Raw genomic sequence first — 72,089 nt, forward strand, 5'->3', positions numbered from 1 at the left:
CTGGGTTTCCAAGGTTGAATAAAATGTTCAAGTTTCCCACTCTAATGGAACTTAACAGAAATGCTCCACTAACTGATATATGAGATTTCCTGTGTGATCATGTCAGTGGTGCATTCCATGAGATCTAAAGTTACCAATTTATAGTTAAGAAAGTAAACAAAGGATAGCAACAGACTCACTTTCTGATGTTTGCACAAATCCAATTCCTGCTTTCTTTCCTTTAGCAAGCGACAAAACTACGGGGTCTCCCAGGGGCAGAAAGAATCCATCACAAGGGACATGAAGTTATGTTGGAAAGAATTCTGACCAAAGAGATTTATGAGGCAGTATAGTCACTGCTCAGGGGAGGGGAAGGTAGTGCTATAGCTTAAGATGTTTAAAACCTGGCTGCAAGGGAAGCAGGAAAATGCACCACGGGGAACAATTCCCTGTCAGATTCTGAGGGATGGAAAAATGGCTTAATGGTACTTTCACTGTCTTAACTTAGGTGATTTTTTTTCTAGTAAGCAGACATCTTCTATAATTCTCTTTGTAAACAGACTCTTAAGATATAGATGTGCATTTCTCTTGTGTGATTTATACAAACCACTGTTGTTGTTGGCTCACAAAAAGTTGGGAATTCATGATTAAGTAATGAAATGGACTAGACAGGCTAAACTAAAAATCATTTCTTTACACAAGTCCTAGGTCAAATCACACCCAGAGGTCAAGATACACTATAGGGCTTTGGAAATTCAAAGCCTCATAGAGTCAAAAAATTGGAAGGGAGCCTGTAGGTTATCTATTTGAACCTTTGACATTACATGTCAGTGGGCTGGAGGTTTTCATTAACACATTTATGGATGGAAATATTTAGCTCGTTGGGAATGGAAAAATTGTACATATTATAGGTTCCCCGGGCATCTGACTCCAATCTTTTGTTCTAACATTACATCCCTAATGTGTCTTCTCAGTTCTGCCAGAATGCCCTCCAGTGCCTCAAGCACACAAGTCAATATCCCAAACAGTAGTTCATACTTACAGTTAAGGTGCTCTCAGCACTTCTCAGCTAGGCTATCCTGAGATTAAGCTCAAATCCCTTCTCATTCAGAGAAAAACAAAACAAGGAACAGCAACAACAAACTGTCCAAGACAAGGAGGCCAAGATTATTTGCTCATTCTTTTGAATTCCAATGAAATGCATTGTGTGTTCCACCCATTTGGGCTTAGAATGAATTGTTTTGTATTGTAGACCATCTTTTTGATGTGCACCTACTGGGACCATTTCCTATGTCTCTCTGCTGCATCCAGCATAGTAGAGGTTGATAGATACTTAGTGGGTTATGGGGAGAAAGTTGTTTTTAATGCTGGAGAAACTGCCTGGAAATACAAAGCAATCTGGGTGAGAGTGCTTTGGGTTGATCTAGCAAATCTTCAAGGGACAGCTACATTTCCATGCAATCTAAATTGTTCCAGACCATAGAAAAAGCCAAAGCTTTTCAGCACATTTTCTGTAGCTGGCGTAAACCTGATGCCACACTTGGTAAAAAACATGAGGGTATGCAAACACATGTGCATGCACACACACATTACAGAATAATCACACCTATAAATACAGCTGCAAAAAATGCTAAGCAAAATTTTAGCAAATTAAATTCTGTGCCATATCAAAACAATGATACACTATGGCCTTATAAAATTTACTCCAGGTGTGCAAGATGGGCTCACTATTAGGAGAGCAATAAATATAATTTATCCCATTAATAGGTCAAAAGAGAGAAAAAAAATGGGACATTTAATAGATGCCAAGGTGCATTTCATAAAGTTCAAATCTATTTCTGTTATTAAAATAAACAAACTAAAGTGAAAAGAGACTTTGGAATGAACTAGGATTATCGATAAAAATTTGTTTTCCAAACTGACTACGTACACCTTAGTTGACTACACAACTCCAGGGGCATTCTCAACAAATTCTGGAACAAAACAGAGATGCCTGCTAGCACTGCTATTATTCAACAAGTTTCTGAAGTTCTAACTGATGAAATAGGATAATAAAAACAGAGAGATAGAAATATTGTAAAGAAAGTGACGAAATACCATAACTTACAGATTATAAGATTGTTTACTCCAAAAACTCAGTGAATCAAAGGAAAAATTATTTTAAGTTAACAATGAAATACAGTAAGATTTATAGTCACAAAATAAGTAGACAACTCTAAAACTTTCCTATAGAGCAGCAATAACTACTTAGAAAATATAAAGAAAAAAAAGATTCTATAAGCCATGGCAACCAAAATAAAATATATTAAGAAATAAACAAAGTGTGTTAGTCAAAGAAGTCTATAAAACTTTACCTTGTTATGTATTTACATATCTACATGTATATATGCATGTGTGTGTATGTGTGTGTGTGTGTATAAATAAATATATAGAGCAATGTCCTATGTTCCTGAATGGAAAGACATAATACTATAAAAATATTTATTCTTCTGAATTCAACCTTAACTTAGTACAATTTCAAAAATATTTGACTTGAAAAAAACTACACAATATTTCTTCTGAGAAAAATATATGATAGAGTGGCTTATTTTTGAAAAAAACAAAAGCCTAATCAGGAGTTCCTTGATTATTCCTTATTATTTTTTACAGCTTCAAAAATTAAAATGGTGTGATGGTGGTCCAGAAATAGACAAATAGATCAACAAAAAAGAGAGAAAATCTAGAAACCAGCCACACTTCATCTCAGAATTTAGTATGCGTTATAGAAGAAATCTCAAAATAGTAGGAATACATTTTTTAATAAATGCAGATTAAAAAACAAACAAATGCAAAATATTGGATTATACTTCACATATTATACCAAAGTGAATCACAAATAATCTAAACATAGACATACTTTTTAAATTTCAAATAACAGAAGGAATATTACAAAATATTTATCTAATTTTAAGGTGTGGAAGTGCTTTTTATATGATACTATCACCAAAGAAGGAAATATTGATAGATTTTATCAAATAAAGTTTTAAAATATCTGTAGAGAAAAAAAAATAACATCAAAAAGAGATAAATAAAGTAGTACAAATATTTTCAGTATGTACAACAATCACAGGGTTAACATTTTTGTTATATAAAGCATGTTTTCTAATCAAGTGAAAAAAATAATAGAAAAATGGGGTAGGGACATGAATAGACAGCTCATTAAAGAAGATATAAAAACAGTCAACTATCCGAAGTACATAATATTTTACCTCAGAACTTCCACTTCTATGAAGATGTTCTAAGAGAATACAGATGCATAAAGCTGTGCTCGCTGTTTGTGACATAAGTTTAGGACCAAACTGTTTGTATTAGCAAACAACAGAGGAAAACCTGAATTTTATAGGCAAGAGGCCCATGAAACAATGGTGGGTTGTCCTACTGTGGATTAAGAATTATATTTTGGGGGGCCAGCCCCATGGTCTAGTGTTTAAGTTCAGCACGTTCTGTTTCGGCAGCCCAGGTTCGTGGGTTCGGATCCTAGGTGCAGACCTACACCACTTGTCAGCCATGCTGTGGTGGCGACCCATATATAAAAAAAAAGCAAAGGAAGATTGGTACATATGTTAGCTCAGGGCTAATCTTCCTCAAGAAAAAAACAAGGAAGATTGGCAACAGACGATAGCTCAAGGCCTATCGTCCTCAGGAAAAAAAAAAGAATTATATTTTTGGGCCAGCCCTGGTGGCCTAGTGTTAAGTTCAGCATGCTCTGCTTTGGCAGCCTGGGTTTGGTTCCTGGGCACAGACCCATACCATCCGTCTGTCAGTGACCATGCTGTGGTTGCGGCTCATATACAAAAAAGAAGATGATTGGCAACAGATGTTAGCTCAGGGCAAATCTTCCTTAGTGAAAAGAATAAAGAACTATATTTTAGACGAAAAAATTAACGATATGGAAATTGTCTATGATATATTTTTTAGTAAATATGTGGGTAGCAGAACAATCTGTGTAATAATAGATCATGATTTTTTTGGTTGTTAAAAATTTTATATGTTCATACCTGCATATATGCATATGGTTCTTAAAGATTATAGTCAATAACATTAACAGCAGCTAGATCTCTGTGGAGTTATTGGAACTATGGATGTTCTTTCTTTTTATTTATCTGCATTACTCAATTATTATTGTATTGTAAAAATGTAGATTACTTGCATAAGCTATATTTCTTTTTCCTTTAGAAAAGTAGTCCTGGACAAAAGGTTGAAAACAAAGAATATTCTATTTTTGTCAAACTTTCAGAATCTTTTCTCTAAACTGCTACCCTCCTCCTCCAGTCTAACTCCTTGTAAGGTTTCAAAGGCTTAGCCCTAAACCTAGGAATACACTGGTCCTCAATCCAAGTCCCAAACAGTCTGCCACCCACAGCCACTATGTTATCTCTAAAAATAACCAACCACAAAATTTGTACTATTAGCTAAAAGAAGTGGATATAACCACACAAGCTAATCTTTATTATTCTAGATATTAGATATAAAATACTTTTACTCCTAAGAGAAAGGAGTCAGCTCTTTCATCTTTGAATCACAAAGTATGCTTTGCAGTAACATTAAAGGATCCTAGACAAACTATCCATCCAGATGATAGGCACAGTGCCCAGGCCCTACTCTACATTCAGGAGTTCATGAAATGTTGGAGGAGGACATGACCACTAGTTGACCCACGAGCTGGATCTGGGCTGAAGCAGGCTCCTCATCCCCTCCCCTGTCTTGGAATGTGTGTTCTGCCTACCATTCCCACGCTAGGAGCTGTGACAGGAACACAGCCTTGAGACAGGAAGGTGCTGAGAATCTCTGGACTGAATATAAGACTGAACCTAGTTGAGGCCTCTACATAAACTTTTAAGATTCTGGCAGGTGGGTGCAGAAATCTACTCATCTTGTTGCCACCCAAGACAAGCCTCATATGTAAGTTCCCTTGCTTATTAAACCTGCCACCTACCAATCTGGAATGGCCTGCCTGTTTCTTTGGTCTCTCCTTGTCCTCTGTGTGTGGAGGTCAGTTTGCAAACCAACATGAAAATGTTTCCATTTTAATTTCTTTTAAAATCAGAGGAAAAAAGCAAATATAATAATAATGAATAATATTATTTCATTATAAATCCAGTTTGGATTGTATTTGTCTTTATACTAACAGAGTTATAAAATAATTTTTTTGGTCAGCATCATGGTAGTGTCAGTTTCCCCCATTGAACTCTCCCCCTCTAAGACACAACAAAAAGGACATTCATATTCCAAAAGAAGCTATTCACACAACACAGGGGAAGTCTGAGGCACCCAGGCAGCTGTACACTCGAGGACTGAGGTGCTGGAATCCCCAGAGTAAGCGGAAGGAGGCTCCACCTGATTTGGCACCAGCAACTTTGGCCCACCACACTCCAGTTCCAGTTTCTTTGGCCCAGCGGTGCTCCAGTTCCTCCTTCTTCAGCCCAGCACACTCAAGTTCCAGCTTCTTTGGCCCAGCGCACTCCAGTTCTAGCTTCTTTGGCCCAGTGCACTCCAGTTCCAGCTTCTTTGGCCCAGCACACTCGAGTTCCAGCTTCTTTGGCCCAGTGCACTTCAGTTCCAGCTTCTTTGGCCCAGCGCACTCCGGTTCTGGCTTCTTTGGACCAGCAGCACTCCAGCTCCTCCTTCTTCGGCCAAGCACACTCCAGTTCCAGCTTCTTTGGTCCAGTGGTGCTCTAGCTCTCCCTTCTTTGGCCCAGCGCACTCTAGTTCCAGCTTCTTTGGCCCAGTGCACTTCAGTTCCAGCTTCTTTGGCCCAGCACACTCCGGTTCCTCCTTCTTCGGCCAAGCACACTCCAGTTCCAGCTTCTTTGGTTCAGTGGTGCTCCAGCTCCTCCTTCTTTAGCCCAGTGCACTCCAGTTCCAGCTTCTTTGGCCCAGTGGCACCTCAGCTGCAGCTGCTTCAACCCACCCACACCTGAGCCCCAGCTGCTTTGGCTTAGCTGCACTCCAGCTCCAGCTGTTTCCATGCACCCCCCCCCCCAGCAGCCTCCACTCAGCCACACCACAGATCACCAAGGGGCCGACAAGAGTGCCCACGGATTGAGATGGGCCAGAATACACAGCTCTTGACCCCCACCCAACAGCAGCAAGAGGAAGCTGTGACCATATATTTGCACTATGAGGAAAGGTAAGCCAACACCAACAGGCACCATGAAAAAATGTATTAAATCTCCAGACCAAAAGGAAAATGACAAGCACCCAGAAGTCAACCCAGAAAGCACAGAAATGTATAACCTTAATGACAGAGAATTCAAAATAGCCATCATAAAAAACCTAATGAAATACAAGAAAACACAGACAGACAATTCAGTGAAAACAGGAGTTTCTTCACAAAAGAGACTGAAACTATAAAAAAAAAAAAATCAGAAATCTTAGAGATGAAAAACACAATAGAGGAGATAAAGACAAATCTGGAAGCCTTAACACCAGAGCTGACAGTATGGAGAAAAAAATTAGCAATATTGAGAAAAGCAATGCAGAAGTGCTCCAGATGGAGGAGGAAAGAGAACTAAGACTAAAAAGAAATGAAGAAACTCTCCGAGAAATATCTGACTCAGTTAGGAAATCCAACATAAGGATTATAGGTATTCCAGAGGGAGAAGACAGGGAAAAAGGAGCAGAGAACTTGTTCAAAGAAATAATATCTGAGAACTTCCCAACCCTGGAGAAGGAGCTGGAAATGCCAGTGAATGAAATAAATAGATCTCCTAAATATATCAACACAAAAGACCCTCTCCAAGGCATATAGTAGTAAAGCTGGCAAAAGTCAACGACAAAGAAAAACTATTAAGGGCAGCTAGACAAAACAAAATAACATACAAAGGATTTCCTATCAGGCTTTCAGCTGATTTCTCGACAGAAACTTTATAGGCTAGGAGAGAGTGGAACCATATATTCAAAATTCTAAAGGACAAAAACTTTCAGCCAAGAATACTCTATCCAGCAAAAATATCCTTCAGATATCATGGAGAAATAATAACTATCCCAGATAAACAAAAGCTAAGGGAGTTCATTGCCACAAGACCCCCACTACAAGAAGTGCTCAAGAAGGCCCTCATCCCTGAGGAAAAAAAGAGAAAGGGCATACAAAGTTTTGAACGAGGAGGAAAATAGGTCAAAAAAAACAGAAAAATTGCAGTCTTCTATCAAAATAGATTAGCAAACACTTAATTATAAAACAAAAGATCAAGGGAAGGTAAGCACCAAGCATAAATATAACCTCATATGTTAAACATGAGCTCACAACACAAGAAGGAATAAGATGTGACAACAATAACATAGAAGGGGAAGAGAAAAGAGATTGAATTGACTTAGTCTAAGGGAATAAAAGGCCATCAAAAAATGGACTATTACATCCAGAAAATTTTTATACAAACCTCATGGTAACCACTAACCAAATAATCAGAACAGAATCACACACGATAAAGAAAGAGAAAACTAAGAGAACCCCCATACAGAACTACCAAACTGCATTGGTAGTCCAAAACACATGGGACAAGAAACAAAAGAAATGCATAAGAACCAGAAAAAGAGTCATAAAATAACAACAACAAGCCCCCATATATCAATAATTACCCTAAATTTAAATGGACTGAACTCTCCAATCAAAAGACACAGCCTGGTGGGATGGATTAAAAAACAAGACCCAATAATATGCTGCCTCCAGGAAACACATCTCAGCTCTAAAGACAAACACAGGCTCAGAGTGAAAGGATGGAAGACAATACTCCAAGCTAATGGTGAACAAAAGAAAGCAGGTGTTGCCATACTTACATCAGACAGAGTTGACTTCAAGATAAAACAGGTAATGAGAGACAAAGAGGGGCATTATATAGTGATAAAAGGGACACTCCACCAAGAAGACATATAACTTTTAAATATATCTTATGCACCCAATACAGGAGCACCAAGGTACATAAAGCAACTACTAACAAACCTAAAAGGAGATATTAACAACAATACAATAATAGTAGAGGATCTTAACATTCCACTCTCATCAATGGACAGATCATCCAGACAGAAAATAAAAAAGGAAATAATGGACCTAAATGCAAAACTAGATGAGATGGACTTAATAGACATATACAGAGCACTCCATCCAAACACAGCAGATTACACATTCTTCCCAAGTGCACATGGAACATTCTCAAGAATAGACCATATGTTGGGAAACAAGGCATGCTTATGTAAATTTAAGAAGATTGAAATCATACCAAGCGTCTTTTCAGACCATAATGCCATGAAGTTAAAAATCAACTACAAGGAAAAAACCAGAAAAGTCACAAAGCTGTGGAGACTCAACAACATGCTACTAAACCACCAATGGATCATTGATGAAATTAAAGGAGAAATCAAAGCATATCTGGAGACAAATGAAAATGAAAATACACTGCACCAACTCATATGGGATGCAGCAAAAGCAGCCCTGAGAGGGAAACTCATAGCAATCCACTCCCACCTTAACAAACAAGAGAAAGCCCAAATAAACAACCTCAAACTATGCCTAACAGAATTAGAACAAGAGGAACAAACAAAGCCTAAAGTCAGCAGAAGGAGGGAAATAATAAAAATCAGAGCAGAAATAAATGAAATTGAAATTTAAAAAACAGTAGAAAGGATCAATGAAACAAAGAGCTGGTTCTTTGAGAAGATAAACAAAATTCACAAACCCTTAGCCAGACTCACCAAGAAAAAAAGAGAGAAGGCTCAAATTAATAAAATTAAAAATGAAAAAGGAGAAATTACAACAGATATGACAGAAATATAATAGATTATAAGAGAATACTATGAAAAACTATTCCAACAAATTGGACAATCTAGAAGAAATGGATAAATTCCTAGACTCATACAACCTCCCAAAACTGAATCAAGAAGAAATAGAGAACCTAAATAGACCAATCACAAGTAAAGAGATTGAAACAGTAATCAAAAACCTCCCCAAAAATAAAAGTCTAGGACCAGATGGCTTCTCTGGAGAATTTTACCAAACATTCAAAGGAGACTTAATACCTATCCTTCTCAAACTATTCCAAAAAATAGAGGAAGATGGAACACTTCCCAACACATTCTACAAGGCCAACATCACCCTGATACCAAAGCCAGGCAAAGACAATACTAAGAAGGAAAACTACAGACCAATATTCCTGATGAACATAGATGCAAAAATCCTCAACAAAATATTGGCAAACGAAATACAGCAATACAATAAAAATACCATACACCACGATCTAGTGGGATTTATACCAGGGACACAGGGATGGTTTGACATCCTCAAATCAATCAGTGTGATACACCACATTAACAAAATGAGGAATAAAAACCACAAGATCATCTCAATAGATGCAGAGAAGGCTTTTGACAAGATCCAACATCCATTTATAATAAAAACTCTCAACAAAATGGGTATAGAAGGAAAGTACCTTAACATAATAAGGCTGTATATGACAAACCCACAGCCAACATCATACTCAATGGGGAAAAACTGAAATCCTTCCCTCTGAAAACAGGGACAAGACAAGGGTGCCCACTCTCACCACTCTTATTCAACACAGTTCTGGCTGGAACAATTAGGCAAGAAAAAGGAATAAAAGGAATCCAAATAGGCAACGAAGAAGTGAAACTCTTGCTGTTTGCAGATGACATGATCTTATATATAGAAAACCCTAAAGAATCCATTGGAAAACTATTATAAATAATCAACAACTACAGCCAAGTGGCAGGGTACAAAATCAACTTACAGAAATCAGTTGCATTTCTATATATGAACAATGAACTAACAGAAAGAGAACTCAAGAAGACAATCCCATTTACAATTGCAACAAAAAGAATAAAATATCTATGAGTAAATTTAACAAAGGAAGTGAAAGACCTATACAATGAAAACTATAAGACATTATTGAGTGAAATCAATGATGATATAAAGAAATGGAAAAATATTCCATGCACTTGGATTGGAAGAATAAACATAGTTAAAATGTCCATACTACCTAAAGCAATCTACAGATTCAATGCAATCCCAATCAGAAACCCAAGGACATTCTTCACAGAAATAGAACAAAGAATACTAACATTCATATGGGGCAACAAAAGATCCCGTATAGCTAAAGCAATCCTGAAAAAGAAGAACAAGGCTGGAGGCATCACAATCCCTGACTTCAAAACATACTACAAAGCGATAGTAATTAAAACAGCATGGTACTGGTACAAAAACAGATACACAGGTCAATGGAACAGAATTGAAAGCCCAGAAATAAAACCTCATATCTATGGGCAGCTAATCTTTGGCAAAGGTGCTAAGGACATACGGTGGAGAAAGGAAAGTCTCTTCAATAAATGGTGTGGGGAAAACTGGACAGCCACTTGCAAAAGAATGAAAGTAGACCACTTTCTTTTGCCAGACACAAAAATTAACTCAAAATGGATCAAAGACTTGAAAGTGAGACCTGAAAGTATAAAACTCCTGGAGGAAAATATAGGCAGTACACTACTCGCCATCAGCCATAAAGGGATGTTTTTGAATTCCATATCTACTCAGACAAGGGAAACAAAAGAAAAAATAAACAAGTGGGACTTCATCAGATTAAAGAGCTTCCACAAGGCAAATGAAACCAGGATCAAAATGAATAGTGAACCCACTAGATGGGAAAAAATATTTGCAAACCGTATATCTGACAAGGGATTAATCTCCATAATATATAAAGAACTCACACAACTGAATAACCAAAAAACAAACAACCCAATCAAAAAATGGGCAGAGGAAATGAACAGACACTTCTCCAAGGAAGATATACAGATGGCCAATAGGCACATTAAAAGATGCTCAACATCACTAGTCATCAGGGAAATTCAAATCAAAACCACACCAAGATGTCACCTTGCACCCGTTAGAATGGCTATAATCACTAAGACAAAAAGCAACAAATGCTGGAGAGGCTGGAAATGGGAACCCTAATCCACTGCTGGTGGGAATGTAAACTGGTGCAGCCTCTATGGAAAACAGTATGGAGATTCCTCAAAAAATTAAAAATAGAGATACCTTATGATCCGGCTATCACACTACTGGGTATCTACCCAACGAACCTGAAATCAACAATCCAAAGAGGCTTATGCACAACTATATTCATCCCAGCATTACTCACTATAGCCAAGACATGGAAGCAACCCAAGCATCGCTTGACTGATGAATGGATAAAGAAGATGTGGTATATATATGCCATGGAATACTACTGGGCCATAAAAAAAAGACAAAATTGTCCCATTTGCAACAACATGGATGGACCTGGAGGGTATTATGTCAAGTGAAATAAGCCAGAAAGAGAACGACAAACACTGCATGATTTCACTCATATGTGGAAGATAAACCAACACATGGACAGATAGAACTGTTTGGTGGTTACCCAGGGCTAGGAGGGTGGGGGGTGGGCACAAGGGGTGGAGGGATGCATTTATATGGTGACTGATAAACAATAATGTACAAAAAAAATTTCACAATAAAAAAAATAAATAAAAAAATAAAATAAAACAATTTTTTTTTTGTTTTGAGGGAGGGGCCTATGAAAGAAAGGGCCTAGGGTCCCAGAAAGTCATAATGCAGGCCTGAGTAATTCATAGCCTGAGTAAAATGCTTAGCTTCCGGAGGACTTCAAAGCTATCTGAAGGCCAAAGGATGTCATTCCTTCTGGAAGGTTCAGTGGTTACTCCCTTGGAAGACCTGAGTAATTGACTCCTGCATGCTTTCCATTGAAACCTGAGCTCATCCTCTGAATCCTTCCCAGAACTTGCTCTTGCAGCCACTAACAACCTCTACTACAGCACAGAGCAGAGTTTTCAGTTTGCCTGTTGTAAACTGTTAGTGTTGCAATTTAATTTAGTATTTCTTAAATGGATCAAAAATATCAGAGCATATGATTCTAATAAGGCCAAAGTTTGTTTGGTTTTGCTTTTGTTCATTGTTGTTATTGTTTTGGTGATGATTGCTTCGGGTTTTTGAGAACACAGAGGTAAAAATGCTGTGTTTTGAGTAGAATAAAAGTTGAAAAATCAGGGAAGTGAATCCTTAGCTTGTGAAATATATGTGCAGTGTGATTCCACACAAAAAATTAAGTTCAGCTGCTGACAGCCAAATATCAAGAGACTGTTTCAAAGTTAATATTTTGGAAGTGGGAGATGTCTAAAGGAAGAAAAAATGTATAAATTGTCCAGTAAAGATACAAACTTTTATCAAAAAATGAGTGTATGTGTGTGTTTCCGTGTGTTTACATGCTAGGTCTTGATGTAAAATGTATTTCATACTGTGAGCCATGGTCAAACAAAGTTTTAAAGCCATTGCCAAAAGCATTGTTAGGGGAAGATCTCATTCAATCTCAGGCCTTTGTCCTGCTCCAGAGGAAGAAAAGGACAGACCAGGGGCGTGAGTGAGGAGAGGAGAGAGGAGGAGATAAATGGCAAATGTCGGAGCTTCTTCTGAGGAAAACATCTGTTTACAAAAAAAGAAAAAAAATTAATCCAATGCCATTTTTCTTGAGAATAAAACCAAAGCAGACCCTGAAATGGCACTGACATTGGTGGCGCAAGTGTCCCCTACTGCTTTCTATTAAGTCTGAAAGAAGAAGAATAAAAGCTCCACGAGAGACTTCGGTTTCATTATGTTCCCTGTGGTCTAAAAAGCAATGGTAAGCGGCGTCAAGGTCTTTAAAGAAATCTGAACAATCACAACAGCTTCTAGAATGTTTACTTTAAAGGAAGGAACGTGTATTTTTCTCCACATGAAAACAACAACAAAAAAAGAAATCATTCCCAAAGCTGAGCGCACAGATGCAGAAATGTGGGAAATGAGCTGGGAAGGCCTTGCCTCGTTGTCCAGGTCCCCTCGAGAGGCTTGTGTTGGTTGCGAAGCAGATAAGCCCTCACCTTCTCTGAAAACACCTGCTTTGTTTCACACCAGCTCCTGTCTTACACATAGAAGCTTAAAATGCGTGCATGTGTGTTTTTAATTCATCTATTCAAAATACATCTGTGATAATCTGTTTGGAATTCTTGTTCATGTTTTATAGTTTTTGTTTATAAGATAACGTAGTTTCCACATCCAGACTGTAAACTCCCGGAGAGATGAGGCTATTATGTCTGGCTCTCGTCTGTGAATGACACTGTAATTTGGAGACTCAAGAAGATAGTATTGAATAAATAAGTGAATGAATGAATGAATGAAAGAGAATTCCATTAAAAACCACCCCAAGAGTTCTTATTGGCCTTAATTCCTTATGTGGGTTAATTCTAATTAAACTCTCATTTTCCTGAACAAAATAGGGAGTAATATTTGACCATCTCTAGTCTCTCCATCCTGCGGAATATTATGATCTCACTCTCCATACCACATGGAAACGTTTGTGGTTCCTATGCGATTAGGGTGGAGAGTACTCTCATACATTTGAACCTGACTGTCCATAGTGTTATGTCTCAAAGTGTGGTCTGTGGATGGGTTACGTCAATTTCACCTGGAATAAGTCTGCATTTGTAACTGGCAGCCTAGACAACTGTTAAACAAAAAAGGTTAATTAATGCATTAAGATGCACATTTAGGGAAATCCTAGACAGCATTGAATCTGGGGGAAGATGGCAGCACGGGAAAGGGGATTATAGTGGTTCAAAATAAACATGTCTGGTTCTCTGAAGTGCAGTTAATTCACTTTTGTACACTAAAGAGATGGAGTGGGGTCCCATGGTAGGACTGGGGGTGTGTTGTCCCTGTGTCTAGTTTAACAAAATTCTCCTGTTATTTAAGACAGTCCAAGGAATAAATTCCTGCGTGTTTGAAGAAAATCACAGGCTTGGAATCAGACAAGTTACTGACATGTAGCCTGCCCAGCCTCATCTGCACAGTCAATATTCTAGTACCCACCTTAGAAGGTTATAGTGAGAATCCTGTTAAACAATCTACAAAAGCATCTGGCAAATAGTTGATGCTCTTGCTTTAGTGTCTACTTATGTGTACCACTATCTTCATTCATTTATTTATGCATCTGGATATATTATCAATATTAAAAAATGAAATAATACATAGCTAATACTTAAAGCTGTACACAGTTTTACAAACATTATCTTCTTTACTCTTCATAATACCCTTAGAGAGAGAGAGAGATCATCACTTTCATTTTATGGACAAGGGAATTGGAATATTGATAGGTGACATAACTTTCCCAATATTATCTAGATTTACCTCTTACTATTTACAATGTACTAGTTTTGAGCAGGACATGAATATGGATAAAACAAAGGCTTCAATTTTTAAGATTCTTTTAGGCCAGATGCAGGAAATACACATATAACTAATACAAAGTAATATTAATAAATTCCAAGGGTTAAGAATAGAAAGCTATAAAAATTCTGGGGAGGAAGAGGCCGTTTTCAAATACAGCAATAGGGAGGATTTTAAGAAAGAGGAACCTTGTCAATTTAGCCTTGAAGGATATGTGGGTCTGGTAGGTGGAGATGTAGGAAGGTATGTTAAAGGAAAAGGCACAGCCAGAACAAAGCTGCAGAAATGGACAGTACAGAGTATTGTGGGAGAGGAATAAATAAGCCACAAGTAGGAGCAAAGGTAAGGAAAAGGTAAAATGACTGACATTCAGGAGACATCCAGTAAATATTCATGAAATGAATACAAAGTTAGTTTGAGGCTACTTGAGAAAGCCTTGAATGTCAGGCCAGGGTGTGGCCTTTTCTGGTAAGCCCTGGGTATCCATTTCAGAATTTTGAGTCAGAAATGACATGCTGAGAGCACACTATAACTTTGGAAGCAGTTTCAAAATAGCCCGAAGAGGGGAGAGAGAGTAGCAGTGGTAAATCAGAAGCAATTGTAAAATTACAGGCAAAGATAAGGTTCAGAAACATGTGGTACCAGAGGTCATGAAGAGTAAAGCATGGAAGGTGATGAACGATTTTTCTCACACGTAGCTTATAACCTTATTCATATACAGAGACAAACACACACACTCCTACTGTACAGCCTCTTATCATAAGACCACACATATTCACCCAAGAAGGCAAACATTCTCTCTCCAGGAAAGAGGACCAATGCACACCATTTATTTTTCATTTTCCCCTTGATTTTAATTACAGAAATGGAATGTATTATGCCACCTTTAAAAATGCATATCATGGATGCGTGCTGAGAGCCCTTTTAAACTGCATTTCAAACAATTCAACTTCTAAGGTCTGTTTTAAAGGACATAGGGAGGAAATGACATAGTATCGTTTCCATATCTGATTTTTTTTTTTTTTGTGTGAGGAAGATCAGCCCTGAGCTAACATCCATGCCAATCCTCCTCTTTTTGCTGAGGAAGACAGGCCCTGAGCTAACATCTGTTGCCAATCCTCCTCCTTTTTTTCCGTTTTTCTCCCCAAAGCCCCAGTAGATACTTGTATGTCATAGTTGCACATCTTTCTAGCTGCTGTATGTGGGACGCGGCCTCAGTACGGCTGGACAAGTGGTGCGAAGGTGCAAGCCGGGATCTGAACCCCGGGCCGCCAGTAGCAAAGCGCGTGCACTTAACGGCTAAGCCACGGGGCCAGCACCCCCATATCTGCATTTTAATATGAGGTTCTTTAAACCTTCCCTCCAGCAAATGACGTCTTTTGAATCCTTTAAATAAATACTTTGGGGGTTTGTATTCTAAAGGAGGACCCTGCACAGCTAGAAAGAAATAGACTGAAAGCATCAGGTCTTACTGTCAGCTTTCTAACCTTCCCCAGTGTTTGCAGAGGGTTGGGCTATTTCTGAACCAATATTTTGGTAGGTTCCGCCTGTCATCAGCCAGGAAATGTGTTGCTCACCTTCTCTTTCTTGTTCCTGAACACCTTGTCCTGCAGCACAGATTTCTCCAGCACCGACAGCAAATACAAAATGCATAAGTCCTGGTAATCACACAGAGGAAGGGCTCCATTTGCATACCCTTCATAATTCAATTTAATTTTTTTTTTGTCAAGAGTTCTGAATGCTTTGTGTTTGCTCTAATCAGAATGTTGACATTTACACTGAAGCCAATTTCTCTTTTTCTCCTCTGTGTTTTGTTTAACCACGACAAGTGACAGCAAACTGGAAAGAACAGACTTTTTAAATTGGCTCCTTGCCCAGAATGCATCATTTCTCTTGTAGCTTTTCCCCCTTCCTATGCATCGCAAGAAGAAACGTGAAAACATACTCTGTGAACACAAGAGTGAGGTGTTAGTGCTTTTAGATAAAGATTTGTGTTGTATTTTGAAACTAGATTGCTGTACAGTTTCAAGCTATTAGCAGGAGCCTATTATGCTGTGGCTCTGGGTCCTTGGAGAGATATGCTTAGTATATTTAGGTAATTCGCGGCAAATAGAAAACCACATATAAAAATACATAATGGCAAAAGCATCTACTGCTGAAGGCTGCAGGAAGCAATAAGCAAGCATGGCACTTGCCATTAACTCTTTCCAACAATATTTTCCCTGATCGTTCCCTGTCGTGCCCCAAATGATGGAGGGAAGCACCAATGTGAAAAAGAACCTCTAAATATCAGCCGTTTAGAGAAGCTTTCGTGCAGCAAACACCCTGTCCTCTTTAGCAGAATGTGCTGTTGTTGGGTTTCACGCCTGATGTTAAGCAATTCTATGAAAATGTAGCTTAAATTTGAATTAGAGTTTGTCCATATATTTGATTCAATGGTTTAGATCAAGAATAAGTTTACAAATGGCTTTTATCAAACACAGAAGAAAAATACAACACCAAAGACCCACCTGGTTGAAATAAAGTGTGTCCCTTCGTCAAATTTAATTCTATCTCAACGAAGGGACAGTAAACAGGAAAAGATTCAAATAAACCAGATACTGAAATAATAGATTTCTCTGATAAAATATAATTAGAGGCATCACTGTCCTACCATTTTACCTTCAGGCAGAAATCCCTTCAATAAACCCTTGAACATATGTCTTCTTCCTGTGTATCAGAAATCTGAACTAAGCAAATAAATTTCAGAGCGTTATCTGAAGGGAATCAGAAGAAAGATCTAATGAGAGAGTGATGCACTCTTCATGATCTTTCTATTGTTTAACTAATGTGAGATCCCACATGATAGTCATCAGAAAGTACAGCCATGCAGAAAATGTCACCTCAACAGTGATCTTCAAACTCTGGATTGTGATTTATTACTGTGATTTCCCTTTTTAGTTGCTTATGAACTGCATTTTGTTAACTATAAAAGCATAGACTAGAATAGAAAAAAATGGAAGATTTGTGTCTTAGTAAGCTAAGCATTGTTGCATGAAACTATTTTTTTCAATTATATCTGAGTGTGTATGTGTACGTGAATTTGGTCATGATGTAAATAATATTTCTTACTGTTGGTCAGCATTTGAAAACTTTTCAAAACACTAAAATGTAAACGTACTCAATTATACCTGAGATGTCTACTTGCTATTGTGCCTCAAAATTCATCATTGTAATTTGTTGAAAATGAGAGAGAGTCTATTCCTGCAAACTAATTCTGACTTTATCAAATACTTCTCTTGCCATCGGAGGCCCCTGGAAGAACATAAGAGCACTTGGTACTTTAGCAAAGAGATGAAACAGTCCCTGGCATATACAAAAAAAGAAATACATTTTTATTCAAAAACGTGAATGAATGAAGAGTGTTAACATAAAGGACAGATCAAGAATGGAAGGTAACAGAAAGCAAAAGAAAATCATCACAAACATTACCAGTTGCTGACAAGGAATCTGTTCAAGTCTATGAAAGGCCTGTGAGGATAGAACGACTGGAAAGAGAGAGGCCATAGTCAATTTAGAAACCCAGGATTTTGAGAAATTATTTAGGGCTAAGGGTGGAGTGTATTAGTTTCCTAGGGCTATCATAACAAAGTACCACAAACCAGGTGGCTTAATACAACAGAAATTTATTCTCTCACAGTTTTGGAGACTAGAAGGATAAAATTAAGGTGTGAGTAGGGCCATGTTCCCTCTGAGGTATATAGGGGAGAATCTGTTCCATGCCTTTCTCTTAGCTTCTGGTATTCTGGCAATCCTCGGCTGATAGGTGCATCACTCCAAGGCTGCTTTTCCCCTCAGGATATCTGCCAATTCTAGAAGAGGAGCTAGGAGGCTAAGAGGCTAAAATGTTGCAAGTTGCTTGTGATAGACTCACAGAGCTAAGGAAAACTGGAATTCAAAACCTGCCAATGGAGTCCCTGGTAAATTACACCCACCAAAACTTTCCAGTAGGTTCCCCAGAGCTGCAACCTAGGAATAGAAAGCAAATAGAATATCATTTGTGGATATTAGAGTTCAGCTTTAAATCATCTTAATGCCTGGTTAGATTAAGCTGTTGTAGGATTGTTAGTTTTACTACCACCTGCCGGGATTAAATATAACTCTCCATGGAAGAAGAAAACATAACCCATGGTTTTGATAATCTCTAAATGTTATAGGAATAACATCTAGCACACAACGGAAAATAACCAGGTATAAAAGAACACAAGAAAATGTGATTGGAAAATAAGAAACAATATACAATAGAAGAAGAACCATAAGCGATCAATACAATGGAGCTATTAGACGTAAAGTTTAAAATGGTTAAACATAGTAAATTCAAAGAAATAAAAAGAAAGGTGAAGGATTTAGGCAGAAAATAGGAAACTATAAAAAGAAATGGACATTTTAATTAAAAGAAATAAAAATGAAATTAAGTACTCTATGGATGGAAGATCCAGCCCTGGTGCTCTAGAGTAAAGATCTGGTGCTCTCACCACTGCGGCCAAGGCGTGTTTCCCAGTCAGGGAACCACAGCACTCGGTGATCTGTCAGTTGTTGTATTGTGCTATGTGTTGCTGTGATGCTGAAAGCTATGCCACTGGTATTTTAAATATCAACGGGGTCACCCATGGTGGACAGGTTTCAGCAGAGCTTCCAGACTAAAACAGACTAGGAAGAGGGACCTGGCAACCCATTCCCAAACAAAATGGCCGTGGAAACCCTACGAATAGCAGCAGAGCGTTGTCTGATATAGCACCAGAAGGTGAGAGGATGGTACAAAAAGACAGGACAGGGTCCTTCCCTACCGTCCATAGTGTTGCTAGAAGTCAGAATTGACACAATGGCATTAACAAAATGGGTGAAAGAGAGAATAGAGAACTGGGGTAGATAAGAAAATACTCAGAGATACAATGGTATGAAATAATTTCGTTGAAAGGTAAAAGACATTAAAGCCATAAAAAATACGGCAAAAAGTTCTAACAAACGTGTAATATGAAACCCATAGGAGAAGAGGGAGGAAATTAAAAAAAAAAATAGTTTAAAGAGGTAACAGTTGAAAATGTCCCAAATTGATGAAAAACATCATTCTACATATATTATGTTCTAAAAGTGCAACAGACACTAAACTGGATTAATAAAACAAAATTCTACTTAGATACGTGGCAGCAAAATGGTTTAAGCAAAACAAAAAAAGACAATCTTGTCGAATCATCATGTTGTGATCCCTGAAACATATTAATATAATATTGTATGTTAGTTATACTTCAATAAAAAAATATGCTGATAAAAGCAAGTTATTTTTTGGTTGGCTAATCTGCATGATACTGACTTTTAAAACAAAATTAAACTATGTGTACGCATTTCCAAAAAAAAAAAGAGAATCTTAAAAGTAGCAAAAGTGGGAGGAAAGAACAGATTTCCTTCACAAGAGTAACAGTACACGGCAAGACTAGAAGACATCCTGTGTGCAGAACAAGGGAAGCTAGGAAGAAGACCGGAGTCAAGCGATCAAAGTGAGGAAGAAAAAAAACCTTGCTAAACCAGTTATACAACCAACCAAAATATCTTTCAAGAATGCGCTAAATCTGAAGGGAATAAATGTCCCATATGAGACAAAGATTTGCAAACTGAACTAGAAGAAAGCTCATCAAAGTTTGCTGTTTTACACAAGACACATTTGAAATATAAATATGAAAATATTAATATTGAAAGTGGAAATTCATAGTATGCAAATATTAAAAAAAGAGAACCATTATAACTATATTACTTTTAGATGAAGTAATTTTTAAAAAACATTGCTAGAGATAAAGAACAATCTTTCAAAATGATAAAGGGTTAATCAAGGAGAAATATTTAGAAATTCTATATTTTTATGTACTTTTAATTATATACATATAGAGAGAGAGACAGATACAGTGAGACAGAGAGAGAGAGAGAGGATTAACATACCAAATCACAGTAATTAGAAGAACAAATGACAAAAATGTTTAGAAAAAATCAGAATAGAAAATAGAAAATAATATTAATAAATTTCACCTAACAGTCCCCTAACTACAGAATAAAAAATATTTTTAGGAAAAATGGAAGATTAATCAAAATTAACTATACACTAGGTGGCAAAGTGAATCTCAACAAAATTCAAGTATTAAAATCAAACAAAATTTATTTTCTGACCACAGTGTAATTAAGCTGGAAACTAATTTTAAAATGGATGGTTAGAATAAATAAACAAATAAATGTTCAGTAAATGGAAGTTTAGTAAAATACTTCTCTGTAACCCAGAATCAAAGACAAAATCATCATGGTATTTAGAACATATCTTCAACTGAATAATTATGACTATTGGACATATCAAAATTTGTGACATGCGTCTTAAGCCACAATTAGAAGAAATCTGTAGCTTTAAGTCACTGTTTTTAAAAGTGAAAAAAAGGGTAAAATCTAATAATTTAAGCACTCATTTTATGAAATTAGTAAAATTAAGCTGAGAAAATATAGAATGAAGCAAATATTAAAGGTAAATAGTAATTAATGAGATAGAAAATAGACTTAAAATAGAGCACCAACAAAGATAAAAGTTAATCATTTAAAAATGAAATTAAAAAACACTTTACTGAAATAGATTAATAAAAAAAGAATGCACAAATAATCAATGTCAGAAATAAAAAAGCTACAACTGCAAATCCCACAGAAATCACAAATATCATAAGAAGATATAACTATAAACAAATTTCAAAATTTAGAATTATTAACACTTAGAAAAACACAGCATATCAAAACACATTCAAAAAATATAAATACTCTCATAAGCATTAAAATCATGGAATCTGTAATTTAAAATCTTCCACAAAGTATAATCTAGACCCAGTTGACTTCACCTTGAATTCTATCAAACACTTACAATAGAAATAACATCAGTCTTACAAAAAATGAATCCAAAGAGCAGACTTCTGCTATGACGAAGTGTGGGACTTGGCAAATCTTTACCCAAATAAACAATGATATAAGAAGAAAAACTTTTTTTGAAATCAACCATATTTAGAAATCAACCAAAGGCATACTACAAATTGAGAAGTGTTTATTTAAGAACAACAGGAGTCTCTGGTATTTCAGCCCGCTGGGCTATTTGGGGCAAGCAACACAATGGTAGACTAGCCAGAATTTTAAGAAACGAGAGTGGAATTTAAGTGGAATTCTAAGAAACCAGAGAGCCATAGAAGCCCTTGAAAAAACACCCATATAGGCCGGCCCAGTGGGACAGTGGTTAAGTGCGCTCCCTCAGCTTCGGCGGCCGGGGGGTTGGCAGGTTCGGATCCCAGGCGTGTACCAACGCACTGCTTGTCAAGCCATGCTGTGGTGGCGTCCCATATAAAGTAGAGGAAGATGGGTACCCATGTTAGCCCAAGGCCAATCTTCCTTGGCAAAAAGAGGAGGATTGGCATTGGATGTTAGCTCAGGGCTGATCTTCCTCAAGGAAAAAAAAAAAAACACCCGTAGATTTCTGGCAGCCTGGAAAGCTGAATGAGCGTGTAAGCCTGCAAAACCCTCGGAAGAGACAGAAGATGGCCCTCGCTGTTTATAACTTGCTCGCTAAATGCATAGGGCTTAGGCAGATGCAGATGAGACATCACAAGGACCCTGCAGAACGTAAAAGCTGGGGAAGATTTGAAAAATGCCTAAACATTGAATGAATCCCTAACAACACACAACATTGAATGAGTTCCTAACCACACACAAAACTCCCAGCAAAGGGTGGAAGTCTTACTGGCTCAAAGGGTTTGAGCACAACCTCTGACCAATCATTGGCTGACCACAAAACTATGCTGACACATAAGTTACACCTAGGACGCCAGGCTTAAAAATGAGAAGGAGAAAAAAAAGCAGGGACTTTGGTGACTGCAGACTCTGGGGTAAGCAGACTCCACAGAATTAGTCCACGCATGTCATTAAACAAACAAACAAAACACCAGCAATGAGACTCATGAGGAGGAATCAGAATCTGTAATTGCTACAATATACTATATAATATGTTCAGTTTTCATTAGAAGACGCTGGTCTTTAAGTAAATCTGAATTTCTGACCTATGTACTTTTTCTTCTCTTTGAGGAAGTTCTTTTAATATTTCTTGCAAGAGACGTCTAACTGGTGATAAATTCCTTTAGTATTCCTTTTCCTGAGAAAAAAGTACTATTTCTCCTTCACTTTTGAAGGATAATTTCACTGAATATAGAATTCTAGAATAGTGTGTGTGTGTGTTTTTTTTCTTTTAACACTTGAAATATTTCATTCCAAGGTCGTCTTGCTTGCAGTTTCTGATGTGAATTCCAACGAAATTCATATTCTTGCACCTCTCTAGGTAAGGTATTTATATTTTCCCCCTCTGGCTTATTATAAGATTTTCTTTTTGTCTTTGGTTTTCTATAGTTTGAATATGATATGCCTAGGTGTAAAATTTTTGCAGTTTATCCTGCTTGGTGTTCTCTGTTCTTCCTATATTTGTGGCTTTGTTTCTGTCATTAAGTTTGCAAAATTGCCAGCCATTATTACTTTAAATATATCTTCTAATCCTTTCTCTCTTTCTTCTCCTTATGATGTTCCCATTATGCATATGTTGCATCTTTTGTAATTGCCCCACGTTCTTGAATATTCTGTCCCGTATTAATTATTTTTCTCTTTTTTTTTTTAGTTTGAGAAGTTTTTATTCACATATCTTTAAGCTTATGGATTCTTTGGCCATACCCAGTCCACTGATAGGCTTATCAAAGACATTCTTCATTTCTGTTAGTTTTTTTTTTATCTAGCATTTCATTTTGATTCTTTCTTAACTTTCATCACTATATTTACATTATTCATCTGTTTTTCCATGCTGTCCACTTCTTCCATTAGAGTCTTTAGCATATTAATCATAGTTATTTTAAATTCTTGGTTTGATGATTCCAATATCCCTGCTATATATGAATTGGCTTCTGATGCTTGCTTTATGTCTTCAGATTGTGTTCTTTCTTATCTTTTAGCATGGCTTGTAACTTTTTGTTAAAAACTTGACATAATGTACTGGATGATAAGAACTGAAATAGGCTTTTGTGTAAGGTTTTGTTTGTATCTGCGTAGGAGTTATCTTATATTTATTGTGTTTATTGTTTATAGGTGTATGTGTTAGAGGCTTTAATTTCCTTTAGTGTCCTTATTTTTGTCTTGCCTGTTGTTTTGGGGTTTCCCTAGAAACTTCTTCTTAAATAGAGTCTGAGACTTGCAGTCCCTTTAGCTTTATCCAGTGTTATACAGAGGCCTTATTGATGTGGCATTAAAAGTGAGGGGAGAGGAAGCATGCTGTGATGCTGTGATTAGGGCTCAGTCTTTCAGCAGGCTTGTGCCCCTGAACTGTGATCTTCACAAGTGGAGCTCAGTCTATTGGGAGGCCCCCACACTTTCATGGGTTTTTACCTCCATAGGTGAGACAGGAAGCCTGGAGATGGCTAGAGTTGTGTAATTTCCCTTCCTTCATCCCAGGTTAGGCTTCGGTGAAATATTTTCTCTTGCTGTGTAGGCCTTTGTTGTGGAGAATTATCTGGGATTAATTCAAAATGGTTATTTTTCTTGGGTATTTTTCAAAATGGTTATTTTTCCCCTCCCCCTGGCCAAACAGGTGGAGATTTTTCTCTAGTCTTTGCTCTCTAATAAACTGATGGGATTCCTGGGGGTAAAACCCATGAAAGTGTGGGGGCCTCCCAATAGACTGAGGTCCTAGGAGTTTTTAACTCTCAAGCTAGTCTACACTCACCCTCTAGGAAGTTGTTAAAGTTGCCATTTAAATGTTCCTGCCATTACTGGCTTCTGCTTCAGGTAGGCTGATCTGTATCTCTGTGTTTGCCTGTCTTTCCACTTTTCAGGGTGTCTGTTTGTCCTGTGACCTCAATTCTCTGAAGGATCCTTAAAACATCATTGTTTTTCAGTTTTCTCAGCTTTCTTTTTGTTGTTGTGAATGTTGGAGTAATGACTTGTAATATTTTTACATGGACCAGAAACTGGGAGCCTGTATAGTTTTTTAATGACTGTTCTAGATATTTTATTATATGTATTGTTTTATATTTATATATGACTTATCAGAGTTTACTAGTGTCATCATTCTACAAATTTGAGTGAAGTCATAAACCTTAACTCCTTTTATGTTCCTTTATAATCCTCCATCTATAATTGTCTTAAATATTTCCTCTACATACATTTAGAATCACATTGGACAGTGTTCCAGTAGTTACTTTAACAATTAAGCAAAATTTAGAAAACTCCAAAGGAGTAGGAAAGCCTATTGCATTTACTTGTAATTTTGCTTTCAGTGTTCTTTCTTCATTCTGTTATTCCAAGTTTCCTTTTTATATTATTTCCTTTCCTTTTGAGTAGTTTCTTTAGCTGTTCCTTTAGGGAAGATCTTCTTGTGATCAACTGTCTTAATTTTCATTTATTTAAGATTGCCTCGAATTTCTCTTAATTCCTGAAGGATAAGATGTTTGAATAGATATAGGATTATGGGTTGAAAAATCTTTTCTTTTAGGACTTGAAAAATGTTGCATTACTTCCTTTTGGTCTCCATAATTTCTGATGAGAAATCCACTTTCATATGGATCACACTTCCCCTATAGTAAGGTGTCATGTTACTCTGGATGATTTCATGATATTTTCTTTTTTCTTTTTTTTGATTTTCAGAAGTTTACTTATGATGTATCATGCCTTGGCCTGAATTTATTTGAGATTATACTCTGGGATTCGCTGAACTTCTTTAATCTGTAAGTTTATGTTTCTTGCCAAGTTTGTAAAAATTTGAGCTATTATTTCTTCAAATACTTTTTCAGCCATGCCTTATTTCTCCTCTACTTCTAGAACTCTGGTGACAAGAATGTTAAATCTTTTGTTGTAGTCCCACATATCTTAGAGTCTCTGTTCATTTTTTCCAGTCTATTTTCTTCCTGTTGTTCTGATTAGGTAATTTCTATTCTTCTGTCCTCCATTTATTTGATTATTTTCCCTCTCCCCTACATGCTACTATTGAGTCCATCCACTGAGCTGATTTTGTTTTTGTATTTTTCAGTTCCAAAATTTCCGTTTATTTCTTCTTTGTATCTCCTATTTCTTTGCTGACAGTTTCTATTTCTTTGTTGAGACTTTCTACTTTCATTTGTTTCAAGTGTGTTTGTAATTGCTTGTTAAAGATTTTTGTAATGGCTGCTTTAAAATCTTTCTCTGATAATTCTAACATCTCTGTCACCTCAGCGTTGTATTTTTTTTGTTCAATGTAAAATCTTCCTCATTTTGGTATGACTAGTGAGTTTTGATTAAAACTTAGATCTTTTCTGTATTATGTTGAGACTATTTAATCTTCTTCTTTAAACTCTTTTGTTTTATCTGGCTTTCTTGGATACCACACCAGAAAGGGAAGGATGGTGCTGCCTTATTACTTCAGATGGAGGTAAAATCCACATTCCGCACTCAGCCTACATTGAAAATTGAGGTAGAGAGCTCCTCATTACTGACTGCTGGGCAGGGTGAGAGTTCTAGTCCCAATGTGTTCTCCGCTGATAATGCATGTAGAGGTGGTTGTGGCCTTGTTATTGCTCAGTCATGGTGAATGTCCTATCTCTCTGCTAGGCCTCTTCCGACAGCATCCCATCATGGAAGGAGAGGGACATGTTATTAATACTGAGTGGAGGTGGAAATCTCGCCTCCTCATTTAGTCTCTACTGACATTTCTGGCAGGGGTGCTCATTACCAGCAGTAGGGATAAAAGTCCAAGCCCCTTACTTGATCTCCCCTGATACCAGCCCCGTAGGAGTTTTTTGGTGCTTCATTACAGTCTGATGGGGTTGGAAGTGTAGGTTTCCCACTCAGCCTTTGCTGACCTGGGTGGAGCTCAAGTCCTGTGGTCCTCAGCCTATCTGCCTTATTCTCTCCCCATTTTAGAGCCATCTTATGTTTACTGCATTAAAATTTTCATAGTTCTTAGTTATACTTAGCAAGAATGAAAGGAAAATATATGTCTAGTCTATCTTCCTGGAAGTGGAAATCCTCCTGGTCTTTTTTTTTTGCTGAGGAAGATTTGCCTTGAGCTAATATCTGTGCCAATCTTCCTCTATTTTGTATGTGGTTGCTACCACAGCCTGGCTGACGAGCAGTCTAGGTCTGTGCCCGGGATCTGAACCCATGAACCTGGGCCACTGAAGCAGAGTGCGCTGAACTTAACCACTATGCCATGGGACTGACTTCTGGTCTTTTTTTTTTAATTCCCTAAATAAACTAACCTTGTATCTATTGCATGGATTTCTAGTTAATATTTTCTCTACCTGAAGCTCTCTTTTCCATATCTTTGTAGGGATGGCCTTGTAGCTCAGCTTAAATGTTACCTTCCTGGATACCCATACCAGACCAAGAAATCTAATTTTCTCTTTTGCAATGTCATTCTCTATGACATTGCACTGTTTAATTTCATTCATAGTGATTAACATGATATTTTCATGCTAAGTTTCTTTTTCTATTTTGGTATCTGTTTCCTTTCACTAGAATATAACGTTCCTGAAAGCAGAAAACTGGTCTATCTCGATAACTACTGTCTCTATATATTTCTAGAACAGTCCCTGGCACAGAGTAAGCATTCAACAAAGACTTGTTGTATTTCAATGAATAACATAATTGTTTTCATCTTATATTTTTCTGATTTAGTCCGTCATTACCCTGAAGAAGAAATGTATTTCATCGCGTTGATAGCAGGAGCTCCTCTTTCCCTTTCTTGATAATCCAAAGGCCTGAGTGACAGGCTCATGGCTTTTTGGTTACATCCTGAGGATAATTAACTCTTTTAGGCCAGCTGTGACTCCTGCTGGGAGTCAGCCTGTGCCCAACATGATGATAGAATTGGCCCCAAATGAGGCAATTACCCTTGAGGCTTTATAGTGACTCCTGAGATTTTAATGAATCTAAGGCCCTGCCAAATATAAAAACCAAGGCAGAATTCAGGGAACAACTGATATTCTAGAGAACCTGCAAATGATTTGATAATTTTAGAGAGCAGGTTTGGGAATCTCTCTTGCCAGTTGGAATGATTCCCAGTAGTGATAATATAGCCCTGTCATATTTCCTTGCATTTTTTTCTTTTTTTGCATATTTCACTGCATATTTCTCCATGTCGCGGTTCAATAAATAGAAACTTAGTGTCTCAGTTTTAGGCCTTTCTCACCTTTTAAAATGCAAATACTTCAGGGAAGAGGAACAGCTGGTCAGTCATTTTGATCTTAATGTAATGAGTTTATTAGAGACAGTCTGGAGAGGGAATTCTGACACAGTGCATACTATCCCACAAACATGGCTCTCTTTTGAAGCTTGCCAGTACTGAAAACTTTTCCCACAGGAGACTTTCTCATACATGTAGCAATGCAATGACTCTAACACATGCAGATGGAAGGCATAGCATGGAAAATGAGTAACTTATCTCAGAAGAAATTGCCACTATGGAAAATTGAGTTATCTGGGGGGAGATGTAGGAACCCCAAATCCTAACCTCATTGGGTTTCATATAATGAATGGCCAATGTGTCCAGTTAAAATCAAGCTTGGAGTCTTGTTATCAGTTTAGATAGCAGAATTCTATTATTTAAATGTAAGATTAATTGCTATAAATAAAATAAAATTGGACAGCATAGTTAAGAATGACATGATGATAGAGAGAAAATTAGATTGCTTAGACTAGGATGGCCACCCAAAAGGTGACATTTAAACTGAGATCATAGGCCATTCCTATCAAGATGTAGGAAGGAGATTTAAAGGTAGAGAAAATAGCAAATAGAAATCCATAAGATAGAAATCAGTTTAGTTTGTTTGAGGAATAAAAAGAAAGATAAGAATACGGAGGGTAGGACGTTTTAGAGTCGTATGATTCTTAAGCTGTGTTTTCCAAAAGTAATAAGTGCAAATGAATATTTGGAGGGACAATAGAATAGACAATAACAGAGAAATAAAGTCTTGATTATAAGAAGTCCCAGTTTGGAATTTTGTGAACATCATCTCTGATATGAATATTACACATTTTTGTGCTTAAAAATAATTAATTAATTACTTCAATAAGTCCTAAACAGAAGATCCAGAATGATAGCTGAGTTAGGGAGCCTTATCTATGACTTACTGGCTCTAGAAACTTAAAATGGAGTGTAATCTCTGATTTAATCAATGAAAATGGCAAACCTAATTTTTGTGGGGAAGAAATTACCAACAAAAATAATCTTGATGTTAAATTAACTTCCTTAAGTCTTATTTCCATAATAGGGGACCAGTTAAATTCTCCCTGTCATCCTTCCTGGAACTGTATCACAGGCACAAGCCATAGATGGTATTCCATATCACAGCAATGTAGAAACACTTGTCTCCAAACCTTTTGATGAGGCACCAAAATGTAACTACATCAGACTCAAGTTTGCAAAGAAGGAGATGAGAGAACAATATGAAAACTCTGTAATTACCCTAACCAAATGATGGATGGCTGCTGAAGGATTTAAGCATCTTTTTTCATTTGTCTAGTACTGAAGAGAGAATAAACATTTGTCTAAATTCTATATGTCTGACTGTCTGATGGAGCTTTTCTATCTCAATAAAAATACTGAAGTTCAAAAAATGGCGATTTTTAAGTAGACTAAAACATACTTTTCCAAATGTTATTTTAGTAAGAGATATGTTAGGACCTAGAAAGTAACATGAGAATAATGCCCATGTTATTCTCCCATCTCCCTCTCCATCAGAGAGGCTGGTTGGGAAGATCAGTCCAACCTGAGCCTCATGGGGCCTAGGCATCTTGTAAATTACTGTGGGGGTGTTATAACAGAGTATGCAAGAGACTGCTCAGAGGCAGACAGGGAGTTCCCAACTAGTTATCATGTCCCAGGGTCAATGGTAAGTACTGGGAGCCAGAGAGTAGAGCCCAGAAATTGAGTATCAGGGCTAATGATTTAAAAATGATGGGCCACAATAGAGTAGTGAGGTCAATGCCAGGCAACTCTTTCTTCTGTGGAGCTTTGACGTGATGTACTAGATGTCATGACATACAATACAGAAAACAAATTAGTATCCTTTCCTCTCTCACCCCAGCTTTTCTCCATCCCTCCACTCAACCGTAACACACTCTAACAGGTTGCTGGAGTTGGCAGGAATGGAGAGATTATTTCCAATGAAGACATTCATCCAGCACCAAGTCCTAAAATAGCCAAAGTATTGTTCTTCATCCGGTAGGACTTCCATAAAGCACTCAGGTCCCTGAAGAGAGAGTAGAGGAATATAGGGTGTATATGCTTATGTTGGGGACACACAAAGCAGAGGCTTGAGCAAGATCTGTGGTAAGGTCGGTAGATGGCAAAAAGCAAGAGCAACCATGTTTGGTGGGATAATAGACATGGCACTATCTCCCCCTCTTGTGGGTTTCTGTGGACAAGCGTGAGTCACTGCATCCAGAGGCAGGAGACGCCTTTCTGTGGCTCTTGCTGCACAGGGGGAGCCTACAGTCAGATCTTCCCTTCCCAGAGGTCAGAGCTTAAAGCCCCAACCCTCTAATCACATGTTTGGTCTTTCTGGTGACCAGCCCTATCCTGAATCATCTTATCCCTTAGCATAAACTCAGGCGTGATCCAAGGGGCTCAAGAATAACAAAGACACTTTTATCACTGGAGAAATTCCAAGGATTTAGAGTCTCCCTCCCAGGAACCAGTGACAAAGGCCTAATATTTTATTACATAAAATTGAAAGAGAGAAAAGGGAGGGAAATTACTAGATCTGCTGATCCAGGATGCACTTCCAGATCAGGAATTAGGACAGGTCTAAGTCAATCTTTCAATCTTGACCTAGTTTACGGCTTTACCAAGAAGTTAAAGATAAAAACAGGTAAATATTAGTTATTTGGAGGATTTGGTTCTGGTGCATTTTTCCCTGTAAGGAAAATTTTTGCAAACTTAAGCCATCATTCCCATTGTATTGGACTTAACTGAATAACACTCTATTATTTGTGCTGACTTCTTTTTTGTTCCCATTATGTTCTCACATTTAATAAGTGCTTTATATTTTTACAATCACCCTAAAAAGTTAGTGGAATAGCATAGGTAAATAATGTTTCATGGTCTTATGTTCCTTGTCTAAAGTCGCATGAGTGGTAAATAGCAAATTTGGACTGTTAGATTATTAAAAGTTCAGGAATTGTTTCCTGAAAGGCTTGAATTTGTGTCCCAGGTAGATGATTTCAGGTCAAGTTTACGTAGTCTTTCTATACCTCAGTCTCTCATCTCAAAAATGGGATGCAATAATACACCCAACCTTTCTTATTGCTGCTAAGACCACTGTGATGGTGTGTGAAGCATGTTGAACATTTTGCGTGGAGCTTGGCACAAAATAAACCTTCAATAAACACTGCAAATTACTGATTACACACTAATATTTAATAAAACACACAGCAACTGATATCTAAAGATTTTTCCCGCTGTATCCTACTGCCATTAAAAAGAAAACAAAATCTCGTTATTGAAGAATTAGTGAGCTGATAGTTTCTAGTTATTTTACCTCTTTAAAAATGTAAAGAAATGTCTATATCCTCCTTTTTTGCTCCCACAGTTAATCCACCTTGGGGCACTATGTCAGAGAAGAGAGTCAGAAAATATGTGTTGTTTTTTTTTTTTTACCCCAGATATCAGATTTGCTGAATGAAACAATTCAAAAACATCTCAGATCAGCTGTACATGAAATCTTCATTTTGAAGCTTTTTGAGTCTTGTAATTTTCTGTTTATTCCACCTCTTCGCAGGAACTAATTCCTAATTCCCATGAGCTGTAGTGAAGTCAGACAGCCTTATATTTGTCTTCCTGCTTTAAGTGCTTTTTCCACTTGGGATACTTTGGGATCTGGCCACCCAACTTGGGGTTTTCTCTTTTAAGGATCGTATAAACTTTAGTTCTGCGCTCTGAAAGCCATACAAACTTTTTTCTTGATATCACTTAACTTTTTATCTCTGTAAGTGTGTTTTCATGGAGCTTTAAAAACGTCTTTGAGGAAATGTCTGGCCTGAATTCAGTACATGCAGATTCTTTGAAACAATTAGCAAATGGATCAGAATACCTATGAATGAAATAGTTCCTGCAGAAAGGCACTAACAACTAACTATTTTAGTAAAGGAAATGAGAAGAAGCATGAATGAATTCTTTTTAACTACAGAGTGAGAAATTCATGACTTGATGTAAAACCCAAAACCCCATAAAGCACCAATAAATTCGAAGATATGAAAATTAGGAAAGTGTCATGATGAAAATCACCATTAGCAAAATCAAAGACTATCAAAAACACGATATACAATACTCAAATCACATAAGGTTAATTTTCCTAATATATGAAAAACATTCTTAATCAATAAGTAAAAGACCAATAGAAAAATGGACAAAATATATATTCTCAGAAAATAAATGTAAATGAATTTTAATGTATGAAATAATGATAAACATGACTCATAATAAAGAAATACAAACTATAATGGCTTTGGGATACCGTGCTCAATCTATTAGATTAGCAACAGTATAAAAAGTCATGATGCTGCATTGGTGAAGGTGTGGGGGACTTCTCATACATTGCTCATGAGAGTGTAAAGTGGTACAACCTACCTAGAGAGAAATTTGGCAACAGCTGTCAAAATTACAAATATACTCACTCTTTAAGGAAGCGATTCCATTGCTGGGATAGTACCCTGTAGATGCTTGTTATTAATTACAGTTTGCTTGTAATAGCAAAAACTTGTAATAACTTTAAAGTGCATCAGTAGGAGACATTAAAACAAATAATTATGGTAGATCTATACAAGGGAATACTATGTAGCAGTAAAAAAATACAGAAAGTCTTTCTGCAGTGATGGGAATGATCTCTAAACTACTTTATTAATTGAAGAAAGGAAGGTTCAGATATGTGTGTAAAGTATTATAGTCAGCTACCTCTATAGCAATGTAGAGAATAGAAGATATTTATACATGTTTTACATAACTTGCCCGAATTTGCACGGCATATCACTGGAAGGATGCCCAAGAACCTGTGATCACAAGGTTTTATGGTGAAAGGAACTGGTGTTTGGCACATGAGTTCACATAGGACTCTTCTATTTGTATCTTTTGATTTTTGAACCATTTTAATCTCTTGCCTACACAAAAGGTAAGTTTTAATTAAATTTAAAAATAAACAATAAAGTTGTATGCAGTTATTTGATATTTTTTTCAGTTCAAGTATAATCTACTGCATAATTCTCATGACTATTCTGATGTATGAATAAAATACTGGACACAGAGAGAGGTAGGGAAAGCAAAAGAGGACATAAATCCACCTCATAAGGCAACCCTTAAAGAGTCCGTGGAAACAAATATTTATCAAAAGGTTATCTAAATTAAAATGAGAATTCCGTTTACCCACTTTGTGAGGCGCATAGCTCCCCTGCATACTGAAGAGTCCATGTTGTCTACTACAGAGGATCTGAGGAGGCAGCCCAGGTCTCGTTAGGAGCTGTTGCCCGGATACCTCAGTTAGCCAGGGGACCTTGAGCAACTTACTGAATTGTTCTAATTTTTCACTTTGGATTCCTAATGGGAACTTTTCATATGAGGTATTTCAATAGGAAAAAGAAAATCACATACCATTTTAGGAAAGAAGACTCCTTCCTCATTTCCCCGTTTCTCAACGGGGGATTTCATCTATGAGGGTAATAGGCTAGAACTCTCTGTAACACTCCAGTCATTCACTTACTAATTTATTTATCCATTCCAGAAATCTCTCTCCATCTCTGGGCTTCAGAGAGCTGGCATTAATGCCTGCAAGTTCTGGAACATGTGTGCGGAGAGCTAGAGCTTCTTCCCTTATTATCGTTATAAATGGTAGAGCAACCGTCCTACGACATTTTTCATTTCCCAGGTACCATATGCAGGAGAATCAGATTCAGTCTTCCAGGGCCTCACTTATCACATCTAAATAATCAGTTAAATATTTTCCATTCTTTTTTTTTAAACTGTATTGAGGAATACTTGAGAATAATTTACAAGTATAATTGCATATATTTAAAAATATTTTCCATTCTTATTGCCATTATTAATCAAGTAGGAGGGCAAAGAAGATACAACCCAGAGCAATATTTTAGGAGCCCCTTGGAGCAAAGAGCTAGATAAAAATAGAAGAGTAGGTGATGGTGCTGAAGTATAGGAGAGTAGAGTTGCAAGGGGGCTGCTCATTTCAGCCAAAGATGTGAGGAGCATTGGCAAGTTCTATAGCACATGAGTTGGGTAAGGAGCCAGCAGAAGTTATGAAAACCTATCCCTTTCTGACTCTGGAGATGGTAGTAAGGCTCCAATGAAATAATGGACAGGAAAATGCTTTGCAGATATTATGCAGAAAATGTCTTAGCATTTTAGGAGCATCTGGGATGATGGGAGTCATCCATCAGGTTCCTTGGGAAACCCACTCTGAGACAGAGATTGACACAGTTCACTGGACAGTGCTCTCAGGAGCAACCCCTTTGGGAGGGAGGAAATGAAGAATGGAGGATCAGGCAGAAGGATACCTTGGGCTGCAATATAGTAGCACCAGAGGCCTAAGCTAATTCTGTGGGGTCTGGGATTGGCCCTAAAGAGTTAGCCCAAATTAGAGCACAGGTGCCAGGACTTTATACCTTTTAGCATTTTGCTGTTACTCCAGATAGTAGAGGAGAACTGTTCCCTGTGAAAGGGTATGATCTTGGACAAAGCTGCTCTCTTCAGCCAAAAGCCAATTTTAGAAAAGGACAGACTGGACTGAGAGCTGTCCACACTAACACTCCCAGCACCTGGGGAAATTAGTGCTTCAGTCCTGATGGTGGGCATCTGGTCAACAACCACAGCATCCGGTACAAATGGGGCTGACCAGGTTAAGGATGGGATTTTACTCACAAACTGCTGCATATACAAAAAATTCAGTTCAGACTAATCACCTTTCTCTAAGAATAGTGTGGAAAAAGAACATCATGTGACTGCTGTGAGTTATTCTAACGGTCCCTTCCAGGATTTCTCCAATAGAGGAGAATTTGTGTTTGGCACTGACATTAACCTATATTCCTGGCACAGGTCTTCATCCTCTCAAACACACACCTGAGAACTCAAATAGCTCACAGTCGGAACTGCCTGCAATCTTACTTGTGATAACAAAATGGAAAGGTTCAAGCCAAGAAAATTTTAAAAAGACATACGGCATGACAGATGATGCCTCACACCAAGAAAGCCAAGGGCAAGTTAATCCACCCTTACCTGAGGGCGTTCAGATATGAAGGAAACTGTGTACAAATCACAGCTGAGTCCTTCCCAGTCAGCAGGACCAGAAGCAGGGCTGGCCATATACGGATGAAGTCACTGCCCACACAGTGTGTTTTCGAGGGGCCAGCAAAGCCCTGAGTTTCCAAAGTACTTCCTCCAGGTGTAGTTTATCGCCTGAAATTCTACCATGCCTTACTTACTTATGGCACTAATTCTTATTAAAAATATAACTCCTTCATTAGTCTAAAAGAGTAGGGATAGGAATTCATGAGAAGTAGGTTTCTTTTAATCATGCCAGGCACTAGCTTGTGACCTTGGATAAGACTCTTCTCTTTGGGACTTAGATTCTGTGATTTGGTTCAGTTGTCTGCAATTCTGTTGCCTTTTGCTTTTCCTTAGCGCATGTGTGGCTTCTGGTTATTGCTCATTCCAGATCATCATCATCGTTATCGCCACCTACTTTGACAGTTCTGGTTTGGTTCCATTGCTGCTAATGGATATCTGACAACTTCTATCTTAAATGTGACAGATAAATATCTTCTATCTTAAATGTGACAAAATTTTTGGATCATAGAACTAGAATGCTCAACTGAGGAAAATTTCCAGGCTGTTTCCAGGAACCCTCCCACTAGCCTTAGAGTGTGTGTGTGTTGGAGGGGCGGCGGCGAAGGGGATAAAATATGCAGATCTTATCTCTAAGTATGAGCTCTAATCTCATTCTCTACAATCTCTCTGCATATTTCCTTATAGCTCCACCAAGGCTACTAGTCAAGAAACCCTCATGAAAACAGGAGTGCTGGTAGTCTCTTTGGATATTTTACAGTTCCAGAGTAGGGTGTAGACCTGGCCCCATTACAATCCTTTCAATTCCCCTTTCTTATTTCCACCTCAATGTCCCAGCATAGTGACTGGTATGTTTCAATTTGAGTGGATGGTTAAATGAATGGATAAATGGGCAAAAAGAACAAATGAAAATGAAAGACAATTAGCCAGCTTCTCTAAGAAAACAACAAGGATGGAATTCTAAAGAAAATTATTTACTGAACAAGATTAAGGAAATCCACAAAGGGTGTTGAGGTTCCTGGGGACTAATAACAGCACAAAACCAGTACCAACCCTCAGACTGAAGGGCAAGGAAGAGAACCACCTGGCAGATCTGAGGATAGAGAGAGGCATCACTGCCAGACCATGATGACAAAACAGGGAGGGGGCAGAGAAAGACATACCCTGGAGTCTTTCCCCTTCTTTATTTTCATCTCTTGCTGTTGCCTCCCACTGGCCCAACTCATCTGGAATCAGAGGACAAATGGGGATACCCAGGATTGAATCTTTAGATGTCAACACCCAGCATTCTAGAGGACAGAGAAGTGGATTGTAAATGAGGGATATAGATGGAGAAAAGCAGCACAAAGGACACGAGAGTGATTTTTTTTATGGAGGGGAAAATACATGCAGGCATACACGATCCTAGAGAGAGAAAGAGGATTCACTAAGAGAAGGGGGAAAAAGCCATCTGAAGATGCTGGAGACAATGACAACTAACTCCGGTTATGTAGGGTTTAGAAATGAGTGGTCCTGATAATGCCTTCAAAGAATCTTGTTTCTCCTTCAATCCAAGATTCTCTCAAGTAGCACTCTTGAGTGCCTGGTATGTTCTCAAAATGGACAAGCTTAGACAGTACACTGTTTAGAATAAATAATTAAAGGAATTACAATAATCATTTCCTAACTACTTTATTGGTACCAGATACTGTGCTAAAATCTTCATGTAATTGATCTAACTTCATTCTCACAAAAACCTATGAGCGATATATTATAATCTCTAGTTCACAGTTGAAGAAATTGAGGATAATGATGGTAGACTGACTTGCCCAAAGTTGTATAGCTAGGAAGTAAGAGAGACAGATCTGTTTTACTTCAAAGCCCAGTCTCCTAAGCACTAGTCAATTACTTCGCCATACTGGTTTGCATGTGGATTACTTGTGTGGACTTTTCTTAAACTTGTATTTGAGCTAAAAGATTCAACTAGGTTTGTTCTTGCTGGCTACTATAGGCAACTAACAAGTGGTGTTTGATATCTCCATTTGAGGGCCAAGGAAGGAACTTAAATGATTCACATAACTGTTGAGAAGATCAATCAATTCGGAAAGCCAAATTTGTGGTTGACCAGCTGCCTAAGACTATGTAGACAGTGGTCTATCAAGGAACTACCCCAGATACTTTAGGATCCTATGCTGGATGTGAAGCTAATCAGAACTTAAACTATGCTACAGCTTCAGAACAAGACTGTGTAATATGCGCCCAGATTGCAGTAAGGGGGAGAGGCTTCAAAAGTCACTGAGAAGAGTAAATTTCAATGTTTGCCTGTATCATCCAGAGGGTGTCATTTCCTCCATTCAACTTTCTCTTGCTGCCCACACATAACCAACCTCCTTTGTGCTTCCTCTGTGTTGCTCTATGCTTTTATGACAAGTGCTAAAAGATAAACTGAGGCACATTAAAATTTTAAGAGTCTGTTTGAGCAAAAATCAATTTGAATCGGGCAGCTTCCAATCTAACAGCTAGAAAGGATCTCCAAGGAGCTATAAAAAATGAAAGACTGTTATAGCCAGAAGGGAGAGGGAACAAGGAAGTTATACTAGGCAAAAAAGCAGGTTGGCCATTGCCAAGTTACTTTCCTTTAGGGTGTGGCAGGGGCCTATCAGGCAGATTACCTAACTAGTGCTGATCAGGCGATTCCTGATTGACTGGTTTAAGATTCCACTTCTAAAAGAGCTAAACCCATAATTAAGTTTCGGTTTGGTGATACGAGGCTTAGCCTAAGTGACTCCATTTTGGGCCTGTTGTCTTGTTTTTAACACGGGACATATCACATTGTGTTCTAAATATTTACCTAGTGCTCTCTGTAATCAGAACATAAGCTTCTTGAAAGCACAGCCTATATCTTTTATTATCTTTGAATCCTTAACACTAGCATCCTATTTTATCTTTAGAAGGCAAATACTTCTTCAATTGGATTGTGAGGATTGATTACAAGACTTTGAAAAATAGAGATCACTACTCTTACGTATGTTATTGTCCTTGTGTCATTTAAAAGCATAGTTGAGCTCCTTCAACTTTCTTTGTGGACTGAATTTTTGTATGTCACATTATCATTTAAATGTAGAGGAGGAACTAGCTATTTCTTAGGAACATTTTGGTGAATACTCTTGTAAAGCAAAGAATCACATTGGAGTTTAAGAGAATTTTGATTTCCATACATCCGGTTTGCTTCACAGTGAGGATCTGTATGTGGCAGGATGGAGAAAAGCTGGGAAGCATAGCTTTGGGGACTGGAATGGAATTTAATATGTATTTTAAAATACAAATTGCCTCTTCACATGGTAAGTTCCATGTTGTGATGATGGAAAGCAAATCTGTATTTTTGTAGCCAGGTTTCCACTACAATAATCTTAAAACCACTATACAATGGAGATGATGATAAACATGTGGAAATAAGAAGAAGGAAATAAACTACACACAACTTCTCATTTTCTTAATAATGACTTCCATATTTTTCTGAGTTTATTCCACCTAAACTTGGCTTGAATAATAATAAAATATGAATGTTTTAGGAATGATACTTTGGTTATTTTTTTCTTGTTCCCTCCACTATCTCAGCAGACAATAGTAGTGAGGTGATAGAAGGCAGAGAGCTAGTGAGCGGGGAAAGGGAGTCAGAAAGGAGGGGGGGAGGGCAGTTAGAAAGAAGACTAGGAATAAGAGCATACAAGTTTAATGGAACAGACATGCAACACTGATAGAAGAAAATGTCTTCATCAATTGTGGTTTATTTTTTCAAGTGAGGAGTTTGATACGTAAGATTATTCCCCAAATCATTCATTGAACAAATAATCAATTACTGAATAATCACTTGTCTTGGGCACTGGGAATAGAGAAGTAAACAACACTCAGGCATGGTCTTATAGTGTTTACTATCAGCCTGTGAAAGGAGACTCCTTTCCGGTAGGTGCTGGATGCGATTCTACAACATCGTCTAATTAATTTATTCAGCAGCTTTATCTGTGATTCCTCATACACATCTCATGAAGGGTGATGTGGGCTAAGAGATGAGCTGCACTGGATAAATCCTGGAAGAGAGGGCACATGCACCTGGTCGGGTACCATGGGAGGAGTTCCCTAAATCCCAGACAGGACATGGGGACTTCTAGGGAAACACACACACATGCTGACTGATGTTGTTCCAGTGTACTCTGCCTGACTCCTCTTCTCACATCAGCTGGGTGGAGAAACAGAGTCACCACCTTCTTATATTATAAAATCGTTTTATTATTATTGTACAATTCTTTGAGACTATTAATGACTGATACATTATATTAACTTCTGTTCAGTTACAGAAATTACCATCATTTACACCTTTACCACTGTTGCCCATACTGTTATAAAGATATGAGAAGATCACAACATTCCTTTTCCCTATTTTCTCTTGTGGTGGGCCTGCAGTCTCAATCAAAAGAAAATTTTCTGAAAGGGCATACACCTCTAAGACTTGAGAAAATCTCATGTATTCACGGTGACAAGCTTTAATTTGCTATTGTACTTTTCATACTTAGCTAAGCCCACTGCCCTCTTTTTCGTTGCCTGCCCCTGGTAACATCCTGCTGAGTATTTCCCTTCTCCCACTCAGAGCATCCATAGGTCCCCTTCTCAGGCTCACTGGACAAGCAACTCAGAAACTGGAGCTGATCTGACCCTTTCCTGCCCCTTCAGTCCCTGTTTCCAAGTTTCTCCAAAGCACAGTCACTCTGAGCACAGACTGAGCTGGTGCCACACCAGCAAACATTTCCTTCACAGCTAACAAAGGCCCCAGCCCCGTTTTCTCTCCAGCTGGTGACAAACGTTATAATGATAAGACCCTTCTGTTCACTGCATTTGACTTTACCTTGACTCTTAAAATATCCATCAAGAATTGCATTTTTTTTTAATGAGAGTGACTTGATGCCTCATTGTTCTTAAAGGTGAGTGGTTCCTGAGCCAATGGGAACTGAGTAATGGTGGGGAGGAGAGGGTATAGTCAGAGTTCATTAAAATTATTATGTATTTGAAACATTTTCTCTGAGCACAACTGGATATCTTTAGCTGACAAGGAGTCAGTGCTGGATTCCTTTTCTTGCTGTTTTTGTGCTGGCTGTTCCTAGTCTCCTGACACTTCTTCAACAGGATATAATTCCAAAGCTGTTATGTTTTATCATGTTTGTTCCCATATATATCCAATTCTTAAATTCCCCCAGAGGGGTTGATCTGAGTTTAAAATGAAATATGGATGACTCTCTCCTTTAACCGTATTCCCTATTGCTCTCAAATTAATGCTGCCGGCTGCCAAACAATACAGGGCTTTTCTGGTGGTATTACAAAATCACTGATTGTGTTCTATAGGAGACCATAAGAGTCATTGCATCCAATAGCAGCATTTTTATTCAATAAGAAAACGGAGACCTAGAGATGCTGAAGTATTAGAGGAAGGTCACACAGCTACTTAGTGGTATCCCCAGGAAGGCAGATCCCCTGACCCCTGATGCAGGTCTTGTCCTATCTCAGAGCTGTCTCTCTCTTTCTACTCATCTTATTTTAAATCACTTTCAATTCAAACTGTCACATTCACCTGTGATGACAGCAGAGGGAAGGGAAAAATGTACGCTTAGGATGCAATTGAGAAATATTAACTTATGCCTCACCTGATTCATATATGAAAAGAGCATTTTATTACACGCCCAGCGCAGTGTAATTAAGACCACAGTCTGTGCAGTCAGGCTGCCTGGGATTTCAGCCCAGGTCCATCAATTACTAGCTATGTGACCTTGGGCAAGGTGCTGGCCTTTTGTTTCCTCATCCGTAAAATGGGGATAATAATATTACCTCCCTCATGGGTTATTGCCAGGACTAAGTGAGTTAATCCCTGTAAAGAGGGAGAACAATGTTTGGCATATGGTAAGAGCTAGATAAGAATTGATTATTATTATCATCTAATGAAGACTTTTGCATTGAGAAAACTCTAAATGGAAAAAGTCAGAAGGAACTGGAAATAGAATTTCACTCAATTTCTATCTCCATTCTGGCACTTACATGCCTTGTGGTCTTCAACTGTTATTTCTCTTTAACTAGATTTGAACCCTGGAATGCATGTTTGTTTTATTTTTATGGTTTATGTACTTCAAGACCAAGCGCTGCTCTCCCATAGAGTGCATGCTCAAGATATGTGTGGTGAATCAGAGACTATGACTGGGGAGGGGCTGGATACATGGGAGTGAGTTAAGGTCAATAGAACAAAACACTGGATGAGAATTAGGGTGCTCATTATTTTTTGGCATTACCTTTCTGTTGTAATGATGTTGGAAATTCATTCATTCAATAAATATTATTAAGTGTCTAGAATATGCTAGGCACTTTTCTACATCAATGAACAATGCAGATCGAAATCTCTGCCCTCATAGCACTTATAGTCTATTAAGGGAAGATGCATAACAAAATAAGCAAGTAAATTAGATGTGCATTACAAGGTAAAAAGTGCTATGAAGGAAAATAAAGAGAGAAGAGGTGTAGAGGGTCTTGGGGGAGGTTGGTGTAGGCAGGATGGAGAGGGAGGGCCTCTGTGCGGAGGTGGCATTTGAGCAGAGTCTTGCAAGGTGCCTAGGGAGAGGGCTATGCAGGACAAGAGCAAGTGAACAGGTTTGGGTGGAAAAGAGCTTGCTGTGTTCAAGGAACAGCAAGCAACCAGAGGTGGCTGGGACTCAGCAAGTGGAAGTAAGAGTCATCAGTGGTCTGAGTGAGGTCCAAGGAATATCAGGGGCCCAGGTCATGTTGAGACTCACAGGACATTGCCAGGCACTTGGGATGTTTTGAGCAGGCAAGTAACATGATCTGACTTACATATAACGGAATCACTCTGGTGGCTATTTTGAAAATGTACTATGCTAAGGACTTCGTGAGCAACATCCTAAATAATTACCTAACAATCCTATAATGCAGATTATTTTTTCCAAGATGAAAACTGAGGTTTACAGAGACTCATAGTGGCAGATCAGGGATTCAAAACCATATGTCTGTCTCTAAATTCTATATTCTTAACCAATAATTCTTTTTTGTCTCCTAATTCTCTTAAACCTTTGTCACATTATGGCTCTAGAAGTGCTGTTATTCTTTATTTTCCAGCAATCTCCTTCTTTGTTCTCCTTGTATTTGTGAATTAGAGATCTGCATGTTTGCTCCATGCACGTGCTAACATGGGGAAAGTGTGTGTGGCAACCAGATGTCAACTCTCTAGGCATGTGGGTTAGCCTGTCAAATGGACATGACCCACATGGGCTGATATCGGCTATGCTGCTATTATCCCGAAGATAATATGAGTTAATATTGCAAGGACAGGCTAAGGCAAAGTCAGGGCTTAGGGACATATCAAATCCATCTCTTCCACAGAGGACAGCCTCTCTTAGGAATAGTTTGTACTCCAAAATCAGTTATTTGCTTAGAAGCCAGAGGAAAGTATTCCACAGACAAGATGTTAGGTGCTTAGATGTGCACACAAAGACTATTTAACTAACAAAGTCTCTGTACTATAACAACCTTCACCGTCCCTTCTTGAGACACCCTCTCTCCCTCATCCCAACAATCTGTCTATTGTCAACTCACATCAACTGTTTTGCTCTTCAATATTCTTTCTTCAAATATATTTCCTACTTTTCTTTTCCCTTATCTCCAATCTGCTATAGATGCTGTTATTCTTACCTATATTCTTTTAAAAATTATTCAGTTTTTCCTTCCAGCCTCTTCTCATTTTAATTTTTCTCCCTAGTATGAGCCTTACAAGCATAGATGATTATCTGTTGCCAACGGGATTGAGTATGAATCTAGAGCTAACATTTTAATCTATGTCTTCTGGCTTACTATCTACCTCTCACCATATTCCTGTCAAATTTAATTTTTTATTTTGTCCCCAATGAAAACTATACTTTTCCACTTTTATGATTTTGTCCATGTTTTTTTTTTCCTTTAAAATTTTTCCTGCTTCTACTATCCACTATCAAAATCCGTTTGCAAACAACACCTCACAACATTTCTTTTGTCATTTCAATAAGGGCAGGCTTATACTTCAGACAAAAAATTCAACTGTTAAACACAACAAAATTTTATCCCTCACTCAAGAGAAGTCTATTGTGGGCCTGGGCCACTCTCCGGGGAACCATCTTCTTGTGATGGTTCGGTACCCAGGGAAGAACTTGTTGAAATGGCACCTCTGTATCAGCAAGTATTTCTACAATTGCCTTGGTAGAAAGTATCTCTCATGGGCAATGACAGACTCTGGCCACGAAGTGATACATACCACTTCCAGCCGTAACCTACTGACCAGAGCTAGCCGTGTGGCCCCACTCAAATAATAAGGTGGAGTGGTCTCAGAAATGAGCCTTCTCATGTGTTTCAAAGAAGAAAATACCAAATATGAGTGAGCATTAAATTTCTATTCCATCCATGGAGGCTTTTCGTGTCTCCTTAAATGGTAATAATGGAGTTATCTGTGAATATGTTCCTTATTACTAGGAAGGCAGTACCTTTTAATTTAATTTAAATGAATCTCAAGGAGGCATATCAAAGATCGTCAGGAAGGCCTCACTCTTTCTCAGACCTGACCAGATATGCAGTAACAGCCCAGAGATGGCAGTCTCTGCTTTTAAACTCTGTTCTTACACCTGTTTCCTGGATGTGCTTATGGACTTAGAAACTGATAAGGGAAATCTGATTAATACTGGGTCTTCTAGGGATTTTCAAAGGTATTTTGCTAATTAGAGAGTTTTCTTATAGCCTCTCATATGAAAAATAAGATATATTTTTTTCCTGATTTTTGCCTTGATTATGAAAGAGCCTAGCTCTCTATGATATGGTGGACAGACAGCCTTTCCTAAGATAGAATCTCAAATATTCCCAAAAATAGCATAGAAAATGGAAAAGGTACCATAAATAACAACTTTGGAGATGACATCTCTAATTTCAGAGCCCTTCCCTCTAGGGAGGGCACTGAAGAGAGGCAACTTTCCTCTATCTGTTCTAAAAGTTACACATTCAACTAGGTTATTTTTGGAACCACGACGCTGAGGACATTTCTGGCAAAGCATATTTTTGAATATGAAAGGACAATGAGATAATATTGAGCCCAGATCATCCAGACAGAATTTCAAATGGAAGCTTCCTTGTCCTTATAACGTCTTGACTAGAACTCCAGATAGGGCAATCTGATTCCCAGAGCACAAAATGTCTGTACTGGGTTTGAGCCATTAGGCCTAAGTTATAACCACTTGTCCTAGGCCTCTTCCCAATTAAGTAAACTATGAATCCTGAAATCAATTTTGCATTTTCAGAAAAACTTGCAGACAAAAATATCAACAGGGTATACATAGCAAGTACTCACTCATTAAGGATTCTCCAAGGTGTTCTAGAAGCAGTAAAGGGGGGATTTGAGTCCATCCTGCTTCCATTGTGCTCTAATCTGTTAAAAAAAGTATGATGGCCAAGAAAAAAGATGTGATAACAGACTCTTAATTTAATAGTAATACAGATATCTTCACCTGTCACTTTAACTCTATTTTGTCTCATAAGAAACTGAGTATTGTCTTCAGTAAGCAAATAAGACTCTCTGTGTCTACACAGTGGATTTTAAACATTTTGGGATCTTGGGCTTCTTTAAAGAACTGATAAGATCATCTGGGATCTTATGGATCTTCTGATAAGATCTTATGGAACTTCTACCTAGAAATAGGCAGACAATTTTAATACACTTTTACAAGGTTTATAACCATCTGAAGCACCAACTGAAGTCCATGGAAGTGAGCTTAAAGACATTAGTATCAACCAATAGCCAGTTTCTACAATCACTGTCATGTTAATGTAAACAGAAATGAATGCACACTGTAAATAGTTATGGTGGGGAAGATGAGGTCCTGATCTTCCCTAGACTCCTCTAAAGATTTTAGCGGAATGGACAGTGTCATCCCCATTTCTACACCTTCCTCAGCTTCTCGTAACTAATGCCCACAACCTGCGGACTCAGAGCCATTTTAAATCACTAATTCAAACTTAACTGAATCAGGAAATCCTCTAATGGGACTAGTTAAGTTTTTTTGCTCTAGTTATGAGTACTGATCTCCTATATGTTTTTTCAAATCTGCTTCTCTGCCAATCACTTCCAGGGCTTGTCCTCTGAGCACTTGAAATTGTAAATCTCTTATCCCCCTTAAGCCATTGTTTTGTTCTAGCTCAGTTAGTAAGACCAGGCTTTTGCTTTGGTCTCACCTTATTTTATCTTGTACCCTATATTGAGCTTCAGTTCTTCTCCAGATGTGCAGTCCACTGGTGAGATCCTAACTGGTCATCCAACAAGGATGTACTGACCAGGATTTAATAACGCCAAGCTGTTTATTGTGCCTAAACACACCTCTATGCCTTTGCCTACATTGTAACTCTGTTTGGAAGGTCTTTCTCAGCACCCTTGTCATCTGAATCACCCTCTTTTCCCCCTTAATCACATTCAGGAGTAGCTCGAGGATTTAATCCAAAAAAAATTCTCTGAAATTAATTCATTAAAGCCAGTTTGGGTCTACTTCTTTATTCTATAATCTCTGCACACCCTGTCATAGCACTTGCTGTTCAATTTAAATGACCTCTTTATGTGTCTGTCATTCTCCTAGATGACCTCCCATGTGCAGGGATCTTGACTTATTCTTTCTTCTGTCTCCTGCACTAATCGTAATACTGGGCACTGCTAGGTACCAAGAGACATCTATTTACTGTAGCCCCAGCTTTGATTCCACCTATATGTGCTCCTTGATGATGACATCCCAATTGGTATGGAGATACTGTGATCTTTTATAGACTGTGCCTTTTGTGACCAGCACTTTCTTCAGAGAACATTTTTGTAATTTGAGAAGGTACCTCAACCAAGAAAAATGGAAAGTGGTTGCCTTGAGTATATGATGGAAATGGCTCAGAAGAAAGGAGAACTGTGATTGGTCAACAATATCACCTGGGGCCTCTAAAGTGTAAACCAACACTCATAAACCAACAAGCTACATGTCAACATTCATCTTCTCACAAAGTTAAAGATTTTTATGATAATCTCAATACCGTTTCTCTGTTCATCTTGGTTTGCTGTTATGAGTAGCTCAAACTATCCTATGTGAGAATTATTTTGAGTCAGGACATCAGTGAGACAACTCAGTGCTGGTAGAACCAAAGGCAGACGTGATGAAGCCACATAGGTGAAGAGAGACCTCCAGATTTCCATTGCTCTATTATCCTCTCACAAGCACTAGGCTTATCTCCATCAACTTTGACCATCATCAGGGAGGATTGGGGGTGGATACGGCTATCCTTGCACTGCACAGGAGGTACTATTCACAAATATGGCAGTTAGAAAATAACAAGATGTTCCCAAGTATCTACTTTAATATAAGCTTTATAAGAGAGAGGGATGTTAGTCAGGGACTTCTCAAATACCCTAAATAAGAAACCTGTCATGATTCCTGTTTCCTTTCCTTCTTATTCTCCCTAATCCTCTTCGGAAATCCAGCCTCATCCCACCATATCTAATCAATCTTCAGAAAGTCAAGGATTCATTAAATATTGTCTATGGGTGAATCTCTGGTCCAGGGTCTCTGAGTATATATTTGAAGACAAGGCATGTAGTTCTTTGTCTGAGACAGCCTACAGTCTCATTATAAAGTTGGTGGATACAAAAAAACCATTACGATAACATAGCAGCAATATGCAGTGAAATTATAATTTTTGTGGCAGACTCTTATTGCTATGGGATTCCAAGGAGGAAGGAAACCATGTAATAGAGAAGGTTCCAGAAAGCTAAGTGGAGCTTGACCTGCAACTGGAATATAAGATAGCATTGCCCTGATACGGAGTACCACACTCCACGGTGAGATTTCAAAGGCATACGGACCTATATAACTGGGTTCAAATTCTGGCTCTGCTTTGAAATGTTAAACAAAGAATAAAAGCTGTTTTATCTGAAAAGTGTTTCTAATAATAATATAGAGAGACATATGCTAAAAATAAACGAGTTAGCATATGTAAGGTTTATAGCATAGTTTCTAACAAATAGCTGATGCACAGTCAAATTAGTGTAATTTCTCCTCTTCTCCATTTTTTTTTTTTCTATTTTAACCTGTGACAAAAGGCTATCATTAGCCTGAGGACACCCTCGGGAGTAGGAAAACATTAACTTACATTGACAATGAAGTGTAATTACTGATACTGCATCTTTTCTTCATAGCGGAAGAGATGATAAAAGGAAATAATATGCTGGCGCTGAACACCCATAGGAGATGGGATGTTACAGACAGACAAAATGACGTGGACAAGGGAGAATACTGACTTTCCAGTCTTGATGTGACCAACATTTTTTAGAGAATGGATGTGGTCAGATAGAAAGGGAAGAGCTTAGGGGCATTTCTACCAGGAACAGAGCCCACAACACTTAGAAGTAGACAGTTAGGAGACTAGTTGGTCTGGAGTAAATAGTTTGTGTTGGGAAGCATATTTTCAGTCAAAATATTTAAATAGAAATAAAAAGACAAATAGCTCTACCTCTAGACAAGACACGTAAGTTCCTAAATTGAATATTTACCCATTAGAGCCAAGGCGGTGGAGGGTAAGGCAATTTGGTATAGTAAGGAAATTTAAAATCCCTCTAGAAGGTTGACTAGTTTGCCAATATATTTACAAGTCCAGGTCATGCAAATGTCACCTAAAACTGAGGCCAAAAACTCTAGAAAGCCCATATCAGAAAAAATCGAAAAGAGAATCACAGTCCTCGAAAGGTAAAACAAAAGAGAAGATGGAAAGAAAGAAAGAAAGAAAGAGAGAAAGAGAAGGTAGGGGGGTGGGTAGAGAATTAGAGAGAAAAGGAAAGAGAGAAAGAAGGAAGGAAAGAGAAAAGTTTTTCCTGGCAATCAAATGTGCCAAAATACTTGTAAATTTTCCTCCCGAGAAAGTTAACTTAGTAAGTCTACAGAATTTTTTCCTCCTCCAGTATCTGAGGATTGTGTGCCAATAAGCATCTCCCACCGTGGAAGGAATTCTTACCTTCACTCCTACAAATATCACAGACTAATTTTATATACAGCCAGGAAAACAAACAAGGAGAGAGCATCTCCATTCTCAAGACCTGTACTGTTGTCAATGCTCCGGAGGCCACAGTGGATGCTCTGGTAAGGTCATATGGAAACTCCCTGCCAGGTACGAGGTATTGAAGAACACAGTGTTGTATGGACAAGAGAAAGAGGATCAGCTCTTGGAAGATTTTACCTGTCCTAAACCACCAAGTATCAGAATGTGGCATTTCCCTCTCAGGCTTTGGCAATTGTGGAATTTCTCAATCAGAACACGACAATTCTATAGGGGTTACTTGGGAGATGACATTGAGTGGCGTGCCCATTGATAATACAAACAATGGCTCAAAAGGGGTTATGGGCACGTATCTGGGTCAGTATGGATCTGCAAGTACAGTAGATGCCGATAAGGCTGGTCTGGATAGTGACCTTCTGGTCCTTAGGTAAGGTCATGCTCTGACAGTGAGAAAGAGAGAAGAGGTGATTGATCTTGTTGGTCTGCTCTTCTAGATTGCCTGTTTTTAGCTGTTCCATAGGACTTCTCCGTCACTAGATGCTTTGTGAGTGCCTACTCCATGACAAGCACGCTTTGGGATACAGAGTAAGGCAAAATAGATAAGCTCCCTTTCCTTTATGACTTTGTTATCTTCATAGTTTGGTTTATTTCTTGCTTACAATTAGACTGTAAGCAACTACTCCTTCTGAAATGTTTTGTTCTCTAAAACTTAATTTTATCCCTGATCCTTTTCTGCATAGCATTATTCACATTTTGAATTAAATAGTCAGGCTAGTAACTAGGTATGAAGTGCCTGAGTCCCAGTATATCATATGCCTCCTGAAGGCAAGCCCTGAGTCTGTTTTGTATCTCCAAGCCCAGCACATACAAATTTGCTTCCTTAACTAAATAAGGGAGTGTTTGATTCATGATTGATTGATAGATTGATTGAGTCTCTGGTTAAAACTCAGCCATCCTCCATACAGAATTTAATGCAGCTGTGGTTAGGAGTGCAAAGTCTGGGAGCAAGTGTGCCGGGATTTGAATTCTGAATGACTCAGAGCAGCTCTCTAAGTCCTCTGTGCCTCAGTTTTTCCATCGGGAAAACAGGAACAAAAGTAGTACCTACTTCATAAGCTGTTCCCAACATGCACTGAGTTCGTACATGTAAAGAACTTGGAAGAGTGGGTGACACCTAGTCAGTCCCATGTAAGTGACTGCTACTAGTATTCTTACATTATTATTTGCATGACAACTCCTCCTTTATGCAAGCTTACACACACATGCCTTGAGATGCATGTTATCTGTACATTTCATTTTTTTCAGAGAAGTCTGTTTCAAATAAGCCGTTCTCTTATCTCCTTAAATATATATGATTTTGAGTATTCCAGTATGTGGTTGATAAAATGTGGCAATGGTAAGCATGTGACAAAGCAACAGTGCCTTCTTCTTCTAGAATATATTGCCTTTTCTGTACAAATTTTGACCAACTTCTGAGCACTTGAGTATCTCCAAACCATGTTTTCTGGAAACAGAAGGGGAGTTATAACAAACATGACAAGTGACTGAACGGAGATTTTACATATAATTTTTAACAGTTAGGAACTGATGAGTGCTCTGGAGTTACCATAACTTTAAGCCAAATGATTGTCTCCATTTCATGGATGGAAACAATAAGGCACTCAAGATGCATAGAGGTAATCAGTTCTTAAAATTCTACTTTTTCCTGCAACATCAAAAGGTGCCTATACTTCATTTTAAAGATCAAATTGCAGAGAACTGAAAACACAGACATAGCACAAAACTGATTATTACTATGGTCTTGATCCAAATCACATCAAAATGAATTTAATTCTAGTGTCCAACAATCAGATTTTATTTGGCACAGAAGGGGTCCTGCCACTTTTGTGCCTATAACAAGCACTGATTACAATTTTTTAGATAGTGAATGATAATGGAAACTTATAAAGTTTCACTCTATTACTCAATATATTATGAAATTCTCTGTTTAAACATCAAGCTCTATTTCTGCAATCCTGGAAAATGGATCAGATTTTAGATTTCAACTCTCCATCCCACAAAAATAATAGAACACATCCTGGGGGCCAATATGTATTTAGAGAAATGTGAATTAGAACTCAGATATGAGTGTTCCAGCCCACTTTCTACCTGTACTTTTTCTAATGTATACTAATATTCCAAGATCATTCATCTACTTAAAACATATTAACAGCTTATTCTTATATTGAACTTATTATGTGCCGGGCAATATTCTTAAACCTGTGTATACATTAACCCATTTAACCACGTAATCCTCATAATTCCCTTATCAAGTAGATATTTGTGTTATTAGTATTTTATGAATGAGGAAAGAGAGACACAGAAGAATTAAGTAACATTCCCAAAGTCACACAGCTTCTAAGTGACAGAGCTCAGAAACAAATTCTGGCCATCTGTCTCCAGAGTCTGTGCTTTACAACTGTGCTTTACTACTTCTCAAAATAAAAATCAATGTAATCACTAACTATATTCTGATAATCATTTTCAGTATACTTTAGAAAAGTATTTTTAAAAGTTAAATTGAGCCGGCTTTCAAATAACCCTTACATTGGATTCCTTAGTTAAGTTTACCTTTCTGGAATAGCTGAGTTAAATTTAGTTTACTGTCCCTTATTGTATTTTCCCAACCTCAATCATGTCTTCTTTTCCAGAAAATTTTGCCTTAATTTTCCCTCAAGATCTTCTTAGGCTTCTTGCCTTCACTAATGTCCACCGGTGTAGATTCCAGAGCTGTGACGTAATTTCAACAGTAGCCTACACAAACCACAACATGAATGGTAAGCAAATCTAAGGGGACATGTGATTAAATTCCAAAATAGCCAGCACAATGAGAAAAAGAGAGGTGACACAATCTGGCATGCTTTGGTAATGCTTCCTGGAGGAATCCAGATTTATACCAAATCCTGAAAAGTGGATAGGATCTAGATTCTGGAAGAGTGAGAGAGGGTACTGGGTAGAGAGAACAGATCCAAGGTCTGCAGACCATTCTTCCTGGACACTTATATGACAACTGGATTGCTGAAGCTTGTGGCCACTGTTGAAAAGCAGTGGTAACTCCAGCCTATACTTTCCCCCCCATTCTCTAACCTACTATTTTTCTCCACAACACAATCTAGAATCTTATGATACATGTTGCTTTTACCTAAAGTTGCTTTCCATTTTAGCACCAATAATACTCTTAACTTAGGCTAAGGCTTAGTTTTCAAAATTAAAAAAATCAATAAATAAATTCTGGATCACAAGAATTAGAGATCTTTCTTACACTGAACCAAGCAATGCAGTAATACTTTTGAATTTACTGGAGGCCTGGGCAGTAGTAGTGGTAGATCCATTCTTGGCTTATACTGGCAATCAAAGCTCACATCTCTGAATTCTGAGATAAATGGATGACTGCAGTAAGTAAAGGCTAGCAAAGTGTCGAATATATGCAGGGAAATTCCGTGTTTTCTCTATTATAGAGAGGCCGTGGGTCATCTTGAAGATGGAATCACATGCTAGATGATTTTCTGAAATTTTCCCATGATAAGTGAGCGTTTCTGGTGGTCCATTCTTCTCCATATTTCCCCTGGAGTTGGATTAGGGTCCTTTTAGATACTTTGGGTGCTGAGAGTAAAGGAAGTTGCCAGCTTAATTCATTACAATAATTTATGTGTTTAATCTTTCTTTTTAAATGATCTCTGTGGTTCTGCAACTGGTGCATAGTATTTATAAATACGATTAATGTGGTGTCCGCTTTCTGGAGTGGGATCACACAAAACAAGAAAAATAACACAAAGTCAACAAAAAGTAGCTGGCTGGATGCTGCAGTCAACTGCTTATGAGCAATTTGGACTTTATTGTTCTCATTCAACAGATGTGTGGAGTCAGAAAATCATAGAGTTCTGGAGCTAAAGGGACCTTTGGGTCTCAACTGGCCCAGATCTACGCTTTTAGATAGGTGAATGTCTATCCAAGAGGCATACCCTGGAGTTCCACCCACACAAATATGACAAACTTTTTTTTTTTTTTTTGCTGAGGAATATTCGTCCTGAGCTAATGTCTGTGCCAATCTCCCTCTATTTTGTATGTGGGTCAGCACCACAGCATTGCTGACGAGTGGTGTAAGTCTGTGCCCGGGATCCAAACCTGCGAACCCGGGCCACTGAAGCGGAGCACACTGAACTTAAACACTACTTCATGTGGCTGGCCCCTACGATAAACTTTTTTAGATAGAGCTTATAGTCCTTCAGACATAAAAGGGGTATTTTGTACTCTATACATGTATGGGATTGAGTGAGCACTGTGGTGGATAAATGGAATTATACACGTATCATCCTCCTTCCTTTTGAGATGATTGAAATTTAGGGTGTGAGATGTGGTAGGAATGGAGTGTATACTCCTCTATATTGGCCAAAACCAACAGGATGAAGTAGCAATATGAATTGTTTCCAGAAGTCATTTCACATATTGAGAGAACTGTGGCTTCTGATCTGTAGAAGAAGGCAAACAGCAGAAGAGGGAGAGCAGTCAGCAAATTTCCGTTTTGGTGCAGTATAAAGAGCCCCAAACTCCACCCTACCAGCTTCCCAAGCATGGACAGGCATCTTTTGGCTTGAACCAGCAGTGTCTATTTCAAAATTACCTGGGTCAACACAAGCTGAGTTTTAAGCCCCGCAAAGAGTACAGGACCATTGTAGGGGAAAAAGGTGTGGAAAGAGCAGATCAAGGAGGGAAGAGGAGGTAGTGATGAGAGCAGGGCAAATCACACTCTTCATCTCCATCATTCTGATTTCCTTTAACATCTGGTCATCTTCAAGGGAAAAAATTTTATAAAAAGCCTTGAAGTGTGTGTAATCAAATGTCAACATACAGCTAATGCTTCACAAGGTGTATGTAATAGATCAAAAGAAAACTTTTAATGCCATGATGGATGACCCTGAAAAATGCATTCATAGCCTTGCAAAAATAGAAAAAATAAATACATTTCTATGAATAAGTTACACTGACTTTTATTAAGCAAATAGGCATAAATGTAAGCATTTTAGTTTGATAGCCACCATTTCAGAAATAAGGAAACATCTATATCTAAGAGTTGAATCTTTTAGAATGAGGATGCAGTTTAAGTGGCCACCTGTAAGTGTTAATCTTGGGGTTTGTAATCAATAACCAACAATCAAAAACCTAAAACTCTAGTTAAGTCAAATAGCACTTTTTTTTCATGACCAATGAGCTTTCTATTATACCACAATGATGAGCTAAGATCTACAAAAGGAATTTAATGCAACAAGAATACTTTGACCTGGAAAATGAGAGAGAGCAACAAGGATTCATAAGGGATATTGACTCATTTCCTTTAAAATTATAAAGAAATGACGCTCCATTAGAGTAAGATAATTTTAGCTAGAGAGAAAGTTGCTGGGAGTGAGAATCTGCAGTAAGCATATGCCATAGGAATACATTTTACGTAACTGGTTTTCCAGTCATTTGTCTGAGGCGGTTAAATCTAATCTCGCCTAAAAAACAAGATGAAGAACTGGTTGAACTTTCAAGGGTCCTACCTAGGTCTGTGATATAGTGAGCTGGAAAGAATGAAAACATGACCTTCATGAAAATCCCTGTTTCTTTTCCCACTTTTCACTGGCAATGGAACCCTGGGGGACTGAGGCACATGTTGTTCCAACAGGGGTCATGCTGATGACAGTTCTATAGATTTTTTTCTCCTTCTCAAAGAATCATAGATACAAGCACTGGAAAAGACCTATTGCTCCCTTCTTCTGCTCCCCAGAGGCCTTGCAGAATTGCTTCCAAAGTTCTTTCCTGCTATGTCCAGTCAAGTTTCAAATAAACCAAGAAATAAAGTATCCTTCAAGGCCTTTGGAGGGCTCTTTTGTAATCTAAAGACCTTCTATTTAGAATATGTTCCCAAAACAAACCCATTGCAAAAGAAAACCATCCCATTCCCCTAACCGATCTCTCCCGAATTGCTCACTAACTTCTGTGTCTTTCGTCACTGCTACTAAAAGAACCTAATCATGTTGATGGCTTTGTCAGCCATCCAGTTGACAGATGGAGTTTTGCCATTTCTAGTTTTCAACCATTCTGTTCAAGTGGCTCCTTTGTCACCATTTCTCTGAAGCATTGGGATTCCCACAACATAACAAATGCCATGTGGTAACCCCCAGGCTGCAAACTGGATGGATTAGGGGAAGTGTGAGGGGAGAGGTGCTATACTTGGTATCAACCCAATTCTCAGTTTTCAGGTAGATGACACACTGAAGACTCCACCTTTCCCCACCTACGAGGACTATAGCTGGTGATGAAAACCTCTCTCTCTTTAAATAAGTACTTTGTAATAAGTAAGAGAAAAAAAATAAGTCCTATTAATTTCTTTGTGCTCAAACGAACTTAGTTGATTATTACAGCCTGTGTGCATGTGTGTGTGTAGTTATAGTTATATATAGTTATATATTTTGTTTCTTACTAAAGGAACGGTTGAATAGAACTATCTGGTTTAAAGGATGAGCCTGACTGATTACTGTAATTCATAGGGCCTTAATTAGCTGCACAAACCATTAGCTACAATTAGACTATTATAAAACACTTGATGCGCTATGTCAACCATGGGGCCTCATTTATTCTTGTGGCAGGGATCAGGAGGGGGGAGGGCAGGCACACTCTACCGCCAAGCATGCTAATAAAGAATGATTTTTGATTTAAGATGTTGCCAATAGTGCCTCAAAATTAATCTCAATAGCTGTCTAATTTGTGTCGGTGGATGGTATATTTATTGTAAAATGACACCAAAGCTAAATGAGTTACCTGAAGCAGGAGTGTTAATGTCACCGCCTGGGGATTCAACTCCATATGCCAGGATACTGCGAGCCGCTGTTGCCGAGTGCTCCCAGCGGACCGCTTGGCCTCATCTGTCCCGGAAAGCTCAGCAAGCTGACTTCCACTTTATGATCCTTAAATAATAATAACAAAAGAGAAAGAGGGTGAAATGGACAGACACTGTCTAGGACAGGAAGAGACAAAAAGAAGTGAGAAAAGGAGAGAGAAAGGGGTGGGGAGAGGGAGAAAGAGAGGAACCTGCAGAAAGGTATTGTTACAATATGAGTTTCCTAGGGCAAAGCTTAGCTCTACATAATTATGGAAATGAAGAAGATAGCAGAGTCCAAAGTGTCCTTCAGGAGGTTTTCCATTAAAGAAGAAGAAATGAAAAGGACCTCCTACTGGGTAATAGTCTCCCAGGAGGCGGAAGTAGATCAGGAAACATCCTCTTCCACTCTAAGACAATTTGACAGTAATATTTCACACTTGCAAGAGCTTCGAAGCTTTGAACCTCATTCATGTTCATTAGAGCTTCCCAGCAAGTGTGGGAGTCTGCAGTGGCGGTGAGGGGGCAGAGTGTATCCAGTCACGTTGTCAGTTACAAGAGCAGCAGGACTTAGAATTCAGATTTTCCAAGTCGGTCCTCTTTTCAGAACATATTTTCAAGGTGGTCCCCAAACCCGGCAAATCTTTAGAATTCTTAAAAATAAATATATAAATAAGAAACTTTCTCGGACTTCCCCAGACTTTCTGGATTAGAAACTGGAAGTGGTGGTGAAGCTGAGGATTTCTATTTTTGGAAGTCTCCCCGGATAAATCTGATGATCAATCAGATTTGGAAACCACTGCCTAGACCAGTGGTTCTTCAACTTGGGCGTGTCTCGGATACAACATATTGTTGGACCCCACCCCAAGCATTTCCCATTCATTAGATCTAGGGTCTGAGAATTTATGTTTCTAATAAGTTCCCGGATAATGCTCAAGCGGCTGGTCTGAGGAGCACATTTCGAGATGTTTCTGAGCACTGGCTACATATTAGGAATCTTCTAAGAATCTGATTTCTGGACTGTGCCTCCATCCAATTAAGTCAAAATCTGCGGGGTGGAACTCAGGTATCTGAGATTTACAAAGCTCCCCGGGTCATTTCAATGTGCAGCCAGGGCTGAGAACGGCCTTTGTACCAAACCATCTTCAGTTAATACAATTCAATTAGCATCTGTTATGGGCAAGACATGTATTGATGTCTTCTACATAATGACTCATATTACAAATTACTGCTTAAGTTTAGTTACAGGGATTTTCTTTAATTGTTGATTAATAAGTACACTTTCTTTTGACAGAAAATAAAAATGATAGAATTCAAAATGCCAGATGCAGCCCCTGAATTGGCCTTTTGGGCCAAAATAATTATTTTTTTCTTATTCTTTGGTCAATGGGACACTTGAATCAAAATATCCTCTGACAATTTTGAAATGCTTATTCATAGGCCATGTCTCAAACCACATGAATCAAAATTTGTGACCTGTGGCCTAAGAGTCTGCATTTTAAGAAGTTCCCTGAACCACACTACTGGTTTAAATGCCAAATACTGCAATTTGATAAACTTAGATTCTGAAAACATCTTCTCTTTTTGTATCTTAGAAATGACTTTTGTTCAAGTTCATCTTTAGTATACTTCGGCTATTACTGTCTAAGTTATCCGTAAAGATGCTCTTTTTGTATGGATCATGGACCTTATGAATAATTCAAGCTGAAGTTACTTGTTGTCATATGTTACAGAGTATTCATTGGGATCAAGCTAGCTGTTGTAACAAAGAGACCCCAAACATTTAATAATTCAAACACAATAAAATTATTTCTTACTATCTTTACAGTTCAAGCAGGTTTTGCTAGTCAGTGTGCAGTTTTCCTTCATTGATGATTCGGTAACCAAGGCTTCGTACATCTTGTGGTATCACCATCCCCCTAGGGATTCCGTATTATCTTCCTCCAGACAGAGGTAGGGCAAGAGAGGAGAGAGTGTGGAGGGACCACACCAACTTATAAGCCTTGGCCCGGAAATGGCACCAACACTTCTGTTCATGTGTCATAGGCCACAGCTCAATCACATACCACAGTCAACTACAGTAGGGGCTGGGAAATGTCATATTACACTGTGTCCAAGAAGATGAGAAAATAGGGTTTTGATGAACAGCTTTCAATTGTGGCCATAATCAGACACTTGGAAGACATCATGTGCAGTTGGAGAATATGAAGCAAAAGTGGGAGAGAAAGAGAAATAACTCAGACATAATCTTTTGACCTTTAGAAACAATCAGGCCTAAAGCTAGATCTACCTTTGAACTTCATAGTCACATGAACCATTATTCCTTTTTTTATGTAATCTAGGTTGAGTTACTTTTCTGTCAGTAAAACGATAACTAATAATATAGGGGAAATAAATATTTAGTTTTCTGTGAAGATGGCATATAATATGAGTCAATGCTGTAAAATAATGGTCAATTCTTTAAAATTGTCTTTTCTGTCATTCTGCTGCTGCTTATGATTGATGCTCATTCTGGCAAGACTGTTTACTACATGGGCAACTCTCTTGGAAGTATGTGTCAATATAAAGTCAAAATTTCCTCTGCCCTTGGTGAGGCCCAGAAGACATAAGCCCCCAAACCAAAATGAAGATGCCTGAATCTCCTGGGATTTCACATGTAGTTTTCATCACACTATGCAAAATAAATGTAGCAGAACTAGAGAAGGTTCAGAAAGAGGACATGAAGGTGATTTAAGGGATTTTGAGGGCATCATCGCTTGATAAAAACTGAACTGTGTAAAGAATACTTACATAGGAAACAAAGAGACATATGGAAAAAGACAGCATGTTTGGAGGCCATAAAGTTATGAAAGAAATGCCCAACAGTTCACTTATGATTAAGAAATACTTAATGGACAATACCATGTGCCAGACACCAAGCAAGGAGCTGGAGGAGACATGGATGACTCCACCAGGGCCCTGGCCTCAACTCCCATTTCCTAGGGAACATATGGTGTGCCAGTGCACAGAGTTTGATTTCAGACATTTGGACCTGAATTGGAAATCTAGCTCTACCCTCTACTGGTTGGCAAACTTAAGCAAGTTATTGAACTGCCATGAGAAGAGATTTTTTTTCATCTGTAAAGTGGGGATAAAAGTAAACACATCATATGGGACATGCCTCAAACAGAGTTATGAATATTGATCCTTACAATGGGATTGATTAAATTCCAAAAATGACAATAACCTTTGAAGCTTGAGATTTAAGTGTGATATAAGGTAACCTTATTAAACAAAGGTGGAGATAAATTGACACAATGTGGTATTCAAAATGACAGATGACAGGGCAGGCAAAATATCAACAGCACTTTTCACATAATACAAATGGATGAATTCTTAAGAAAAACAATTTGTCTTCTTCTATCATAACACTTTAATGATAGTGTTCTATCATAACACTTTAATGTCCTTGACAAAAGAAACAATATTGGAAATAATAGTCAACAGGACCCATAAAAAGAAATTTAGATTTCAATAATGTGTTGGTACAGCACAGGCATTTATAAACTTCATTAAACCATATCCAGATCCCTTTTTCTCTGAAGTTATTTAAAAAAAACAGACTACAATAGAGGTTAAGAGTGAATTAGTCCCTCTGATGTCTGTTGACCTCAGCACACAGTGAAGACCCATCTGACCCTTAAATAAGGATCTATTTCTTCTAATCAAATCCACCTCACAGATGTATTGGGCATAATCTACCTCTTTCTTTCTGAATATATTTTGTTATATCATATAATAAGTAGCATATAGTTACATAAAATATAATATATATGAAATATGTATTATATTTCAACCTTTGTCTAATCAGTATGTCCAACAGTAGCAAAAAACATCACTAGAAATGCAATTCTAGGATTGGCACATCGGCTTAGTTTCAGAGAATGTCTACTCTGTGGAATAGTGGGATAGCTCCTTGTCTATGCATCCTCTAAAGACAGCTTTCATGAAAAGATTCCAAAGAGTGAGTTAAGAGAATAAAGTGAATTGACAGAAATGAAATATATTTGATCACCTTGATCATTAAATATGGGAATAAAAATGAGTTTGAGACAATAATTGTTGCTAGGTTGAGAGTGGAAAGTATCTTTGAAAAGATAATCCAAAGAAATGAAAACTGGAAAGGATGTGAGAGGTTGTCTAATTTGCTACCTTATTTCACAACTGAGTAAACTGAGGCCTAGAGATGACACTGAGAGGCTGTAAGCCTCATTTCCTCTGTGATCAAACAACACAGACACTTAACACTGAAGTTAGTGATGCTGCGTAATGACAGAGTGACTTAAATATGACACTTCTGTTTATATATATGTATCTAGTGGAAAAAGTTTCTAGATCTCCTATGCCTATGTTGATCAATTTTCATATATATCACAGAAGCTTAGTGATTCTTATATTAATAAAAACTAAATAGGTAAATCATAATTTATAAAAACAAATTAAAGGGTAATTTTTTGTTTGTTTTACAATTTGACACATGACACAATTTCTTTACGTAGCAAACTCACCTCATATATGCAGAAAATTTAGTTACACAAAACCTTTTAGGAATGTGGTAATTCTATAAAATTTAGATAGTCTCAGGAATGTAGGAAGCAATTTATATTCTGCGAGGCAAACAAGAAGAAACTCATGATACAAAATTGTCACTCTGGCTAATCTTTTAAGTATGAAAGTCACCATACTTAAAGAAATTCCAATTCTATAATATTTCATTTCTCCTCTAACCTCCTCAAATGAAAAAACACTAAACAAGATAGTGGAACATTTCAAATCAGCCTTAATTTTTGGCCTTTGCTCGGAAACGACGGCACCACTCTATAATTACAGCTAAGAACATAATCCCAACTTCAAGAGATAACATTTAGAAATAGTACTCCACTGGAAGAGGCCGTCTCAGCTGTAAATCCAGGTTTATCGAAGGCCACCCCACAACCATCACACAACGTGGCAGCCTCTGTCGATGAACTACAGAGATATTGCCAAAGATGGGGAATTATCAGGATTCTTCTGTGTGGTGCCAGTCGAGCTGCCACTTTTAAGTTCTAATACCTGCAGCCGCTGAGCAAAGAAAGGGCAGGTAAAAAGGCTATGGGAGGAAAATACTGGTGTTCTTTGTGAGACTGGGCTTATTCCTCCTAAGTTCTTTTAATGCAATATTTTTGCTCCTTCTTGCTCTGAAAGAAAAAAGATCCCTTGGGTCCAAATTTATCACAATCGAAATGAAAAATGTAAAAGATCAGTATAAAACATTTAGCAGCAACAGTTAATAATGTATATGATAACATATTGCACTAATATATTGACAAATGTGGCAATAAAGTATTAATGTGATTATGTATCATCAAATATACCAGCCATTCATCCTCTCTTCTGCTCCAGTTTAAAAACAAAGCAAATCCTCAGAATATAAAGTGGAGACAGAATCTCCAAGCGTGATTTCAATTAAGCTCATCTCTGAGAAACTCTACCCACAAGCTTCTAAAGAGGCAGGTTGTCAGTTTGATTATGACAAAGTGTCTTTAGGAGTGGTGACAAAAGCCACAAGAAAATGACTTCTATATTTCAATCCAAATCTGGAAATCTGGTCTGGTGAGCCTTGGGTAAAGCCGAGATATCGGTCAAGTTTGCTTGTCACAGCCCTCTTCTTCTTGTTTAGGGTCTATTTTCTCTAACCCTAGGGTCACAGTGAGTGATTGGTCAGTTTTATATATCAACTTAGCTGGGTGATGGACCTATGACACAACTGAACAATAATCTAGGTGTTGCTGTGAAAGTACTCTGAAGATATGATTAAAGTTCTTAATCAGTTGACTTTAAGTAGGGAAGATTGTCTTAAGTAGTCTAGGTGGGCCTGATTCCATCAGTTGTAACGCTTTAAGTGCAGAACTGAAGTTCCCTGAAAAAGAAGAAATTTTGCCAGTGGTCTGCAGCTTCAGCTCATGCTTGAGAGCTCCAGCCTGTCCTTCCTGACACTCTGCTCTACAGATCTGTTGCTTGCTTAGACAGCCCCCATAATCATGTCAGCCAATTCCTTGTAATAAATCTCTAAAGTGTATCTCCTACTGGTTCTGTTTTTCTGGTTGAGCTTTTCGGATATACAATGTTTCAGGGATCCATTGTTACCTTTAACTGCCTAAAAAACTTCAATTATCAAGAAATAACTTATTCCCAGTTACCTTGATATCTGGGTATTTATGAAATCAAAACTTTGTCCTGTGCAAAACGTCATTGCAAGCAGCCATGAACAGGTAATGGGTAAAGGAAAGAAGGGGCAAGTATTACATCATTCTACCTCTAATTTATGTCGTATAGGCAGCCCTCTAATTTGTTTATAGGTCAGGCTAGACCTGAAGTCATATTTTTAAAAGAGTTGCCAATATTTTATTATTTTTCTTTTTATTCTCTGTGATTTTTTTCATACTGAGGTACATAATTGAGGGTTCTGAAATATACGTTGCCGTTTGGAGTTATTTTAGTTGTGTGTTTCTTTAGATTTTAGCCAGGATGGCAATGTACCAGTGGTCAGGCCCTTGACCTATAAAAACATCCTTGTTGAATCATATAGACTATACAAATAATAAACCAATAAATATTATGTAGTCTGATTCTAAGATGTGGGTTAGGATCATTTGCCGGTTTACTCTCTGTGGTAGATTAGTTTGTTGTTCCAAATTCTTCAGTCCCTCTAAAGGAATTAAATATCCAGGGGCCTGGCCCAGTGGTGTGGTGGTTGAGTTCACGTGCTCTGCTTCAGCAGCCCGGGGTTCGCAGGTTTGGATCCCAGGCATGGACATACGCACTGCTTATCGAGCCGTGCTATGGCGGCATCCCACATAAAATGGGAGAAGATGGGCATGGATGTTAGCTCAGTGCCAATCTTCCTCAGCAAAAAGAGGAGGATTGGCAACAGATGATAGCTCAGGGCTAATCTTCCTCACCAAAAAAAAAAAAAAAGGAAAAAAGAATTATGTACCCTTGTCATGTGACTTTGGAGTACCTCCCACCAGCTAGCAGAGTATATACTTTGGCCTATAGAATGTTAACAGATTTGATAGGAGCAGAGACACTAAATGGGCTTTTATGATTTACTTTTGTCTCTCACATTTCTGTGGTCCACTCTGAGAACACGTCCCAGGTCACCATTGGTACAGGAGAAGACATATGAAAGAGTTCTGTATTTACTTTGCAGCCTGGAGCCAAGTCTAAATGAATCTAGCTAAGTCCAGCCAAGCCCAGTTGAGATCAGCCACTCAGGAGTAAGAAAAACAAATACTTTTATCGTAAACCAATGAGATTTTAGCATTGTTATGCAACATTTTTCAGCAGCAATCTTGACTAATGGACTATGCCCAACCCACTTTTCTTCACAACGTAAATAAGAAAAATATTTTTTTAGTTTAGTTTTGTGTTATTATTTTTGTTTTTGCAGAATTTTCAGTCAGAACTTGGCCCCTAAGACCATTTGAGAGTAAATTTTCAGAAAAATAGGAGACAATATAACAATATAAAGAAATATAATTTTAAAAACTTTAAAAGAAGATGATGACAAAATAGGTCAGAATAGCTCATCCATTGGAAGTTGGGTCTAAATGCAGTGAAATATTAGGTTAGACAGACTGACTTCATTGATTTCCTGGGAGAGACACAATATCCAATTGACAACTTAAACATCTCATTAATTTAACCAAAATTCACCTAATGATCCAAAATTCTTGTATAACCCTGTCTGACACACTTTTCTGCAGCCATTCTCTTACCAAAATTCTTGCCTAAAATGACTGTTTCTTATTGTCTTTGTAGGAAGACAAATTGTTTGGCCTATTTTTGAAGGCAATTCGACAGGGCTTGTGGAAATGTAAACTGCATACGACCTTTGACACAGCAATATTATTAAGAATTTATTCTACAGGTATACTCACGAAAGGTACCAAAACCATCAACACAAAACTGAATAAATTAATTGTAATAATATTTACTTTGAAATACCTTGTGGTCCACAAAAGGAATAAGATCTGTATGTAGTGCTGTTAAAAACATTACTTAGATGTAGAGGTAGATGGGAAAAAGCAATGTGCAGAACAGTGAGAATAGTATGACTTCTTAGGTGTGTGCATATATTTAATATATCTGTACGTAAAGAGTTATGCACGTCAACTTTCCATTCTGAAGAACTCAGAGTAATCTCACTTGTGACATTGCTGGGGAGAATAATCTTTTCTTTTTACTTTATATCTTTCTATACTTATATTGCATCAACCTTCCTTTTCCTTCTTCTTTCCTTTTTCCCCCTCCCTCCCTTCCTCCTTTACTTCTTTTCTTATATGGAAGTTATCTGGCAGCATAGAATTATGACTTCATGGTTGTTGTTATTATATCTTCTTATACTTTTGTGTATTAAAGATACATGTATACATAAAATAAAGTCCTCCCATCTTGAAGATTTGTTTCAAGCCTCTTCTTTTATGCAGAAACTCACCTAACTGCCCGAAGCACATTGTTCTCTTCTTTCATGTTGTCTCTACTGTTACCAATTGTCACTGATTACCATGTTGTCCCTATTGTTACTTGATAGATGGCATATTAGGGTTAATAGAACATTATGCAAAGGACTTAAAAAAACACTGGGGATTGGTTCTGAATGAGCTGACAACCTACTGTTTGCCCTAGAAATTTTTTTCTACCTCTCTGAGCTTTCATATCTTCACCTGGAAAAGAAAAAATTTCAACAGTGCCAAGCAAAGTCTTAATAACGTAGTGCAAAGCTAAGGAAAGTAGGATGTATTAAGTGTCTACTACATGTCAGGTACTTTGACTATATGAATTAGTGTAATACCTTTAATAAACTGTCATCTGCTGTTTGTAGATAACCAAATTGAAGCTTAGTAACTGTCAAAAATCAATCAACAAGCAAGAGCCTGGGACAGAGTTCAACCCTACATCTTTGTGAATCTTATATGCACATTACTCCACAATACCCTGGCACATTTTTCATGATAATATAATAAAAAGGCTTTGCCCATTTTTAATGTGATTTAAGGTATGAGTAAGTGCTTTAGGTTGAATTTGGAAATAAGACTAGGAACCCTAAAGTTACTAGACATTAGGGTATTAGTAGACTCCTTTGGCCACTTTCCTTTAACATCTACTGTGAGTAATGGTAGTTTCCAGCCAATATGCTCAATAACCTACCCCTTTGAAGTGTCACATACCTCAAGTATAGCATCCGGCTAATTCACCATCATTAAAATAAAAAATGTTGATCACCAACAGGTCCTTAGGCTGGGTGTTCCTTCCAGCCACGTGTTAAAATATCCTTCTCTATGGACAGTTTGATCAATTGCCTCCAAATACGAGGCAAGGCATCTGGAACTGCTCTGTAAATTTAGCCACTAACTCTCATTTAGACTAAAAGAGATAACTTGAAGTTTTGTTGCCTAAAAAGTCGCATGCTTGTTCCAGTAATTTTGATCTTAACTTGAAAATTTCAAGGGCTTGGTGAGAAGTAGTCTTGTACCTCTGCAGCTACCATTTTTTTCTGGAAGATCTGAAACTTAAACAATTTTCAATCTTTATTGAACCCAGAAAGCAATGAAGTCTAATCCCAAAAAGAGCGGGCAAGTTCTAGAAAGACAATTAATAATAAACATTTCTTTCTTCTAGTAGCGCTCATCTTTTCAAAATAGTGATGCACACTGTGGAGAATACAGAATATGAGAAAAAGAAAATTAGGCTTAGTGACAGAAATAAAAAAAAATATATGAAGTCTCCATTACTTTGTGTGTGTGTGTGTGATACTGGGACAGTATCCTCTTCCTCCATTCCTAATGTAGGTTTAATGGCAGCTTCTCATTCTTCTCAAAAATGTTGCTTGGAGAACAAATAGTAATAATACTTAACATCTGATTGTCTTTGCAAAGTGCTATCATAAACATTGTTCTTACAGCAGCTGCATAATTTTTGTTTCTGTTTCAGGAAAACTGTGACCTGTAGAGATTCAAACATTTGCCCAAAACCTCACCCAGAGTTAGTGATATAGACAAAACTAAACTCCAGATATGTTGCCTCATGGTTGATGCTTGCCACACAGCCCATTCTTTTTCTCAACCAATAGACATCATTTCTTTCTACTGAATATGCTCTTGGTAGATTTACTTCCCTTCTGACTTCTTCAATCAAAAGTGAGTTGGAGGGCGGCCGGCCCTGTGCCTTAGCGGTTAAGTGCGTGCGCTCCGCTACTGGTGACCCGGGTTCGGATCCCAGGCACGCACCTACGCACCGCACGTCCGGCCATGCTGAGGTGCATCCCACATACAGCAACTAGAAAGATGTGCAACTATGACATACAACTATCCCCTGGGGCTTTGGGGAGAAAAAGGGAAAAAAAAGGAGGAGGATTGGCAATGGATGTTAGCTCAGGGTCGGTCTTCCTCAGCAAAAAAAGAGGAAGATTGGCATGGATGTTAGCTCAGGGCTGATCTTCCTCACACACACACACAAAAAGTGAGTTAGAGAGGTTCCAATCCAAGAGTTCTATAGCGTTAGTCGGTGCATATTTTTATCCGTTTGCTCTTTGTCAGAATATCAAGATCATCAAGCATAACGCAACTCATACACTGTGAGGAAAGTTGCCCCGTCATTAATCATCCCATAATCCTGGTTATTGCTTTTGTCCTTCTGACATGGATGCTTCTCTGAAAAGATATTGAACCAATAGTTTATAACTTTAAAGACATTTGTCTAGTTCTCTATTTCACTCTTGAAATGACCTGCAGATTTCTGCTTTATTCCACGGAGCCAACAAGAGATCGCCACCAACATAGGGTTGACTTAAGTAATTTGTGGTCTCTTTTCTCTATATTGGGAAGATGAATAGGGCTTGTCAGGAGTTAAAAGAGAAAAATGCCCTGCAAGAATAATTTATTTAGCTTGGGAAACGGGGGGGATAAGATCAACTTAAATATACATTTTAAATATGTAAGCACATTATCAAAGTAAAGGAAGCCTATTCTTTACAATATTCACTGAATCTGATGCAAACATAATTCAACTTTTTATTTAACAGGATCAAAATTATCATGAGGTTTTATAAGTAATAGGAAAACTATAATGTAATACCCTAATGCTGGGAATTTGATATACAAATATGCAGATGTCTCATATGAGAGAGAGGCTTATTATATACTCAGTAACCTCTCTGTGTTTTAGCTGCAAAAAACATCCAGAAATTCTTTAGCTAGTATCATTTTTTTTATCATATGAGAAAATAGAGATCAGGAGAGGTTAACTGATTTAACCAAGATACTAGCAGGCGATGTTGTAACCAGTATACCCTTGCCTTATCCCTCCAGGAAGCTTAACTTTGGAGTTACACAGACGTAAATTTGAATCTTTCCACTTGTGGGATCTTGAGCAAGCTACTTAGCATCTCTTCACCTCAATTTTCTACATCTCTAAATTGTGTAATACTAATGCCTACCTCATAGTCAATGGGATTTAAATAAGGGATGTGAGACCAGTGCTTATTGGGCATGGCACCTTAAGAGGGCTCATTATACGGTAGCCTTTAAGATTTATCTTTGTGTGTCTCACTGGCCCAGGCCAACTCAGATGCTTCTTCTAGCTTCTCACTGCATCCAGCACATACAAACATTTTATTGGCTATCTTTTCACATTGCTAGTGTCTGTGTCCTCAGTACCCTCAAGGTGGTCCCTTATAGGCAGGAACCATCCCTTTGTTCTTTGCATGATGAATAAATGGTAGAGATATACTGTAGGATGTATGCATGTAACAATGATGTAATGAATACCTCTTCAGTAAATGACTCAGTTTCAGATACATAGTAGGAACCAATCTAAGTATTTTTGTATATAAATCAATTAATTGAAAGTGGTATATTTGCCTCTTAACCCATACTTGATATAATTTTACATTATGTCTTTTTACCTTACAAGATTGGCACATGGCCCTTAATTAATGTTGACTGAATGAGTGAATAAATTAATGCATGGCATCCATAGGGTCCTTTCCCATATAGCTGTCTTTAGGAAAAAATGCTAGACAATAAATATTCTTAAGCAGAAAGAAAAATCTAGAAACAAATCAATGCATCCTATGAACTCAATCTTTTCCAATGATGACTTTAGAGAACTTCAGCAAATGGGCAGTACATGAAAGTTGAGACAAAATAAATAGGCAACGCTTTGTTTTAAAACATTCAGTTTAATTGAGTGTTACTGTAACTTTAGATCACAATCAATGCATCTTAACTGAGGAAATTCAAGTGGCCAAAATTCCCCTATGGGGAATATTTCTGAAAGGTTTGACAGATTTCAGAGGACCCTGGGTTATCATCATCCATAGAACATCTCATGCTAATGAGTGGATATGTTAGAAATATTATTTGAAATTATTTAATCCTGTTCTACTTCATTATTGATAACACGGTAGCACAAAGCCACAAAAACCCTGATCTTAGCATAGAAGAGTATGTATCGACACAGAAATAGGAAGCAAATTTTCTCTTTTATTTATGATCCTTGATGCATCTTTTGTTCTTTGTTACCACAACTTTGCCACTTTGGCTAGCAGTTGATTGAAACAAGCACATTGCCTCCCCATGGTAATGGACTGAACCACAATTCTTCACATTTTAACTGTTTTTTTATATGCAATATCAGCAGCACTCATATTCAGAATAGGCGGAAGACTAGTGATACAATTTGAAGGAACTGAATATGTCCAGGAATACGTCTCTACTACCAGATACACCAACTGGCATTACAACTTTCAAAAAAGTCCCTAATTTTCAGTTTCCCAAGTAGGGAGATACTCCTGCTGAGAGGTGGCTACTCTGAGGAGGGTTAACACCTCAAGGCATTATCAAGCATTAACACCCCAGCCAAAGCTATTTCAGCCACTGCTTTCCACTGTGAGAACTTCCGGAGAAGAGCAAAGCCCTGTAGGAGAGCAAAGCAGAATAAAAACCCTGGAAGAGGAGACTAGTTAGGGCAAAGAGCCTACTACTGAACACTGGCTTGGGTAGGGGCGTTCTGAAGACCATGTCTAGCTTGCAATTTTACTGGGAACTGGACAGGTGATTGAGATTGTCCTTGGCCTCTCAGAAGGATGGTGTGTGAGTCACATATTTAATATAAGCTTTAAAAACACAAAATCTTCTGTTTTCCAAGCTTAGCCTTTCCAGGTTTCTAAATAAAAACTTGGATTTCATCTCCACAGCAAAATAAGAAAAAAGTTTGATGGAGAGCTGAGGCAATCATGCAAGTAGGTGACTAAAGATTCCAGGACTACATTGTCCGAATGCAGGTGAGAATAAAATCAACTAAACCAAGTAATTCTGGGCAAAGAACATTTTGGGTTTTGCTTAAAACAAATAATATATGTAAGATATTGGTCAGTCTGAATTATCTGGGTAATTACTTTTCTCTGTTTTCCACTTAATTTGCCAATGCATACTAAGTCTGAGGATGGTTACACAGAGTCTGGATGATCCAGTTTGGATGTCTTCCTTGATCAAATTCTCTGCATAATTACTCACCTGTCCAAATCCTTTTGACCTGCACACACTGCCCATGCAGTCCTCTGGGGCACAGTTATCACACTGGAGACCTTTTCCATAGGTTCTGTTCTCGTGGAGAGAAAGTATAAGGCAAAACATATCTACTAGCTTATGGAGATCTTTCAGAAACTTCTTAGATCAAATTCTACCCTTTTCCTGAAGTCTGTCTTAACTCTACAAATCAACATTAAACTTACCATTTTTGGGACAGCCTAGGCTCTGTGTTCTGGAAGGAAGACCACCAAGGGCTCTCCTAATGAATAGAACCATCAGGATCTTGTTTTGTTAGATAAAATATGCAAGCTGAGGCAGAAACTGAACAGAGGAGTTCCTCCCTACAATAATAGGAAATTTTTAGGGGGGAGGGAAGATAAGTTTTAAGAGGTCAAGTTGTTGGAGTGATTGAGTAACTCTGAGAACAGAGATATTGAAAGGTTTTATCAAATACTTGTTGATGTCCCACCAGACCTTATCCATTTCTCCTGAGTGTGTTATGTGATAGTCTTGAAACAATCATTGCATTGAAGCCCTGAATCCTGCTGCAGCGTGAGCACCATGGGACACAGGGGCTACCATTGCGAGAGGTGGTGTTAACTAGGTTACATATAGCATTGACTTAGTTCTGCTCTGGGTTGTTGTCACCTCCTTCATATGCCACACTAAAAATCCATATTTTATCTGTCTTTATAACTCTGTAGTGCTTTGCACACTTATTATCAAAACTGTAAGTATCCAGTGGATTTTTGGCAAAAATGAATCCTGTAATGGGCAAAGATAGCATACTATGTACATAAACTTCAGTTATATGGAGATGATGGAATTCTGTTCTACATGCAGTGAGTGCTCCACAAAAATGACTTAATAAAAGCTGCCCTATTTAGTAGGCCTTTGTTTGCCTGCAAGAGTCTTCAACTCCTGTCTTGTTTGTCAGTGCCACTGTGAAAGCCATGTATATCACTTACTGCACAAACCCAGGTGGCATCATTCTCAAAGAGCATGAGGTGAGCAGTGCTCCCCGGAGTTAGAACTCACTACCTAATGTGCTAGCAATGTAGGCTAGGAAGTAAATGACACCAAGGCAGTTATTGGACAGTAACAGCCTCAACCTCCCAGTTTCTTAATCTAAGGCAGCCTTGGGATTCCCTTGCAGCTTCATTAATGTATAGGATTTTCTGTTCCTTTTCAAGATGTTCTATCTATATGTAAGGTCCTAGAACAGTGGTATCTGAAACAACGCGTTTGTATGGCAGCTGATTCACATGACTATACAGAGGGATGCAGAAAATAGAACTTCTCTTTTCAGAGCATTTCAGTCAATAAAAAGAATGAAAATAAGCTTTGCAAATATTTACTATACAAATAGCCACTGTTCCCTCAGTCTGTCCATATAGCAGATGGTCATATTTTATACAGAGCAGGTGATGTGTCCTGAGGGAAAAATGGAACTTCTGCAACTCAGCAGGGAGGATGGAGACCTCCTCAGTACTTCACTGCTTTACATCATACTGTGATGGATTACGGTTTGCATCTATCTGGTTATGTGGATTTAGGGATTTTACTTTTGATATTAATTAAACCAAGTTTCACAAATGGATGAAAGGCTGAAAATGATTTTGGAAAAGTAACTACAGACTGATGATATATCAATGATGCACACATGAACTGAAATTTCCATGCTTAGTGTGTGATATTCAGATATGTACAGTGGAATAAAAGGAAGAGGCTAATCAAATATGATTAAAAAAAGGGTCCAAATTTAAAATTTTAAATTTTAAAATTTAAGTCAATGACTTTAAAATATGGATTTATTTAAAATATCATTATCAAAGAACCTTACTCTACACATACCTTGTCACCTGAGAGACTAAAAACTGACCAGAAACATATGAAAATGAATCATCTCTAACATGAAATCAAAATTCTATAATTTTACAGCAATATTTTAAACGACCTTACAAAATTTCTTTTGAAGGACTTGTAAACAATAAATATATAAATGAATAAACACATACATACAAATAAATCTGCATATATTGGAACTCCATGCTCAAAAATGATTTAAAATACTCTATTTTGCTTTCAAACTAGTCTTGAGTTCTCTCTCCCTTATGTGCGATAAGGCATGTTTAACAAACATTACCTGAACTACTTTTAATCTAGGTTGCCCCCTCTATAATAATGTTCCATTATGACTTTTTAATCTTGCACATTAAGGACTTTCATTAAAGTGAACTCAGGTTAGCATTTTTTAACCTGCTCTAAAACGTTCACATGAGCCACAGTGGGCTACCAGCTCAATAATCTTCCAATTGTCCCAAGCTCCAAATGGCCCATTGAGGCTCTATTTGTTCCAGTCTATTGGTTAAATACGTATTTGTGTGGTTTTTTAAAACATTTAGTTATTTACTTAAGAGGCCTGAACAGCTGGTCTACTAGGTAAGGCATTAGGAGACAGCTGAAGATTAGACCCATTCAATTTAAATAGATTTTTCATAATAAAAAAAATTTAAAAGGCAAAAATATCTTACCTTTAGTTCTATTCTCCTCTATCATGTAAACATAGATTGTAGGTACATGCTCCACATGTTAAAGTCTGTTATGGGAAGCACCTGTAGAAAACCATGTTTGCTCATGCTGTGACCACACTCAAGGTATAAAATTTCAACGATATTTCATTATTTCTTCTTCTTCTTTTAATATCAAAAGTAGTTAGACCATATTATGGAGTCATTCCAGACCTACAGACATGAATTTTTGAATTCAGTATGTTTAATTACTTTATAAATGCATACCGATAAAACTATGACAATCTAATAACAAATATAAACTTTATATACTTAATACGTTTAACCAAGATATTCACTTTAGATATCTATGCCTTTGGCTATCACTTTTCAAACTTCTGAAACAATTTAGATTTTTATGTTAATGCATACACACACCTACACACAAACTTAACAATGTCTTATTCTAAAGACAATATGTTGAACTAATCTTGGAATAGCCTCAAAGAAAACCAGGAGAAATCAGTCCCTCGAACAAAGTATTCCTTCAGGACCTAAGTAAGCTACCTGCCATGCTAAGAATTCTTTATCTGTGCTGAAAGAATAAGAATAAATAGGTATATAATAGTCTGGATTTAAAGAACTCTAATTTTATGCTCTTTCAGAAGCACAATGAATATTTCATATGTTTTATTTATCTCCTTAAATGTAAACTTCTTGTGGACAATGATAAAATGTTTAGCACATCTTAAAATTTTATTGACCAAGGGTAGGGCTACCACGTATCTAATGTCTATGTATTTAAGAGCTATAAATCAGGCTAACAAGACATTAAATAAATTGTTCTATCTTACCTAGACAAGCGTACCTTTATAATAACCTGGAAGGCTAAGTTGAATTTAAAATTCTCAGACTCCTCAGAGTTCTGTCTGAACCTGAAGGTGCGAGGAAAGTGACCTTCGGCCTGGGCTGTCATCACACCTGCCTTTTCTTCTCATCCCCCATTAGTTGCACACTGTTAGGGAATCTCTCAGTCTGCATGCCTCACCTCTTAGAAACTTTCCCCTTAAATTCCCCTCGGCTACTCCTCAGGGCTAGGGGTTTGCACACCCAAGATACTATCCAGCCTCTGAGAATAGACCTGGGAAAATGCCCAGGCGGTCCCTGGAAGGGCCACTTAGAAAGAGAATTCCAGAGTCTCCAGAGTTCAGAGCAAGTCTAGAAGGGACAGCAGACTCCATGTTGGCATGTTGCTTTAGCCCCATGGATCCCCTGT

The sequence above is a fragment of the Diceros bicornis genome, chromosome 16 (genome assembly GCF_020826845.1).
Source record: "Diceros bicornis minor isolate mBicDic1 chromosome 16, mDicBic1.mat.cur, whole genome shotgun sequence".
Lineage (NCBI taxonomy): Eukaryota > Metazoa > Chordata > Mammalia > Perissodactyla > Rhinocerotidae > Diceros > Diceros bicornis.